The sequence below is a fragment of the Sabethes cyaneus genome, chromosome 3 (assembly GCF_943734655.1).
Source record: "Sabethes cyaneus chromosome 3, idSabCyanKW18_F2, whole genome shotgun sequence".
Lineage (NCBI taxonomy): Eukaryota > Metazoa > Arthropoda > Insecta > Diptera > Culicidae > Sabethes > Sabethes cyaneus.
Window position 1 is genome coordinate 238,320,059 of NC_071355.1, and position 60,948 is coordinate 238,381,006.

General features: G+C 42.7%; 5 protein-coding genes and 1 long non-coding RNA gene across 6 annotated transcripts; 3 read left to right on the plus strand and 3 right to left on the minus strand.

Annotated features, from left to right (window-relative positions):
• Window positions 1-8,312: 8,312 nt before the first annotated feature.
• On the minus strand, window positions 8,313-11,861 carry LOC128744051 (zinc finger protein 62 homolog). The gene is made up of 4 exons (XM_053840804.1): window positions 11,606-11,861; window positions 10,275-11,375; window positions 10,113-10,223; window positions 8,313-10,051 (listed from the first exon to the last, which is right to left on the minus strand). The coding sequence occupies exons 1-4, from the start codon at window positions 11,666-11,668 to the stop codon at window positions 8,444-8,446; spliced, it is 2,883 nt and encodes a 960-aa protein (XP_053696779.1). The 5' UTR covers window positions 11,669-11,861; the 3' UTR covers window positions 8,313-8,443.
• A 9,128-nt stretch (window positions 11,862-20,989) lies between these two features.
• Window positions 20,990-22,052, plus strand: LOC128744062 (uncharacterized). The gene is made up of 2 exons (XR_008412351.1): window positions 20,990-21,097; window positions 21,171-22,052. It is a non-coding gene; the product is annotated as an uncharacterized LOC128744062 (long non-coding RNA).
• A 1,264-nt stretch (window positions 22,053-23,316) lies between these two features.
• Window positions 23,317-24,336, plus strand: LOC128744060 (NADH dehydrogenase [ubiquinone] flavoprotein 2, mitochondrial). Its single transcript, XM_053840817.1, has 3 exons — window positions 23,317-23,433; window positions 23,530-23,652; window positions 23,712-24,336. The coding sequence occupies exons 1-3, from the start codon at window positions 23,401-23,403 to the stop codon at window positions 24,276-24,278; spliced, it is 723 nt and encodes a 240-aa protein (XP_053696792.1). The 5' UTR covers window positions 23,317-23,400; the 3' UTR covers window positions 24,279-24,336.
• An 11,307-nt stretch (window positions 24,337-35,643) lies between these two features.
• LOC128744058 (ER membrane protein complex subunit 3) lies at window positions 35,644-37,016 on the minus strand. The gene is made up of 3 exons (XM_053840815.1): window positions 36,742-37,016; window positions 36,266-36,675; window positions 35,644-36,197 (listed from the first exon to the last, which is right to left on the minus strand). Exons 1-3 carry the CDS (start codon window positions 36,888-36,890, stop codon window positions 35,965-35,967), a joined length of 792 nt encoding a protein of 263 aa, XP_053696790.1. The 5' UTR covers window positions 36,891-37,016; the 3' UTR covers window positions 35,644-35,964.
• Window positions 37,017-37,990: 974 nt separating this feature from the next.
• LOC128744052 (zinc finger protein 665-like) lies at window positions 37,991-50,628 on the minus strand. Its single transcript, XM_053840806.1, has 4 exons — window positions 50,315-50,628; window positions 48,949-50,259; window positions 38,964-39,299; window positions 37,991-38,905 (listed from the first exon to the last, which is right to left on the minus strand). Exons 1-4 carry the CDS (start codon window positions 50,588-50,590, stop codon window positions 37,997-37,999), a joined length of 2,832 nt encoding a protein of 943 aa, XP_053696781.1. The 5' UTR covers window positions 50,591-50,628; the 3' UTR covers window positions 37,991-37,996.
• A 232-nt stretch (window positions 50,629-50,860) lies between these two features.
• LOC128744059 (ribosome maturation protein SBDS) lies at window positions 50,861-52,119 on the plus strand. The gene is made up of 2 exons (XM_053840816.1): window positions 50,861-51,752; window positions 51,823-52,119. Exon 1 carries the CDS (start codon window positions 50,951-50,953, stop codon window positions 51,707-51,709), a length of 759 nt encoding a protein of 252 aa, XP_053696791.1. The 5' UTR covers window positions 50,861-50,950; the 3' UTR covers window positions 51,710-51,752; window positions 51,823-52,119.
• The last annotated feature ends 8,829 nt before the right edge of the window (window positions 52,120-60,948 follow it).

Consider the following 60,948-nt stretch of genomic DNA (forward strand, 5'->3'; position numbering starts at 1 on the left):
GTGATTCAATCCCAATGTGGTATATACAGGTATGACAATGTTAAAAAAGTGGTGTTAGTGCCATGGAGAAATTTCATCATGGTGTTGGTGAAATTGTAAATCCACCAATTACGTTTAAGCATGACTCCAAACTCCAAAAACAAACCCTATTGTTCGGCGCGGGGTTTGTTTTTGTAGTTTGACGTCGTTTCCTGATTTTTCGCTACTAATACCATCAAATGTACTCTTCTTCCTCACCTTTTTAAACCACATAGATCCAAACCTGTACTATTGACAGCCATGGGAAGCAAGCGACTGCGGGCAACCGATAGGGGAATTGTGTATAACGTGACACCCCCCCCCCCCCCCTCTGGCCAATGTGCCATACCTTCGTTTTTCCCTAAACAAGCGAAATTAAAATGCAAAACCGCCCAGAAACCATAATATTTGATGAAACTAGCCTACTATGCAACTATGATAGTTGTCATATGCTGTAAAAACAAAACAAAAATAAATTTGTTTTTGAGCAGGTTCCGATGTAACATTTGGCGTCGTTTCCATAAGCTATTTTCTTGTCAAAATCTGTACATAATAGGTTGTTGCGATTCGATTGCGTGAAGTAAACTTCAAAAAGACATCTCTGCCAAAAATTACGGTATGAAACGCTTGATTTGCGTTAGCATTTAATATTTTTTCAAATACGTAAAAGCAGACCAATATGCCCCACTTGCGGTGGTGCATTTTGCCCCCCGGCGGGGCAAAAGTGCGAAGCTAGAATCCATGAAGTTAGCACAGCAGTAGCTAACAAAACCATATAATCTTCAATTTACGGTATGTTTCAATAAGGAATATTCTCAATTTACACTTTTCCTGTTTTGCGCTGGTGTATTGCAGCTTCTGTCAGATCGAAACTTTCCCAAACGTTTGTTTTTTGTTTCATCAACGGAAAAACATTGTTTTCCAGTTTTCTGCAGATCTTCCATTTCCAGTATCTGTAATATAGTGCCAAAAGTTGTATATAATTAGCTATATATTTTTGCCCCGTCCATGAATCGCAATTTTGCCCCGTCCGTGAATCGCACTTCTACCCCGCTAAGCGCTTGACAGGGTTTGATTAACTTATGGAAAAGCGAAATATATTTTGTAAACTCTTTTCACCGTATTTTCAAAACAGATATGCAAGTGATGTAATTTTTAACAAGTAATTTCCTGCTGTTGATTTCGTATTACCCGTATAACGAAAAATAACATCAAAACCGCCCTAAAATAACATTTGCACATAACTCAGCAACTATGCTTCGTAAGCAACCAAAGTTTGCGTTAGATTCAAGCTGTCAAAGTAGTCACCCATCCATGCCAATGTAGTCAATTTACTCGGAATCTGCGCCGATAAATAATTAAATCGCACTTTTACCCCTCCTTACTATATAACAAAGGTAGAAATGTAGTTTCAACCAATTTTATGGTTGTTTTACGCACAAACAGAAATCTCATTTTGTTTCAAACTGATATGTATGATTGAAATGAAAATATTTATTGTTATATCGAAAACTCAATTTGACAATACTTTACTTTTAATTCAAAACTGTTATTTTCTTGATTCAAATAGATTTTCGAAAAATATTTTAGGTTGTTATAAAAATTTCGTTTGAAACAAATTGGAATTCTTTCGCTCCGTGATAGAAATGAAACCTTTCCCCGAACAATCACGTTAACGCTGAGAGACGAACAGCGTCGCGCGCAGTAACTTACAAGTCGCAAGAACTTGCGCAAGGAGTCCCGTCGTCCCGTCAGTAAAATGAGTTAGATTCTCGATCCATGAATCGAACTTTTACCCCGTCAATAAATCGAACTTTTACCCCGCTAGGCGTTTGACGGGGTTTTATTAAATTATGGAAAAGCGAAATATATTTTGTAAATTCTTCTCACTGCAATTTCAAGATAGATATCTGAGTGATGTAAAACGGTGCTACAATTTGTCAACAAGTAATGTCCTCCTGTTGATATCGTATTTGCCGTACAACGAAATATAACATCAAAACCATTCTACAATAACATTTACCCATAATTCAGCAACTATGCTTCGTAAACAACAAATGTTTATGATCGATTTAAGCTGTCAAAGTACTCACCCATTCATGCCAATGTAGTCAATTTACTCGGAATCCGCACCGATAAATCATTAAATCGCACTTTTACCCCTCCTTACTCTATCCATTTATTCTTAGGGGGGCACATTATACACAATTCCCCTACAAAGGAAACAGAGAAAGGGTTTTTTACGTCGGATTGTGACTGGGGATGAGAAACGGATGTTCTACAATATAGCGCTATTATTCATTAACATCAATTTTTTATAACGGTAGTCTTTCCAATAGGCAGAGGAAACGGTAGAAGACAGTAATGAAATCAAAGATGTTTATAGTATACAGAGCGCAAAATTAGATAAGAGACTTAGACGTCGTGTCTACATAGTGTCAATATAGTGCATACTACACGTTTGATTTGATTACTATTTACTACCGTTACTTATTTACTTACTGATCCATACCCGCCGCCCAGATAACACAAAATCGTAATAGAAAGTTCACATTAAATCGTTTTCATGTCAATTTCAAGTTGGAATTGTATAATGATTACAGTATGTCAAATCGAAGTGAACAATAAGTTATTTTGCAGTCGTGCGTGTCTTCATATACAATTCATGACTGTGAATTATAAAGCAGTATAGATGATTGCAATATTTGATTATATCTCAATCATATATTCAGGAGTATTTAGTTGCGTGTTATAAAAACTACGCAAAATAGAATTACAAATAATTGTCAAAATTTTCGCACGTATATCGCCTCCACTTTGGTACATATATGTTCTTATATGGCATGAAATATAACTTTTTCGTTCAGATATGATTTTGTATATCTCAGTTGCAATCGAGATATACAAACCAAATGGTTTACTGGGCGGTCCGGCAGAACAAAGGAAATCTCCACCGCCATGGTTTTCACCTGTCGCCAGGACAGATTCACTCGTCAATAGTCCGGATGTCGCTGGCTAAGTTGCGTCCTCATGAGCCTTTGGGTCTGTTTCTTCTTCGTTGTCCTTATGGATTCCAGTCGAGTGTTTCTCCGCAGATCTCGTTCCCAGATAACACAAAATCGTAATAGAAAGTTCATAATAAATCGTTTTCATGTCAATTTCACATTGGAATTGTATAATAATTAGAGTATGTCAAATCGAAGTGAACAATAAGTTGTTTTGCAGTCGTGCGTGCCTTCATATACAATTCATGACTGTGAATTATAAAGCAGTATAAACGATTGCAATATTTGATTATATCTTAATCATATATTCAGGAGTATTTAGTTGCGTGTTATAAAAACTACGCAAAAAAGAATTACAAATAATTGTCAAAGCTTTCGCACGTATATCGCCTCCACTTTGGTACATATATATTCTTATATGGCGTGAAATATAACTTTTCCGTTCAGATATGATTTCGTATATCTCAGTTGCAATCGAGATATACAAACCAAATGGTTTACTGGGTTCGCTCCTTTCCTCAAGATGTGTCCGATCCAATATCACCTACGTTCTCGAATTTTTGTTCCTATCGACCGTTAATGACGTCGACGATGGAGTTCTTCGTTGGGTAGTTGTCAGACCATTACTCAGTCAGGCATTACTACAACGCGAGATGTGTTGGGTACTATTGCTGCAGCCACTTCCAGTGAGTGGTTTGACGTAGAGTGCCAACAAGTGACTGACGAGAAGAATCGAGACAGAACTCACATGTTGGTTGCAACTGTGGCATGCCAGAGCAGAGAGAGATACCGAGATCTTAGAGCTGCTGAAAAGAGACTTCACCATCATAAGAAGCGCCAGCACTGAAAGCGCGTTCTTGCGGAGACGGAGAATTGCACGAGAGGCACGATACGAGAAGCTTCTTTGAAACGATCAACGGAATCAGGCACCGGGCCGTGTCAATTTCTGTGGTATTCAACGACAAGGAGAGGAACTTGATTACCTAAAGATCGGAGGTGATCAGACGTTGGAAACAATATTTCGATGTACTGCTAAATGCTGGAGCTGTACCAAAAATATGATAACGATTGAGGTTGATGGACAAGCTGTGGATCCACCAACTTTGGATGAAGTTTAAAAAACAGCTAGAGCTGAGAAAGGACATAGCAGCTGGAAAGGACGGCATCCCTGCTGAACTTTTGAAATACGGGAGCGTATATGACTGTATTGTGCAATTCGTCATGATAAGATTAGATAGTATATATTAGCTTATGTCATTAACCCCTCTAAGGTCTACATCATTTTTAGCACCGCAAAATTCACTAAAATGGCCATAACTTTTTTATTTTTCAATATTTTTTCACCAAACTTGGGAATTTTGCCGAAAATATTTTCTATTTTCATAATATCTATAGATAATGGCCGTATGCCATATGGTCCCGGAGTTATTCCGGAGTTCCTTGGGGGACCGAGATATGGCTTTTTTAGATAAAGTTGCCAAATATCTAAAATTTGTTTGAAATCTGTTGATTTTTGAAAACATACCATCGACTGTGGATATATCAGTTACTTTGCCGCAGTTATGAGCCATGGTGCGCGCCATCCGGATCCGGGGGACACTATAAATCCGGAACCGGTTCTCGTAACGGGACATTTCAGCATCAGTAAAGCATGTCGTGTCGCATATCAAAAAACATCAGCATTCGATAAAATAGCGATTGGTGATCATCTCATGTCTTTCAGAGGCCATATGGCCGATTCTATGTCCCGGACAAGTTCCTCCGAAATCCGTTCCGTGCTTGAATCAGAACAGAAACCCTCCCCGGACCCGGAACCGGTCATACGGCCTCTGAGAGACATGAGATGATCACCAATCGCTATTTTATCGAATGCTAATGTTTTTTGATATGCGACACGACATGCTTTACTGATGCTGAAATGTCCCGTTACGGGAACCGGTTCCGGATTCATAGTGTCCCCCGGATCCGAATGGTGCGCGCCATGGCTCATAACTGCGGCAAAGTAACTGATATGTAAACAGTCGATGGTATGTTTTCAAAAATCAACAGATTTCAAACAAATTTTAGATATTTGGCAACTTTATCTAAAAAAGCCATATCTCGGTCCCCCAAGGAACTCCGGAATAACTCCGGGACCATATGGCATACGGCCATTATCTATAGATATTATGAAAATAGAAAATATTTTCGGCAAAATTCCCAAGTTTGGTGAAAAAATATTGAAAAATAAAAAAGTTATGGCCATTTTAGTAAATTTTGCGGCGCTAAAAATGGTGTAGACCTTAGAGGGGTTAATGTAACGAACTCTTGTAACTAAAATTGTAAAATTTTCTTTGGGGCGAACCAACCACTAAAATAAATAAATCATGTTATACTAAAGGTATGGACTGAGGAGGAACTAATGACGAACTGGTCGGAAAGACTCACATGCCCTATTTACAGAAAGGGTCATCGACTCGAATGCAGCAATTATCGAGACATTACTCTCCCCAACTATGACTGACGCCGTTGCAGGAAACTTTTATTGGCGAATGCCGGGGCGGTTTTCGAGAGGAACGCTCCACGATGGACCAAATAATCTCCTCGATAAATTCCAGGAACTCAACTTGCAGACTCACCATTTGTTTATAGACTTCAAGGCGGCATACGATTCAGTTAAACGAAACGAGCTGTGGCAGATTATGCTTGAACATGGTTTTCCAACATAACTGATGGTTCATAATCAAGCGTCAGGATAGTGGATAAGACATCAGACTCGTTTGTGACTTTAGATGGTTTGAAGCAAGATGACGGGCTTTCGAATTAGCTGTTCAACATGGCATTGCAAAATGCTATTCGAAGGGAAGCCGGGCAGAGAAGCGGTATACCGCAATCATCACGAATTCTCATATGCTTCTAGGGTTTGTGGGCGACATCGTTCGAACATCGATGATTACGATGATGTTAACCGTAGAGCTGTGGAAAAGGCATTACATACATATTAAGAAGGAAGCTGCGAGGATAGGGCTTATCATAAACTCTGCCAAAAGGAAGTATATGGTGGCTGGTAGAGAGCGTGGTAGGCCTTCGGATGTTGCAACTGCGGTGGTACTGGTGACAGACGGAAATACTTTTGAAGTGGTCGACGAGTTTGTTTACCTTGGTACGTTAGTGCGAGCCGCGTAGTAAAAAGGGAGATAGCGGCTGCCAACAGGGCCTTCTACGGATTACGTAACTTGCAACTTCGTGCAAAACTCGTAAGTAAAGTAAGTAAGTAAGCAGCTTTTACATTGTCCCCGCTGAGACGCACCATATTTCGCAGGCGTACAACAATACAGACTTAACGTTTGAGTTGAAAGTTCGGTTTTTGATACGTAGAAAAATCAGGATTGACCTGCAAAGGCCAATCTGGCCTTTCTGGTTCGCGTGATTATATCAGTCTTAATATAACCTCCGGGCATTACCTACCTGGCAAGCTTTGAAAGGTTTCCACCTGCTCAACCTGTTGTCCCGCTAAAGTTGGTAAAGTTGGTGGGATTTCAGTGTTCACTACCATAGACTTTCCTATATTCACTGTGAGACATGCTGCCTGGGAGCTCTCGGCGAGTTCATCTAATTTGCGAGCAAGACAATGTCATCGGCTTGGTCGAGGTCATCGTTAGATGGATTCCAAGACAATCCTCGATTTGGTCTACTACCAATTGTTCCAATCAATGTCTTATCTATAACGATTAGAAACAGAAGCGGTGATAAAATCTAGCTCTGTCTTACGCCAGCAGGAACCCGTAGTTGTACGAAACCTTCGACGAAAACGCTTCGCACTGAGTTTCGATGAGATGATCTATCTTATCTAGAACTCCTGCACGGCTAAGTGGCACCCCCGATGTTTTCGAGGTTGGGTCGGTCGAACGCCTTTTCGAAGCCAACGAATACCAGCTCATCTCTCCTAGGCCATGGCGCCCCATGACGCGTTCAACGTCCGCGTTGTTTGAGCCAATCTTCGCGTTGAAGTCGCTTAAGTTTGATTTAAATGTCCCCCTTCGGGATTTTCCCAGCCACGCTTTTCAGCTGGCTGTTAACACTCTCTTTCCCTGCAGTTCGACATCATCCTATATTCTACATCTGGTGACGATTATTTCTTCGTTTGTCGCTTAACACTTCATCAGGACCCTGAGATCAGTAGGAATCCAACTCCTCTTTCTCGAGCAGCATTTTCACCTCGTATGGCAGAGTAGAGCAAGACTTGCCCGGACGATAGCTTGTGCTCACCGCTATCCAGCCAACGGACCTTCCGTAGGATTTCATGTTCTTGTTCCGATTCGTGTCCATATTTTCATGCTAAAGCTCGTTTCCAATAACCCAAACAGATTTCTTCTTTCATTTTCTGTAAATTGGTAAGTTTTCCGGATACAGTAGATTGTTAGCCTAAGGTCCCCCTGATCCCACTGATGGGGCTGCCATCTTAGATGCAGTAGGTGGGAGGCGGGAATTAGTGGCCAGAGATGATAGATTTGCACATGTTCATTCTTTGCCAGCCTCCTAGCAAATTTTTTTAGAGTCAATTATAAAATTTGTCTGCTAACAGGAAACTCGTAAAACATGAAGATTTTTTAGAAATTCAAGAACAAAGAACGGATGAGTTGAGTCCAGAACCAACGGATGATTGACCTAAGGCTACCTTAGGCACATTTTTGCTTGCAACACTAAGGAAAGCTTGAAAATCAGTTCTTCTTTCAAATGTAGTTGCCTTAAAAAGGGTCGTTTAGTTTGAATGTAAGGGGGTTCATGCACATGGTCCAGAGGATGCTCCGATCAACGAATCTAGCAATCGTATGAGCTGTTTAATGAGCCGTTGTGGAAATGACATTTCGTGGGTACTTTTTCCAAAGGACCTAAGTGACATTAAGAGACTCTCTTTGGTGTCCCCTTTCTTCCGATTATTACAGCAACACAAATACATTTTAAAGAAAATTTTCCAAACATTTAGCTAACTAGTGACACCGCCAACCGATTCATACAAAGTTGACGTTTTAAAGTACATTGGTGCCGTTGGGAAAAGCGGACGAGGGGAAGTACTACTCCTCGTATCTTTCATTGTTATCGACGTCCTTTTGAAAAAGTACCTAAGATATTGAGGTTTATTTGTAGGTTTTTGAGTATTTCTGTTTTGTTAAGGTCTTTTTTATGAATATTTGAGAGCGATCACGTATACGTGATATGTGTGATATTATGTCATGTTTTAGATATTGAATAAATAAGTTGATTTAAGCTAACTCGAGGTTCAACTCTATTTTTTATATTTTTCCATACCCAATTTCTACCGCCCAAAAAAATATGTACATGTCATTTGACTGATAGTACATGTACATGAAAATGTACAGTCAAGGAATTCTTTTACTTTCCTACAGAACACAAATATCGTCAACTTTAAGACACCATTCTCAGCAGTTCTGCAGCAAAAATTCTTTAACCTGTTGCTGTTCCACCGTATATTCAACATACACAACCGTCACATCATTCCTATCGCCACAAACTTCAATCATCTGCAGTTGTTGACCGGCTGGCTGAATCAACTGTTGTTGTTGTTGTTGAGGTTGGGACTCCTCTGCCAGAGGCAGTACGTTGCTGCTATCCACCGTGATCACAGTTGTTTCCACTTCCGGTGCCGGTGGTACAGGTAGAGCATCCAAAAGCTGATGATGTGCTTTCAAGTGGTACTTCATATATTTTACATTCTTAAATCGCCGATCACATCGAGTGCAGGGAACCGGTAGCTCACAGCTGTGCAGTGACATGTGAATCTGCAGCGCCGAAGGCGAAAGAAAGCTACGCCCGCACACCGTACAAACGTGGCTCGGACCCAGATCCTCGTTAACGGTAACGTTGTGCTGCTTAGCTTCGTGCACCAGAATCAGCTTCCGTCGAGTGGATCCCTTGTCGCAGAAGCGACACTTAAACCGGTACTCTTTCGTGTGATTTTGCTCGTGTCGAATTTTGTCCTGTTTCACGATGAACTTTTTGTCACAATACGAACATGCAAAGTTGCGATCGTCGGCGTGAAGCTTCATGTGTAGCTTCAGACATATTTTGCCCTTTAACTTTTTTCCGCAGAGGTCGCAGGTAATCTCCCGCTCTGCCAACGCGGCAGTGCCGAGCTGTTCTGCGTGAGCAATCCTCAGATGGGCCGTCATACCGTTGCGTTGTGCGAAGGACTTGCCGCAAAATTCGCACTGATGTCGCTTCTGCTGCTGGTGTATCTGAGCGTGCACCTTCAACTGGGTGTGCAGTTTAAAGCCTTTTCCGCACACGTCGCACACGTAGCTAGCCTCCACGTGCACGCGCTTCTTGTGGTAGTTCATATCCTTCACATTGGCGAAGGCTTTCTGACAAACATCACAATTGAAGCGCTGAAATTCCTGGTGAACTGACCGGTGACAGTCCAGCCCATGCTGACTGTGGTACGCTTTCCCGCACAGCTCACACTTATAGTACGGTTGCCGGTTGACGAAAATGCTTCTCGTGCAGGTATGAGTTTTCAGTTCCTCGGCGTAGATGAACTTTTTCTTGCACGACTGGCACTGTTGCAGTTCGCTTTCGTTGAACTGCAGCTTGTGGACGTGCTTGAAGTGGTACACCATGTTGCGCCAGTCGCTGAAACTTTTGTCGCATTCGTTACAAAAGTGCGTCCGGCCTTTCTTCGGTGGTTGGTGCTCGGTTTTTGGTTCCCGTATGCCGTGCACCTTCTCCCGGTGAGCCACCAACCAGTACCGATGGGCGAACGATTTGTTGTCACACTGGTCGCAGGGGAATGGTTTCTGCTTGGTGGGTTTTCGACTAGTGGGTGCTTTTTTGTCCTTTGTAAATTTCTCAGACTTTTTCTCTGGCTCGGAATTTAACACTACTGAGTCAAGTTCAACTTGGCTTTCTAACGGAGGTTCGGATTCAACGGACCCAGCTTCAAAATCTGCGTTTTCGTTATCACTGGAAGAGTTATCCATACTGGGTTGGACTGGTTCTGGCCACTCACTGGGTGCTGTTACTTTATCGTGCTAAAATTGCAAATACAAAGTTTGTAGTGGAGTTTTCTTACTTAAGAGATAATTTGCTCACGTCTTCTTTATCATCAGTTATCCCTGGTTGATGAACTTTGTTTTCCGATTTTAATTCTTCTGCTCTAAACGAATCCTTTTCATTTAATAGATCAGGGCCTTCTAGGGCAAGCTGAAAATTAAATTGATTACTAGTTTAAAGTTTCTTAAAAAATTAACTTACTTTAATCAGATCTCTGGAATCTTTAGGCAGTGTGTCCTTCAAACAAATCTCATCGACAACCTCCCTCTGTGATTGACTTTCATCATCAGTCGTTTCAAATTTCGCAGTCTTTGCTTCCACCTCCTCGGGAATGTTTTCAGGGTCAGCTTGATTGGCAGATGTTTCGTCCGGCGCATCTGCATTACTCTCCAAGTTAGCACTTTCTTCCACCGCAGGACGCTCAGCTAAATGCTCCAAACCAAGAAAAGGACAATGCTTATTCCTCCTAATTCTCGTCTTCGGTTTGCTGGCTTCCTCTAGCCTATCCTTCCGGCGTCCCTGTTTGCCAACAATCCGTTCCAACCCCAGAACCTCCCAGTGCCGACTACGTTCATGATTCTGCAGCGCCTTCTCCGTTACAAACTGCAGCGTACAGTGCGTACACCGATGCTGTCCCTCGTGAACCCGCACATGGTGACTCAACGCTCTTTTAGTTTCGAAACTTTGCCCACAGTGACCGCACACATGCTCCCGCTCGGGATGACCTTGTTGGAGATGTTTCTCCAGCAGTTCTTGCTTCCGAAAACGCCTTCCGCACTCATCGCAAGACAAGCCCTTATCTCCGGTGGCACACCGCTGCTCGTGTGACCGTAGGCTCTCGATTCGAGCGAACGACTTGCCGCAGACACTGCAAACGTGCGGTCGCACTCCGTGCGTAGTCATATGCAATCGCAAGTTGGCCTTGCGAGCGAATATCATGGGACACTCCTGGCACCGGTAGGTCGGACCAGCACTGTGCTTCAGGATCATGTGCACGCGTCGGCCTTCTCGGCTCCGAAACACGGCATTGCACTTTTCGCAAGGCAGTGCATCTTTTTCTGCCGCACCATCGGCGGCGTCCGAATGTTGCTCCTGATTTGGCACCTGTTTCCGGTGAGTCTTTTCGTGTGTTTGCAGCAATTTTGTACTTTTGAAGGATTTGTCACACTGCTTGCAGTGTTGTTGTTCGGCTTTGCTTGTCGTGGCTTCAGATTTAGGGCAGTGGACGGTTGCGATGTGTCGCTCACATTGCCGACTTGAGCGAAATGACTTTCGACAGGTTGGACATGTGGATGTCTTGGTCTATGAAAGTATAGAAAAAAAATTAGAATTATTGACATGGTATAATTTAATATTTGCGCAATTGTTTCCTGTTTCTCAATCATCATGACTACTTGTTTCACATTTTCTATTAGGATCTTTTGTATCCTTTTCGTAAACTAGAATACGCTATGCTTAGCTTCATCAATTCTTTAAGCAATATTTGACCAAATATTGAACCAAATTACTGTTCTAACAAGATTAACACTTACACCATCATTGCTCGAGCCAATTACGGTCTCCGATTCCGCGGACTCCACCAAAGTTTTTGCCATATTCGCGCACTATCAGTTAAAGAATTTCATTGCACGTTAGTCAGTCGACAAGAGATTCCACGACTGAAACTAGAATTCCACACAAGAACCTGATTTCCAAATCAAGTATTCGATCATCATCTTAAAATATTCACGCTTGTTGCTGGTTCCTGGCTGCTGCTGTTCCGTTACTTTTTGTTGCTTCTTGATTCTGATTGGTTGTTGATGCTGATGTTGTTGTTGGCTTCTTTGCTGGAAGCAAACTGTCAAACAATAATAAACATTACGCACGCACATTTTGGCTGCGTACGCCGTGGCGAGCTCTTGCTGGCTGTCAGAAGCAGCTGATCGTTGAACAAAGGGGTATTTGCGGGGCATTTGGGGCAAAAGGCTAAATACTTCAAAATCTCAAGTCAAAATTAAATATGTATTTCCACGCACTTGAATTTAAATCGAGATTAAAGTTTGAGTTTGCGTGTGCGCAAAATTTTTTCGGGAAGTGAAAAATCCAAATTTTATCACTAATTGCATTTGGGAACGACGAAATCCTCGGTGGTGTTCTCGCCGTGTTCTTTTTACCAGTACCCCAAGTCGCTTTGAACCAGGGGGGGGGGGGGAGCTTGGCGTAGTCTCTTGTGAAAACCACTACTCTAGTCACACTCGGGCCTAGTATTTCCAGACTGTCAAAACCAATGGGCCTGAGAGAATCACCTCGTAGAGTTTTTGCTTTGACCATCTGTTTGGTTCCACTGGCCCCATTGGTGGGTACCCTGATTATCAAAATTCTTGTAGTTTTGAGACTCAATGCGAGCGAACTTCCACTTTAATTTTGTTAGTACTGATCTCACAAATTAATGTGCTGGCTTATGATTTGACGATCAATGCATGAGAAATGTCTCATTTAGACACATTTATCCATCACTCAAAATAAATTTCACGTCGAAATCATAGGAAAAGTTATGTGAATATTTTCCATCCAGCTTTCCTGTACTAATTACGTGATTTTCAGGTAGTTCGCACGCATACTAATGCGTTAACGTGAAAATCAAATAGATGTTATTTTTTTCCAATAACAGTCAGCTGAAAATCACGTAACTGCCTATCCTGAAATTTACACGTGGAAAGGACGTGTGGATTATTTTGAGTGATGAAGAACACTCCCAGGAACATATAACAAAATTTAGTTTTGCATTTAAATTGCCTACAACTTCGATATTATAACAACATTCCCAAGTAACAACGGTAGCTGAATTGCAAGAGCAATGGCTGTTTACGGTTTGGTTTAAGGCGATTAAAACTGCATAAGATAAGCAAATAAATGATGTTTAAATACGCGATGTTTAAGCTACTTTAAGTTTTTCAAACCAGTTCTCTCCCAAAAGCTGATAAACCGCTATTAAGACTTTTAAGACTTCTAAACAGCCATAAACATCAAACCGTTTTACGGCTGGTTAAAGGTGTTAAAGTGTAGAGTGGAAGCTTTCATTAGGCTCAGAGCTTTCAAACTACTTTAAGACTGCTTAAGAGTGTTAAAGTGGGTTTACAAGCTTCTACCAAGTTTTCTTTCGGCTCACAGCACACATACTGTCAGATCATAGAATTTCGCAATTCGGCTGACAGCAAAAGTTTGTCAGTTATCGACATCATCGACTGCTTCACGCTAGGCGAGCTAGGCTTTAGGTGTAAAGATATTCTCAATATCTGTTCTGCAGATGCAAATGGGGCGGATCATATGGTGAGTGCTTATGGATCAAAAGATGGCGGGTTCAATTTCCGGAAAAGACATGCATTTTTAATTAGCTCGCTTACTTATAGCGAATTCATAAATTAACCTGGGTTCGTGCCAACTCGAACCCGAAATTTATGAACGATACGGGCAGTTTGACAGATCGACCCGTAAACCGTAATGCTAGACAGTTTTAACCTGCGCTTCAAACTGAATACTGTCAGTTTAACCGAGATGCAATTTCGGTTAATTCATGAACGCTTTGACAGCACTTCGATTAAAACTGAGTGCTAATCGACCTGAGCCAGGTTAATTTATGAATTCGCTATTAGACGAATTAAAGTTATTCGGAATTAAAAATATCGCGTTCACGGTGTAAAATAAAAATGACGCGTTCCATTTTTTTTAATTTAAAAATAGATTATTTTTTTGCTGCATAAAGGTTGATGAAGCGTTTATTAAGCGATTGGAAAACTATTTCTCGTTCTAAAAATAGAATTGACGGCATTGCGCAAATTGGCCATTTAAAAGCGCAAAAATGTTTCTATTAAGCTTCATTGCAGCTTCGAAAGCAGCTATTAATTAGCCTGAAGCTTGATAAAATCACCAGATTTAGATGTTTAAGAACTGAAAAAAGGTTTTTATTTATAAACCTAAACCACAGACTAACAGACGTAACACTTCGAACCAATTTTCTAACAATACATCGTTTCATTGACATCACTAAAGCTTGGAAAAAACATTAGCATCACCTGGTGTAGTCTTCGCGCTACGCAGAGCAGGTCGCTATAAATTTAGCAATGCTATAAATTTACTTGTATATTTTCTGACAACAGCGCCAGCGCAGGGGAGCGGCGTTCTCGTGCAGCGACTGTTTGAGTCTTGGCTTAAGTGAAAATTTGAAATGATCGTTTTTATTGGCTTTGGAATGGGGCTTCAGTGTTACGTCTGTTAGTCTGTGCCTAAACCATAGATCAGCCACAGGTTGAATAAAATCAGCTATAAAAGCGTTTGATCAGCCTGAAAGTGTTACTCGGGTAGTGTGAAATCAAGGGTAAACCGCTTAGAACATTGTTGCAGGCTCAATTTAGGGAACAGCACATAGTGGCCTGTAGAAGAGTCGACAATTACAGCTATCGAAGCGCATCTGCGCACCCCCCGCATTTATGCTATCAACAATATTTTATATGCCACTTACTGGTACAATCTTTATCATTACCAATCGAGCGTTTTGCGCAATCAGAATACGTTTTACCTGTTTAATGTAAATATAAGTCGTTAGAGTTACGCGCGAGTTATTCCTTCCACCCGTATCCGAACGCTGGATTTTCCCTGTGATATATCTAGTCTGCCATCAGGGTTATGGGCCCAGCTAGATCGGGTTGAGAAGAAGATATATTCCGAGACGTGCTCCGTGATATTTCCACTCACACGAGAGTGAAGACAATCGTTGTGAAAAGATCGATTGTTGGCGCGAACAATAGACCGTGATACAATGGAGACCACGCGGTTCCAGATTGCAAAGCTAAATGGATCAAATTGGCAAACCTGGAAAATCAGGTTAGAAATTTTGCTTGCTCGTGAAGACATGTGGACAATTGTCTCAGATGCGATTCCTGCAGATGATTTACGTACCGAGCAGTGGAAGACGCTCGATCGAAAAGCTAAAGCAACTATTGTGCTATTGTTGGATGATAGCCAATTGTCATTGGTTAAAAGTGCGAGTCATGCTCATGATGTGTGGGAAGCATTAAAACGCTACCATCAGAAGACTTCGCGATCGGTTCGAGTTTCGCTCCTGAAAAAGTTATGCGCTATCAATTTAAGCGAACGTGGCGATATCGAACTACATTTGTTTGAAGTAGATGAACTCTTTGAGCGTCTTGCGGGAGCTGGTATGGATCTGCCTTGTGATATCAAAATTTGTATGCTCATGCGAAGTCTGCCACCTTCCTTCGACACGTTGGTGTCCGCTCTTGATAGTCGCCCCGATGAAGACTTAACAATGGACGTTGTAAAATCAAAGTTAGTGGATGAATCTCAACGGCGGCAAGAGCGTGAAAGTGTCTCAAAAGTTAAAACAGAAATAGCAATGAAGTCAGCGGTGTATAAGCGATATAAAGAAACTCGTATTTGCCATTTCTGTCAAAAGGCAGGACATCTCCAGCGAAACTGTCGCAAGCTGCTAGCGACGAAGAAAAGTGACTCTAAAAGTGATCATTCCGTCTCGGTGAAGGGAGACGAGAACGCGAAGGCAAAAGCGGCGCGAAGCGAGGATGTTGCATTTCATGTCGGTGGCGAGAAGAACGGTTGGGTGATAGACAGTGGCGCAAGCGCGCACATGACTAACGACGAAACTTCATTCACATCACTTGACAAATTTTCCGGCGGATGGATTACGTTGGCTGACGGAGAGAAAACCCAAATATGTGGCCAGGGAAGTGTTCTTTTAAACGGCGTTGACGGCGAAGGAGAAGTTATCAAAATCGAAGTTAAAGAAGTAAAATTCGTACCGGGACTGTCGACAAATTTGATTTCAGTGAGCAAGTTGGTGCAGAACAATTACGATGTGGTGTTTGGCAAGCACGGCTGTAAAATCTTAAATGCTGACAAATGTATTGCTACCGGTATGCGGCATAATGGGCTCTATTATTTGCGACTTGCTGATGCATCAACAAACGCGTTTGTTGGATACCACAATGATCACTGCCAGCATCAATGGCATCGGCGTTTGGGCCACCGAGACTGGGATGCAGTGAAACGTATCGTAAAGGACCAACTAGCAACTGGAATAAAGATCAACGAGTGTGGCGTACGATCTGTGTGTGAATGCTGTTTGGAAGGGAAGTCAGCGAGAGCTCCTTTTCCACCAGTAAGTGAACGTAAATCTCGTCAACCGTTAGATATCGTACACAGCGACTTATGCGGTCCAATGAAAAATATAACGCCAAGTGGAAACCGCTACATAATGAACATAGTTGACGATTATAGTCGTTCTACGTTGACCTATCTTCTTAAGCATAAGTGGGAAGCTGCACAGCGTATAAAAGAATTTGTGAGGTGGACCGAGAATATTTTTGGACGTAAGCTGCGTGTCATAAGGACTGACGGAGGCGGAGAGTTCGATAATAACGAGCTACGTGAGTTTTATCGTGATGAGGGCATTAAAGCTCAGTTTACAGCTCCATACTCGCCTCAGCAGAACGGGGTGGCGGAACGTAAAAACCGTTCACTAACTGAAATGGCGACCTGTATGCTGCTCGATGCAGGTTTAGATCGACGCTACTGGGGAGAAGCTGTACTTACCGCCACCTATCTCCAGAATCGGCTTCCATCAAGATCAATTTCAAAAACTCCGTATGAACTCTGGTGGGGTAGAATGCCAGACTTGAAACATCTTCGGGTTTTTGGTAGTACTGCTTACGTTCACGTTCCGGATACGAAGCGCGCTAAAATGGACAGCAAGGCAACGAGATTGGTTTTTGTCGGCTATTCCATGGAACACAAGAGTTATCGTTTTGTAAATCCAGAAACGGATGCGATTACGATTAGCTGAGATGCAAAATTTATTGAACTCGGCAATGCAATCTCGCAAATTGAGTTGTCAAATGCTGAGCCAGACAACATGCCAGTCGACGGTGATTCGATGAAAGAAGGAGATGATACGTTAGTCCCAGTAGAAGAAAATGCAAATCATCGAGATGAGGCAGAAGAACTGAGTGATTATGATAATTTTTATGAAGCTGCTAGTGATGAAAATGAGCTGCCGATACAGAATGTGCGCCGTTCAACTCGTGTTAACCGTGGCGTACCGCCGCAGTATTTGGATGAGTATATGTTGGAGTATGCTGTTGGTATGGCAGCGTGTGCTGTTGAGGAGCCGGATAGTTACCGTGAAGCCATGCAGAAACCAGAATGGAGAGATGCGATGGAGGAGGAGCTAGCGTCCCATCACCGTAATACAACGTGGGAACTAGTACCACTGCCAGCCGGACGAAAGGTGGTTGGTTCCAAATGGGTATATAAAGTGAAACGCAACGAACATGACCAAATCGTGAAGTATAAGGCGAGGTTGGTCGCACAAGGTTACACACAGCACTACGGTGTGGACTTCTGCGAAGTGTTTGCACCCGTTACGCGACAAGCTACGCTTAGAACATTTCTCGTTGTGGCTGCTAAATTGAAGATGGTCGTCCAACACTGGGATGTTAAGACGGCTTACCTGTATGGATCCCTTGATGAGGAAATATTTATGCGGCAGCCTCCGGGCTACGAGGTACCTGACAAGAACTTGGTTTGCAGACTTAGGCGTAGTATTTATGGGTTACGCCAATCAGCACGCTGCTGGAACAAAAGGTTGAACGAGGTAGTAACGAAGCTGGGCTTCAAAGCGACAGAAGCGGATTCCTGCTTGTACCGAAAAGAGCGAGGTCAGATCAAGGTGTTTCTGATCGTTTATGTAGACGACCTGCTTATCGCGTCAGCAGATGATGCAGAGTGTAAGAAAATTTTTCGTTGTCTTCAGGAAGAGTTTGAACTGACTAACCTAGGTGAAGTGAAATACTTTCTCGGGTTGGAAGTAAAGCGAGAAGAGCGTTATTTTAAGGTACGTTTGGCGTATCACATCGACAAGCTGCTCTCTAAATTTGGCATGGAGCAGGCTAAAATTGCAAGGTCCCCGATGGAACCCGGGTACCTAAAAACGGAAGTTGCAAGTAAGCTTTATAATGATCCGACGATGTATCGGAGCCTAGTTGGTGGACTCCTCTACATAGCTTGTGTTGCTAGGCCTGACATTGCAGTTAGTACGGCTATCCTTGGGCGCAAGTTCAGCGCGCCCAACGAATCAGACTGGACTGCAGCAAAGCGAGTGCTCCGGTACTTAAAAGCCACAAGGGACTACTACTTGCGACTAGGCGGTGATCCAAGTCAAGCACTTCTTGGTTATTCCGACGCGGATTGGGCAGGAGATATCGAAACCAGACGTTCTACTTCCGGCTTTGTGTTTAGTTTTGGAGGAGGAGTAATCTCGTGGGCTAGCCGACGACAATCCAGTGTAACGCTATCATCAATGGAAGCTGAGTATTTTGCGGTCAGTGAAGCTTGCCAAGAAGCTATCTGGCTGCGGAAACTTCTGAGTGATTTCGGCGAAAAACAAATGCAGCCCACTGTGATAAAGGAGGACAACCAGGGATGTTTAGCTTTCGTCAAAACGGAAAGATCTACTAGGCGCTCTAAGCACATAGACACAAGAGAGCGATTCGTTCAGGAGCTTTGTATGAAGAAGCAGATTTCGCTGGAGTTTTGTCCTACACACGAGATGGTGGCGGACATACTTACGAAACCGTTGGGGCCATCGAAACTTGGACAGTTTTGTGAAATGCTCGGTCTGACGAAATAGCTGCTGCTCGTCGAGGAGGAGTGTAGAAGAGTCGACAATTACAGCTATCGAAGCGCATCTGCGCACCCCCCGCATTTATGCTATCAACAATATTTTATATGCCACTTACTGGTACAATCTTTATCATTACCAATCGAGCGTTTTGCGCAATCAGAATACGTTTTACCTGTTTAATGTAAATATAAGTCGTTAGAGTTACGCGCGAGTTATTCCTTCCACCCGTATCCGAACGCTGGATTTTCCCTGTGATATATCTAGTCTGCCATCATGGCCCACCTTTTTGACATTTAAATTTTGAAATGTTAGAAATTGGCAGCCTTGCCATTGTTTATTATTATCAAAACGATCAAAACAGTCTGGCTGGGCGCAGGCGAGTTTGACAGATTCAGCCCCTCAGCGGCACAGTAAGGCACAGACTGAATAAAATTTTTATGAATGAGGTGAACGGAATGTTCTCAGCGACTTACCCTTGTGTGAAATTCATTTGATAATCAAATTTGGATCTACTGTAATCCCGGAAAAAAATAACCATTACACGAAAATAAAAAATATGGTAACAATATGACACAAAATACGGTAAAAGCGATAAAATTAATCGTCCGAAAAAAAAGCCAAACTATTAAACTTATTGTTGTCCACCATAACTTTCATGGTTTTCAGAAATTCTACCATAAAAATGACGGGTTGTTAAGTATCTTAACAATAAAAAAATCTAGTTTTTCGCGAACAAAAATTTTCATTTACAGTTAATGTTATCCTTCTCTTATGGTAATTTTTTTAGGCGAAAAAACAAAATATAATTAAAAAAGGCAGTAAATTTATGATGAAATGTGGCCAATTCCATAGCATAAAACAAGAAACAAAAATATTAATAAAATTTGATTTTGAGGCATTTTTACAATAAATTTACCATAAGTTTCATTGTTCACAATAAAAAACTATTGTAATTGCATTGTTTCTACTACAAAATTGATTGTAAATTTTTTTCGGGATTCTACCTACACTGAGAAAACTTTTCGTAAGTTTCTATGTGTCCCACATAGATTTTTGCAATGTGCCCAGTCAATGAACTTTACATGCCAAACAGTTATAATTTATGGGTACGCGAAACTTTTGCACATACTATTCATATGCGTATATTTTTTATATGTATAATTGCACATACTATTCATATCCGTATAATTTTTATGTGTATTTCTAGGCTGATTGTGCTTATATGCGGCACATGATAATCATCTGGAATTTCATATGGAAATTTACCATTATGTTATGTGCCGAATATTTTACAAACAAGCTCCTTGGTATCTCTCTGCTCTGGCGTGTCACAGTTGCTGCCAATATGTGACCTCCGGCTCGATTCTTCGACTCGACGGAATACAGTGCGAGAAAAAATTCTCAAAAATTATTGTGCTCTTCACACTCAATTGGACTGCACAGTTATTAAGTGCAACCTTCAAAACTGTGATGAAAAGTGTGTTACTGATAATATCGCTAGTAATCTTATATCGATAATACCATCAAACTTTATCGTCATGGAAGAATATCGAAAATTGGAGGGTTTAAAGTGAAATCTTCTTTTTGGTTTGTTATTATTTTAACATTTTTGTTCTATTTCTTACGTATTTTTGCTTATATTGCCATATTATCGTTATTAATTATTAACGATAACAAAACTTTATCAATAATCGTTATAGATTTTGACCGACATTTCCCATCTGAGCTGACATTTGATTTAGCAGTGGCGCCAGTACCAGTTGTAGGGAAAGCAAATAGTATTTAATTTTTCATTTATTTCATATATGCTGCATATTTATTCAAGTTATGAATTATGCGTGGAATTATGTATTTAGAAAATATTTTTATATTATTCTTTGCGTCGATAACAACTCTACGTAAGCATTAGAATTTAAATAGAAATCAACCAAGATTCATGGTTTTTTCCCACGAAATTTTGGCAACTTTTCTCACCTACAAAATGTGTGACTGGACAAGTCAAGAGCAACATTTCAATAGGACCCAAGTGCAAAATATAAAAAAACTAGTTTTTTGGTTATATTTAAAGCTTTTTTAAGTATCTATAGTAAATACAAAACATCATAGTGATTTAAAAACTATATAGGTCTTAAAAAGCAAATTTGAAAAAGCCTTATGTGAAAACTGGCAACAAAGTTTTCATTTTGTGCTTCGGCCCTTCTGTATGAAAAAGCCTATAGGCAGTTTGTGTTTTGTTTTGCTTTCGGCCCTATTTTTGTTGTGAGATTTCTACGCATCGCAAGTGGCAAGTGGCAAGTAATCACTGGCCATCTCCGGTTTAGTACGTTTCGTAAGTATTAAATACACAAACGTTTGTGTTTCCAATAGTAATTAAATGTTACAATGCAAATTAAATATTTTAGAAACAGCCAGTTCTGCAGTTGCTGCCACGAAGATGATCCCTTCCGTACAATTGCGAGAAAGACCCATATTCGAACGGGCAATAAAAACAATACGTTGTTTAAATACTTTTCACCTGCATAAATAACACGGCCATTCACAAAGACGACACGTTTTGGTACTTAAGCCTGCACGGCAACAAACATTTACGCTACTTTCCGGCCTTTCCGGCTCACACAAAAAAAAGCTATTTCGCTTGATATATGTATCACCTGTGGAGGGACCGACCGGAGTAAGTTCATTAGTTGCGCGACCAACATTTACTATCGCTGAACTGCCAAGGCGGGATGCACTTGAACGCGGTGAGTTAGAAATGCAAATGAATGAACCGCTGCATTGCTTTAAACTACCATAGCGACTGTCGCTGAGTATGAAACGGAAGCGGTAACTGAAGGCTTATTCTGCAAAATAGTTTTCACGTATACAGAAAAATATCCACACACTATCACCTTTGCTAGAAATTAAAGATCCAGAAAATTTTCGAGATGATTATAAAGAGGACACATCAAACATCGGTGGATGTCGTTCATGACGTGGAATCTTAATTTGAGCTAGAAGATTGCTGCTAATAGTCGTAAACTAACTGGAAAGGAAATTGTTATTGTATGATAATACGCTGACCGGGTCGGATTTTAAGTTCCTGATAGACCCGGTGAACTGATTAAAAATGTACGGATAGATGATTCGCTTTTGCAGCATATTGAGGCTCTGGAAAATCCGATCGAATGACGGCGATGAAAAATATGTGTCGAAAGCTTTTGATTGGCGTTGATGAAAGAACAATGATTTAGAAAATTGTCAATTTCTCAATAAGAATGCCAAAATAAACATTTTTTCTTGAAGAACATGAAAATTATATTTACTAAAAGTTGTAAAATCCAGTTTTTCGATGGCAACGAGACCAACATTTGAGTCCTCCGCGAAAAATAGGGTAAAAATACATGGCTTGCAACCACCATACATGTTTTTACGGTGTTACTGGAACGCGAAACGATTCCAACTTGATCCTGATAAATAAATCTTATCAAGAATTGACCTTTCAAGTTGGCCTTTAATGGTTTTGGAGACAGCAAGTTTTAAATCCTAAAGGTACATTTAGATTGGCAACATGTGGCACGCAACTTTTTCCAAACTGTTACCTGATGTTTCCATGCAACTATAGCAACATATCACAAGTATTTAGATGGCGACAGAAGCAACGCTTAGCAACAACTAGCAACATGTCGCATTCCGCATGTTGCATTCCACATGTTGACAAGAAATTGTCCGGTCTAAACGCACCTTTAACGTAAATCGGTAAATTTTTCTGCATTTCACGGGTAACAGGTTTCGCTTCACAAAAACCTGCTCAACGGAGGTGGCAGATTTGATGATGAAATTAAACCGCAACTTCTCTAGTACAAATAATGAAGCTGGCCGGCGTCCTGTCCTCTGTCCTGGTCAAGAATTTTTAACCTTTTATAGCCACTGTACTTTAAAGCAACTCGATAAACAAGGGCCAAATGCAAAACGCTGACTGAAAATCGGCCCAACACCAAAATCATATCACCACTGACAGTAAATAAAAGCCTCATGTCAAAGGCCTCAACTACAATGGATAATCAAATCAGCCTTATGAAAAAGTCGTATTGCCGAAAGATTTCCGAAAACGGCCCAACGCATATTTTTGCAAATTACAAAGTAAATCAATGTGTTTCCTGCTAGTTGTTGCATTACACATTAAACTGTTATGTTTTTGCATCAAAATGCGTCATTCAATTCTAAACATAACTATTTATATCAAATGAGGAGTTAAAAAATGATGCGCAAGTTTCATCATCGATTTTCTCGAAACTGTCAGTTTTGACTTCGGCCTATTTGAAATGTTGCTCTTGAAGTGTGTTCAAAATCCAACTTTCAATGCAAAGAGCAATAAATATTTAATGGTTTTTTTGAGCATTTCTTGGCCTATTTTTAACCCTAATTTGGCTGCGTATCCCCATTATCTAAACAATATCGAAATATCGGCCTTCGAGTATCGACATCGCGGGTATCGATATGGTATCGCCCAATACTAAATTTGGATTTGCTTTGTGCATTGCATTTGTCATTTTTGCTTTTGCTTGCATCTTGCATCCGCGAAGTCGAAGTCGAAGTCTGTTGGTTCATTCTTTTCCAAAAGGGTTTTACAAAAGTTTCGTTTTCGTTCGGAAAATGATCAAATATTCCTCCAAATTACAATCCACGGTAACGTGTCATCGTAAATGTTCATAATAAGCTCAGATTACATGTCAACAAATAGCTCGATAAATGTTACATAAGATTTCTTTCCCTAATTTTTAGGTAAAAAACTTACGTGGATTGTATACTTCCTCGATAAAACTTAGTGACAACCTTTTCGTTCATCGTGACACTCCCGAAGATAATGCCTCCATTCCGTTCGAATTTACAGAAGAGAATAAAAAGGTATTCACGATTTTTGCGAATAAAAAATCATGCGGTACAATGAGTGCATGTAATTTCAGCGGGTTAAGGCCATCCTTAACATCTACCCGGAAGGTCATAAGCGCGGCGCAATGATTCCGCTGCTTGATCTGGCTCAGAGGCAACACGGTTGGCTTCCAATATCGGCTATGCATAAAGTTGCAGACGTATTGGGGCTACCGAATATGAGAGTTTATGAAGTGGCCACATTTTACACAATGTTCATGCGTAAGCCGACGGGAACGTATCACGTGCAAGTGTGTACTACAACGCCATGCTGGCTGCGTGGGTCGGATAAAGTTTTGCAAACCTGCAAGCAAAAGCTTGGAATCGAAGTTGGAGAAACAACAAAAGATGGAAAATTCACCATTTCTGAAGTAGAATGTTTGGGAGCATGTGTAAATGCACCGATGATTGCAGTGAATGACGACTATTACGAGGACTTGTCCGCCAAAGATACCGAAGAAATTTTGGACGACTTGAAGCAAGGAAAAGTGCCAAGACCGGGACCCAGGAATGGTCGTTTTGCATCGGAACCTTTTGGCGGTTTGACATCGTTAACTGCCGAACCGAAAGGACCCGGTTTTGGTTTGCAAGCTGGACTTTAATTAACTTTTTAGGTAGCCTGTTATGCTTTGTTAGTGAATAAATTTTGAAGTGATTCATTACACAAAAATCTTCTTATAAGGTCGATGTTCTGCCTAAATGAACCAAGTGCTAATTTTTCAAGAATTGAGTTATCAACACGAACAGTTAATTACATTTCTAGAACATAAATCTTGTTTAGCAGCCGGCAGAAAAAAAACAAACTTGCATTCAACCAGAGCGAGCTGTATACCAGCAACATGACATCGGATGATAGCGATAGTTTTATCCGGAAAGGCAGTCGTTTCGATGTAACCGAATCCCTCATAATTTTCTGCTTCGGACATCTCTTACAAACAGTTATCGTCGGAATTTGGAAAGTAAGATAGTTCAATGTCTATCCAGAAGTGCTATTAGGGTCTGCATTATTTCAAAATTGCAATCAATCGAAACGAAATAAGTTCAATTCATTTTTAAATTAATTGATTGATCCCTACGATAAAACTTAAGCTTGTCGTAGTAGAGTAAGGAGGGGTAAAAGTGCGATTCAATGATTTATCGGTGCAGATTCCGAGTAAATTTTCTACATTGGCATGGATGGGTGACTACTTTGACAGCTTGAATCTAACGTAAGCTTTGGTTGCTTACGAAGCATAGTTGCTGAGTTAAGTGCAAATGTTATTTTGGGGCGGTTTTGATGAAAAATTACGTTATACGGCAAATACGATATCAACAGGAGGATATTACTTGTTGAAAATTTGTAGCAGCGTTTTACATCACCCACATATCTGTTTTGAAAATACGGTGAAAATAATTTACAAAATATATTTCGCTTTTCTGTAATTTAATCTAACCCCGTCAAGCGCCTAGCGAGGTAAAAGTTCGATTTACGGACGGGGCAAAAGTGCGATTCATGGACGAGGCAAAAATGTATAGCTAATTATGTACAGCTTTAGGCACTATATTACAGATACTAGAAATGAAAGATCTGCAGAAAACTGTGTGCTCTACAGATGTTGGCCGAAGAAAAACAATGTGTTTTCGCTGATGAAACAAAAAACAAACGTTTGGAAAAGTTTCGATCTAACGGAGGCTGCAATACACCAGCGCAAAATAGAAAAGATGCAAATTGAGAATATTCCTTACCGAAACATAACGCAGATTGAAGATAATATGGTTTTGTTAGCTACTGCTGGGCTATTTACATGGATTCTAGCTTCGAACTTTTGCCCCGCGGTATTCGCACATTTGCCCCGCTAGTGGGGTAAAAGTGCGAATCTGCACTTGATCAGAAGAAAGAAGAATTTATTTGGCAAAACACTATTACCGCAAATGATTTATAGTTGAATGTGAAGACATCGAGTTACTGCATCACTATAAAATATATTATGTTGTAGTCCTTCTTTATATCTCACGAAAATTGATGACAACTTCAAACATCGCACTTATGCACGTGGCATGCACGTAAATGAAAAGCGGTCACGTTTAGTTCTGAATGTGAGTATATGTGAAGTTATTTTTGTGATTTCAAATAGGACTCGGCGTAAAAATTTACCAAGTGTGATTTTTGCGTTGTTCAGAAAGTACTTTTATTCCGTTTAAGGATAAGGCCAGTACGGGGATCTCTAATAATTAATAGATGAATGTTTCTCGGACTCATCCCTATTTATCACAGCTATCGCAAATATCTCCGAAAAATGTCGGATTGATTGGGTCGGCCGGGGACTTAGGGCTAATAAGAGGATGTAAGCGAAATACCAGACCCGGTTTGTATGCCGAAGGAACATTCTACAATGATTACGGGCAATGATAGATGTGTTAGCATGTGCTCTTTGGTCTCGAGGGTTGGGAGGCGGGTGCGACTTTATGGTCTAAAGCTTCAGTCGACTACCGCGAACGCCCAGGGCATGATGCGCTCAATTTGCTTTGTAGACCTATTTTGGAACAGTGCCGAAATGCCAGGAGAATGAAAGATGAAACTTGTTTCATTGGTCGATCCCTTATAAGTTGATTTCGAGATTTGTCTTCTCATTGGTTCATTTGTGGATGTTTGTGTTGGAAATTTAAGGACAATCGATTTTAGGCAGGGCTGACAATATCTCCATTTCTTCACTTTACTACATTTTACAACCCAAGTAGTACGAAATGGCCAGGGCAAAGCACACTTACTTCTGTCATTTTTCCTCTCATCATCATTATATTAAGATATGACTTTCCGCCCTTTGGCAGAGAGATCTCAGAGTCAGTTCGTAGAGTCTGCGCAGGGTCGGAACGCCTCCGTCTGCGGGCATAGGCATGTCGGCTATGCTTGGGACTCTACCTGTGTTTTAGCAGGCCACATTGTCTCGTCAGATAGAACTGGTGTTTGAGGTCTCATTATGATTATGACAACACGAATGGGTCCGGCATAGACTTTTGTACGCATAGCTGCGATCTATGGAACCAATTTTGGGTGAACTTCAAACGGAGGAACTACCTACATAATGCCATGACCAAAACAGGCCACGAAAGTGCTGAAGAATACGCTGACTTCAATCTTTTCAACAGCCATGGCTAAAACTTCGGGCAACTGTCAACTGTAAGGCCGCCCGGTAGGGCATTGTAGAATATTTGTATAATGCCTAATTAACATGAGATTTAAGCATTGTTTTCCATTGAATTTAGTTTTTAGACGTGCCTGCATCAGAGCCGAGCTGCGATGACACCCCGTTAGGCATACGGACGTTAGGCATACAGACGCGAGGCATAGTACGCTAGGCATAATGGATATAAGGCATACGGATACAAGGCATATAGACGCGAGGCCGAATAGACACGAGGCCGAATAGACGCGAGGCCGAATAGACGCAAGGCCGAATAGACGCGAGGCCGAATGGATGCGAGGCCGAATGGACACCTGGCCTAAAGATGTGCAGAGCAAAAGCAACACATATAGCATACGACGTGACATGCGGTTAATCCTCCGCTCCGTTAATCCAAAATTGATCCAATTACCGATTGGCTCAATGTAATATGCCAACCGTTTGTTTATTAAAAAGAACAGAATGATTTCTTTGTAAAACACAGTGTCGTTTAAAACACGGAAAACACGTCAGTGGTGAAATAATAACTTTAACTATTTTCCATTTTCGATTTTTTTGTGTTTAGCGGTATTGGATTTAATGTTCTAATATCCAAATTTTATCTTTTTGTTAAGTAAGAAGTACCCTCTGCAATAGTTCCACGACATTAGCCCAAAACCCACTAGCCCGAATGTAACATAACGAATGGCTTCGTAACCGCAAGGTTGCAGAATTTGCTTGATGAGCGAATCTTTGAAGAAACAAAACCATTTTACTTAAAGACGGGATTATTCTCAGGTCACTCATTACCGATCCTTCGTGCCGAATTTTATATTATCCCAATGATGTTCCTTATAGAGTTAGTATACTGGTAAGAGGAGCTGTTGAGAATGCACCAACGAAGGATGATAACCTCATGCGACCTCGCCAGAGTTATATAATTGCATATTGATACAATTAGATGTAATAATCTTATCGAATACTTACTTATCTAAACTGAAATGATTCCTTTAAAAGTATCAAATATTTGCAGCCCGACTACGCCTTCAATCCTCTAGGAAAACTTGTTATCTATAATGTCGCAGAATAAATTTTTTCGTATATTTCGTCATTAAGTCAAAAAGTTACTTTTTTATAAAAATATATTTCGTGAATGTTACTTTTAGAAACGCAATTATTAACTTTTACCTGATGTTGTGTAGTCTGTTGTTAAAAAAGTTAAGGTTAAGTTTTGAAACGGAGTGTAGCACCCACGCTTTGCTTTCGGTTTTATTGAATCCCAAGAATACTAAAGAACACACAACACACACAACAATGGCGATTTACCTGATGTTATTAATTGTTATGTAAACTTTATTTGAAAACTAGTCCCGCTCTAACCTAATTTATAAATGCTTTAACAAAAGATCACCGCTTATTCAGTGTGATAGCCACAAAAAGCGGCTTCGCCGCTTTAAATTTTCCAAAAGTTAAATCGATGCGAGGACTAGGGAAAACTAACTAGGGGTCGGTAGACCTAGGAAAACGAATAGACCTAGACAGATGTGATTTCTGCAGGGGGGCTGCCCCCCCGCAGTGGCCGGCGCTTCCGACGGCGGGTCACCGGCGAACACTAGCCGTTGCCTGCGGCCGGCTCGCCCTGAATCTTCTAGGAAACACGTGATACTAACATGGTAAAAAGGTTTCATATCTTATGATAAGCATAACTCATAACTTGCTTAACCGAGCTTACTTTTGTCACCTCAATTTAATTGAATTAACGAATACGCCTCAAATGTTTTTAGCGATCAATTGAGAAAATTGTCGTATATTCGGGTTACTGTCACATTTAGGCAAGTGCCCTTCTGTAACACCTCCGTTACCAAAAAATCACAGAAAATGAAATTCGCGTTAGACAAAGATTTGAATTGGATCTATCACGCTGTATAAAACTTCGAAATGAAATGCAAAGCCAGATGACGCACCCTGTGCCAGCAGAACACAACTGTGTTTTTAGCTTGAAAAACAGAAAGCGGCTTTGTCGTCGATGTGAGAACTAGGAAAAACTAACTAGGGTCAGTAGTCCGAGGAAAGCGAACCGGTTCGCCCTGAATCATCTGTTTGCAGCATCTGGCTAGTAAGCTGACTAACCACTTCGATTCCTCATCGTTGTGCAGGTGATCTAATGTCTATTCGGCCTCGCGTCCATTCGGCCTCGTGTCCATTCGGCCTCACGTCTATTCGGCCTCTCGTCCATTCGGCCTTGCGAACATTCGGCCTCACGTCCATTATGCCTTTTGGAAATATGCCCTCCATCCAGTATGCCTCATATCCATTATGCCTGACGTCTGTATGCCTAGCGTACTATGCCTTGCGTCCGTATGCCTAACGTCTGTATGCCTCGTGTCCCGTCCCCATTTGTATAATGCCTAATTAACATGAGATTTAAGCATTGTTTTCCATTGAATTTAGTTTTTAGACGTGCCTGCATCAGAGCCGAGCTGCAATGTTCACCAGGGTCAGTGAGCTGTCTTATTCGTATCGTTTCGTTATAGTCATGCTCTATCCTTTATGAGCCAAAAAAATACAGTACAGACTTACGCGTTCATCAATCACGGATCCGAGCTAACCTTAATGGATCAAGACTTAGCAAATGAGCTAGGCGTTAAAGGCCCTTGGAAGTCTTAATGTTTAAAGTGGAGCTAACCAGCGCGGTTTGGCCAGACTGGCCCCCGCCAAGGGCGCTAGCTCTTGGGGTCACCAAAAACTGCCAGCATGCAAAGCTGGAATGAGCTATTTTTCATGCCACGTTATCAGTTGATTTGCATACAGTCAAACAATTACGCTCGATGCTTTGTTCGTACTGCCAGCTCCACTCGCGGAATGGAACCAACCTGGCAATTACAACATCCTCCGCCGTGAGAAACAAAAGACATCCGACAATGCTGCGCGACCGTAACGTTCAGCAGAAGCTGAAGATGAAAACCGAGAGCAAGGTGGTCTCATCGTTACGTCCCTTGGGCCGGGAGGTCGGAGCAACCGGCTTAAGAAGAAGTACTGAATATGAATATATGGTACTACCACCTGCCTTAGCTGAACATCCGTTCATAGCAATGAGCCTATCATGTCAAAAAGAGTTGAAGATATTCAACGATTGGTCATGCTTCCAATTCTTGTATGAAGGGCCAAAAGGGAATTGGTCGATAAGCAACATCACTTACACGTACCAAGAATTTAGAGAATCTCCTTCCAAAAGTCGCCTGAGTCAATCGTTGATAAACCGTCTTAATGCAGAATGACTCTAGCAGGTAGGGAGAAGAGCCCGCTCATTATCCACGATGTGTGTTGTTAATCGGGCCTAGAAAGTTGACTGTTTCACTCTCCCTAGGCCCACCGCTTCAAACAAGTGCTCTGATGGTCCTCCCTCCTCCCGATTCTAGTTTATTTATGAAATGTGGTATATATGGGTAAAAATAGAACAATCTCACCAGCAGTCCTTCGAATGGAATAGAGTTGCGTCCTTTTAGTTTCCATAAGTGCTTCTAATAATTAATTTAATTTTTCTTCTGGTATCCAATATCCATGTGCATTAACACTCGTATTGACCAAAGTTTTATATAGCAGGAGGTGCTTCATAAGCTAAAAAGAAAAAATAATTAAAATAACTTATTTTATGCTTACCTATTAACAAGGTCGTGTGGCTCCGCCGTCTGCTCAAAACCTCGATTTTGAGATCAGGCAGCCTGGAACCACCCAGTATCGCACCTCCTTGTTTGGCTACTCAATAGAACATTACCGGGTATGGCCACATGGAGGCGCTAGGTAGAGGCTTGGGATAGCTAGAGCTATATTGGACGCTCCTCATTTGCCTTCCCCATTTCATACCCACTTAACGGAGAAGAAGTACTGGGCCAAAATGGACATTTTTGTGCGAAAGCATCAGTCCATGCTGGCTGTGTCGGATAGCATGCAAACGCTCAGTGAACGGTTGAAGGTGCTGGTGAAAACATCTTACCGGCTAAGTACAATGTCGCGGTCATACTTGGCGACGAAAACTACTTGACGCTGGGCGGCAACGACTGACAGAGGACCGAGTACTTTATATTCCCAACCAACAAGACAAGTGATGAAGCCTCTATAAGCATCAAGTATATATCCCCAAAGAAGACCCTTTTAACGATCAGCGAGAAGAGAATGTTCTAGTCGCTGTTGTTTCGTTTGGGGTTACGGTGTACGAGAAGATATGAAGATACAGTACAAAGCACCTACCGGAAGTTGCCGCTTTTATCAAGAAGTACCGCGCAAAGGACGCGCAAGTCTTTTGGCCGACCCAGGCCCATCATGCCAAGAAATCATGACTAGAGGAGATGAACCGACTGAAGATAAACGTTGTACCGACGATCACCAATTCTCCCAACGTTCCCCAACTGCTACCAATAAAAATTTTTAGGCGAAGCTCGAACACAGAGCATTTACTTCAATAATTTTGTGGCCAAAATGGAGAAAGAGGTGATTGCCAAGGCCACGAAAGAGTTGAATAAAATGCCGATGTCTGGCTTTTGATCGGCCAAGGTGAAGGTTCCGATGATCTGCTGTAAAGCCAACTGGCAGGGCATCAAAGCATTTTTATGGAAGGCTAAATAAATAGGATTTAAGGATAATTTGTTTCAATGTATTATCCTTTGTATTTTTTTCATCGTCATCCGAATTTGGTCTTTTGTCAATACATAAGTTAAGTGCAACAAAGTATTCGATAACGGGCGAATACGATAAAATGGGGAACCTGGAAGGAACATTGATTTAGCATGGGGGCGCTACTTTCTCACTATGGCTCTGGAGCGCTCAAAGCTGTCCACCGTATACGGGACACGTCAAAGCCGCCCTCCTCGGCTGAACATCAGACAGCTAGATAACCCGCAAGCTGCCGAGAACTACACGCGAATACTGAATGAGGCACTGCCTTCTTTCGAGGAGTTAGGTGCTTCAAACCTCGAAGACAGTTGGGGCAGAATACGCTCGGCCATCGGAGAGGCCGCTACCGCGGCACTAAGTATTAAGCCTCGGAGTACACTAAATGATGGGTTTGATGGGGAATGCCAACAAGCGGTGGAGGGGAAAAAACTGCTTGGAAAAATTATCTAAGTATTGCCACTAGAGAGAACCTGGCCAAATACCGACGAGCTAGGAACCAGTTTGGCTGGCAAAGGGTGAACATGTGCATTCCATAACCTCTGTTCATTAACTCCTATTCCTATTCCTATTCCTTCACGAGGTGCCGGCTGGGGTACGCAACTTCGGTTGTCGTATGCTAACAGGAAAGGGGGCACAGTGGCTCCCGCCCACATTAAGATGGCAGCCCCATCAGCGGGATAAGGACCTTAGGTTAACAGCCTACTGTACCAGAACATAAAAAAGTTGCCGAAAATGAAAGAAGAAATCTCTCTGGATTATTGGCAACGACTTTTAGCATGAAAACACGGACACGAATCGGAACATGGAATATACTGACCCTTGCCCAGCAGGGCAAGCTGGCTTAACTCGCAAGGGAAGCTAGCCGCCTGAAGCTTGAAATCCTGGGGCTAAGCGAGGTCCGCTGGCCGGGTACTGGCGAACACAGGACATCATCCGGGCAAGTCTTGCTCTACTCTGGCATACGAGGTGAAAATACTACTCGAGAAAGAGGAGTTGGATTCCTACTGAGCCCAGGGGCACATGCGGCTCTGATGCAGTGGGAACCGATAAATGAGCGACTAATCGTTGCCAGATTCAGAGCACGGGTTAGGAATCTTACGGCAATCCAGTGCTATGCGCCAACAGATGCTGCCGACCTGCAGGAGAAAGAGAGCTTTTACAGCCAGCTGAACAGCGTGGTTGAGAAAATCCCGAAAGGGGGCCATCCAAATTCACATGGGCGACTTCAACGCGAAGATTGGCTCAAACAACGCGGACCTTGAACGCGTCATGGGACGCCATGGCCTAGGAGAGATGAGCGAAAACGGGGAGCTGTTTACAGAATTCTGTGGTAATAACGACATGGTCATTGGTGGATCGCTCTTCCCCCATAGACCAGTACATAAAGTCACGTGGGTTTCCCGCGACGGCCGAACAGAAAACCAAATCGACCACATCTGCATCAGCCGGAAATGGAGAAGGAGCCTTCTTGATGTACGCAACAAACGCAGCGCTGACATTGCATCCGACCATCATCTTGTTACCGCTGAGATACGTCTGCGCGTCGCACGTGTCCAACGACGGGAGGTGAAAGTTGGGTGCCGCTACGACGTCCGCCGATTGAAGAATCCTGAGGTGAAAAGGGCCTTTGTTGAACAATTTGAATCTCGAGCCTCGGAGTTGCCACCTGGTGGAACCGACGAAGAGTAATGGGCCGGCATAAAGAACGCCTTTATCACGACCAGTGCAGTGATGAAACCCTCGGCAAAGCGCGCAGCGGGCGGAGGGAGTGGATCTCGAAGGAAACTTGGAGGAAGATCGACGAGCGGAGAGAGGCGAAAGCCGGCATTGAGCGAGCGCGGACCAGATCGGCTAAGACAGCTGCCCGTCAACGATACGCCGAACTGGAGAGGGCTGTTGAACGTGCTTGTAGGCGGGACTAGATGCAGGCAGACTTGGCATACACTTTTCGCTTCGATTGTGCTCTTTTGATTACTGCATCTCAGCCAAGCAAAATTTGAAAAAGTGATGTATGGGGCGTTTGTAGAATTTGTTATTATCTACAATATTGCTGAAGTAAGCATTACTGTGCATGTTGTATTTATAGCGCTATAAGGCTGCTACCCTCCTGGTAGCAAAAAGAGCGCTCTTTTTGCTACCAACGGCATTGCTGCCCTACAGCGCCGTAAATACTAAAGATAAAACTTCACTTTCTTCAGCAATATTATAGATAATTACTAGCTCTACAAATGTCCCATACACCACTTTTTCAAATTCTGCTTGGCTGAGGAGCAGTAATCAAAAGAGCAAAATAAAAGCGAAAAGTGTATGCCAAGCCTGGATGCAGGCAGATTGATGGTCAAAGGTGATCAAAGTCCCTAAGAAAGGAGACCTAACTGAATGCGGTAACGCGTGGCATCACGTTGCTCTGTATTACTTTCAAAGTAATCCTCATCCGGATCCAGGAGAAGATCGACGCTACTCTTCGGCGGCAGCAAGCTGGATTCCGTGCTGGCCGATCATGTGTAGACCATATCACAACGCTCCGCATTATATTGGAGCAAGTCAACGAATTTCAGAACCCTTTTCTGGTGGTGTTCATTGACTTCGAAAAGGCGTTCGACCGACTCAACCACGAAAACATCTGGGGCGCACTTAGGCGTAGAGGAGTTCCAGATAAGCTAATCCATCTCATCGAGGCTCCGTACGAGGCACTCTCGTGCAAGGTTTTGCACGATGGCGTCTTGTCCGACCCCATAAAGGTTACTGCTGGCGTGAGGCAGGGCTGCATTTTATCACCGCTTCTGTTTCTCATCGTTATGGATGAGATATTAGTTGGAGCAATTGACAGTAGACTAAATCGAGGATTGCCTTGGAATCCTCTAACGATGGAGCAGCTAAATAACCTCGACCTAGCTGACAACGTTGTCTTGCTCGCACAACGCCGAAATGATATGCAGAGCAAGTTAGATGACCTCTCCGAGAGCTCCCAGGCAGCAGGTCTCACAGTCAATGTAACAAAAACTAAGTCTATGGCAGTGAACACTGACAATTCCACCAACTTCACAGCAGCGGAAGAACAAGTTGAGCAGGCAGACGCCTTTCAATATCTTGGTAGCCAGACAACGCTCGATGGTGGTACCAAGATTGATATAGCCACACGGATCAGGAAGGCCAGGGGTGCCTTTGCAGGTCTGGGAAACATTTGGCGCTCAAACCAGATCACTCTACGTACGAAAACACGAATCTTGAATTCAAACGTTAAATCCGTACTGCTGTATGCCTGCGAAACGTGGTGGGTCTCAGAAGAGACAACGCAAAAACTGCAGGTATTTATTAACCGGTGCCAGCGATACATCATTCGTACCTGGTGGCCAGACAACTGGATATCCAATGAGGAACTCCATGGTCTGTGTCATCAACGGCCGATAGCCACAGCAATTCATGAACGTAGGTGGAAGTGGATCGGATACACCTTGAGGAAAGGAGTGAACGAGATCTGCAGAAAAGCACTCGACTGGAATTCACAAGGGCAGCGTAGAAGAGGCAGACCCAGAAGCTTATGGCGACGCAGCTTAGCCAACGACATTCGAGCTGTAGACGAGAACCTGTCCTAGCGACAGGTAAAAGCCATGGCGGGTAGTCGTCAGCAGTGGAGGTCTCTGATATCATCCCTTTGTTCTGCTGGACCGGAGGACATGGACGCATAAGTAAGTGATTTTTATAGCCAAATCAAAGGAGCACCAATGAGAAAGCCGAAGGAATGCAGTTTCTACCAGAATGTAGGTGGCAATACGTCAATTTTAGCGCAACAAACTTTACTCTAGCAAGTAACTATTGTAAAACAATTACATACGAGCTCCATAATAACATTGAAATTAATTTAGAAATTTTAAATATGCAGGAACCAAATAACACCAACCGAGTTATTCCTGAGGGAAAAAGGGATGCTACAGAAAATGGAGCTACCCATCATACTGGGGAAAAGAATGAACAGTAAAAATGATGCCTCTCTAGGCTACGCCTTGAAAAAAGCATCAGGAATCCAACCCGACGTTCGATTCGAATATGAATATAGATCATAGAAACGATGTCCCAAGGGCCAAGAATAATCCTATGAGATGTATAAGAATAATTCAAACTAATCCGTAGAATGAGCAAACAACTGATTCTTTAATCTGGTGGCTTTTATTCGGTTTCATTGAGCTATAGTACAATCTTAGCGCTACCTAAACTAATGTTCCCGTCCGCATCGCTCTAAAAAACACTGCGTGAAATGCTGATAGCTGATAACATAAATAGTATAGGCTAATCCTTCCGTCTAGGATGTTCACTAACCCTAAACTTCCATTACAAGATGATACAGCGATGATGTCACATGATTATTTTTTCTAGCTTTGAAACAACAAATTAACACTAAACTATGCACTGTTTATTACCACCACCGCCACCACCAATCCCGTGGCTCGGCAGCGAACAGCCTGAAGAAAATGCAAGGTTAATTTCGCAACGCCCCATCCTCTCGGTTGTGCTGTGCTTGGGCAGCGGCATCGGAAGCAGATCCTACAGCCGAGCTGGCTAGCAGCTCGGCTTCGATGTTCGCCAGTGCGTTCTGATATTCGGTGATCTCCAGCGCTTCCCATTCGGCTTTGAAAGCCGCCTTCGGATCCTGGGGCATTGCAACGGCAGCACCGGACATCTGATCCTGCATCGTTTGCGTCTGATCGGCCGCTGGTAATGTGGGAAGGGAATTTAATTAGTGTTGATCTGCTCGTGTGTAGGATAGAGGGAAAACTTACCATTATTTTCGCCCAACACTAGCGTGTAAATGCTTCTTAAGCCGAAAACGTTCAAAAAGTACCAGGAAGCGGACGAGACCCAAGCAGCGTCCAGAGAAGCCAGTTCGATTCCGCGCTGCAACATCGGCTTGAAGCGCAGCGTCAGCGGGAAGGGAACCTTTGTGGTAACGAAGCCCGAAAACATCCAATTGATCCAGCCACCAATCACAATCATCGGCAGGACGTTGATAAAGTTTCCCTTGACCAGGTCGGACAGCATGGCCGTCGAGTTCGGACTCGGTGGTGCTCGCTTCTGCGTTTTGAAGTAACCAGTTTCCTCGTTGTTGAAGTAGTGCCTTCGCATCGCAAACGCCTGTGGGGTTAGGTATTTGCCGTTTTCCCGCAGCAACCGAGCGCGGATCATCGCTTGACTGTGCCCGGTGACGAATCAAATCGTGAGATTGAATCTAGTGAAAATGCTTTTTTCGCTTTCTTACCTGTCTTGGATCTGCGTCAGTTCGACCTTCTTCTGTGAGGAAATCAATATCGAAAAGTAGTGGCGAATGATACCGACCAGAAAGGTGATAACCACTATCGGCAGGAACACCCACCCGCGGATGTTGGGATCGATCAGCAACTCGGCCATCACTTTCGGGCTACGCTAATCAGGGTTATTTAGTGCACAAATGTACTCTATTAAGGTAGAAATCAGTTTATTAAAACCCCCAAAACCATGAACCTTCAAATCACTCGCACGGATATGAGCTGACCTGAGCTGATGTTTTTGTGAAAGAAAAAAATCTGACAGTTCGTTAGACATTTGGAAGATGGCCGGTCTATGAGCGAGATGACAGGTCACAGTACGTTGAGGCGGTGCGTGCGAAGTTGGCTGCGCCCTGACTGTAAACAAAACGAAGCGTGCGGTTCGAAGTTGGCGGTGCCGGTCGTTTCTGTGAGTGATTTTTGCAAGAAACTGTTACGTTTCAAGTTTTATTTTATAATTTGTGCCATCTGAAACCTTTACCAATTGCCTGATTATGTAAGTATTACTAATTCTTTAAAATTCCTGCGAATTTACGGCGATTGCCATCATGTTTGTGATATTGTTATCTCGAGTGTTTTGTAGGGGATATTCGCTCCTACGGGTCAACTATAGACATTTACAGTAATCCCCACGCATGTGCGAACATTAAAATTACCCAACCAGTTTGTGACGGGTTTGATTAAAAACTTGATGCTTGATTTTTCAGTCGTGTGACTGCCGAAACAATGGAAAAGGAAAACAAATCCAGCAATGACAATGGACGCAAGCTCTCCGGGCGTGATTTGCAGTCACTGCCCACGCGGCAGTACCTGGACCAGACGGTTAACCCCATTTTGCTGCAAGGTCTGAAAGCCCTGGCGAAGGAACGACCCCAGGATCCGGTACAGTATCTGGCTAATTTTCTGCTCAAGAACAAAACCCGCGTAGATGAGGGGACGGCAAATGGCGCGGCGGAGGAAAGCTAGGAAAAGAGGTACCGAGCACCGTCGTGGTGGGTAAGGATCTCATAACTCTTAAATCTCCGGTTTGATTTTGATTTTTATTATGTACAACCAATTGAGCAACGCACTGATGCAATTTTATTTAACCACATTCGGAAATAGTGTTTTTTCTCAACGAAATAAATTATAATTTTGACGACAGTTTATTTTTTGAACTGTTTTATTTTACCTAGAAGTCGTATGTACAGGTTAATTCTCGCAATAACTTTATTCGCATTGAATCTGTTGTACTAGAAATTCTACCCCATTGTGCATAACGCAAATGGGGGCTGCCAAAGTTCCATCCACCGTGCAAGCTTCCGCTTGCTGTTGCTCTTTTGGTTTCCGTTTTCGTACCTCCAGCTTATGGAAATGTATCAGGTGATGCCTCAAACCAGCATGTTGCTTAAACTTCTGATCCTCGCAGAGGTCACATTTATACTTATACACATCACCGTGAATGTAGGAGTGTGATTTCAGATTACTCTTCTTGGTAAACTCCTGTCCACACACCTGACAGGTGTGGATCTTCACCGTCGCTCCGATGATCGGATTGTTCGGATGCTCCTTAGTCTGATGAATAGTTAGTTCGATTTTTTTGTAGAAAATTTTATCACAAACAACGCACTTCATCTCCCGTTCGACCGAGTGCGTGGCGAGATGTCGCACCAGCGGTGCCTTCGTGTGGAACTCGCGGTTGCAAATCTCGCACTGGAACCGTTTGACGCCGGTGTGCAACCGCTTGTGGACCCGCAAACTGTTATCGTATTTGAATACCTTCTGGCAGACGTCGCACGTGAACACGGTTTTTACGTGCAGTGCCTTGTGACAGCGCAGCGCGCTCGGGTAGCGGAACACCGACGGACACTGGTCGCACTTGAAGGGTTTATCTTCCGCGTGCTGTTTGGTGTGCACTTTCAGATCTTGGCTGTATTTGAATTGCTTGCCGCAGAGCGGGCAGATTAGCCGCTCGTGCAGGTGCTCCGCTCGTTTGTGATTCTCCAGAAAGCATCGATAGGTGAAGGCTTTCGGACACTCGTCGCACTTGAACCGTTGGTATTCGGCGTGACTGCCCCGGTGAACGACCATTGAGGACACCGTGGCGTATGATTTGCCACAAATTTCACAACAGAAAGGCTGAAAATTTAACAGACGGAATTATAATTGGACAATAATCATTGTAACGTTAACTAACCCCCTTGTTTGGTTTCCTATCCGGATGTTCTTCGATCTTATGAGTCTTCAGAGCCGTACGACCTTCGAACGATTTCCCGCAATAAGGACAAAATAGGCCTTGCTTGATGATTGGTTTCGCATCGTTTTGGTTGCTTGTTTCAGTAACTGTGTTTAAACGTCGCCTGCGATGTTTGTTGGGTTTTGTTTTCCTTCGCGATAAAGGTATGTTTTCTTCATCTGCATTCTCCTTTGAATCTAGATTTGTATCGCTGTATTTCGTTATGGAGCAATTTATAAAATCGGTGTTCTTTTCAGTCTTCACTTTTTTGCACATTCGTCGCTTCGACGCCAAAGACTAAAAGCAAAATAGTAACAATTAGTATGTTTTTTCGTTTCCCGATTTTAAAATCGCATATACGAATAATCAAAAAAAAAATTTTTATGATAAATAGATTCAAAGGTTACTTTGATTTCATGTAGGATTGAAAAAGAGTGCAAATACGATAGTATCAATTTGATCCTGTTAGAGATCCTAGTAATCCATTGTTACCTTGTAACCACGCAAGTTGTTACCAAGGTGTTGTTTAATTTGCAAAACTTCGTTACACACGATTGCAGTAGACTGGGTACCCAAATGAAGAATAGATTTTTCATCATAAATGTTATAACCTTTGTTCAAGTTAGTTGTTAATAAATAGTTCTACAAGATTGAAGTATAACATGCTGGCGACGAGGATTTAAACTCGAATTCATCGCTTTGAAGGAAGAGACACTCATTCAAAATGGCAAGATCTGGTGGCGATTTTCCTGTAGACCTGTATCAGCAAATTTTGCGACAGAATAAGGAGATGGCGGAGCAAAACACTCGGATGATACAGATTATGGAACGCTTCGGCATTCAAGAAAACGCTTCAGCGCGGTCATCGAGCAGTCCGGAATTCATCATCGAATCTCTGGCATCCAACATCCGAGAATTCGTCTATGATCCAGAAAACGGTCTCGTTTTCGACCGGTGGTACCGGAAGTACGAAGATCTCGTCCTCAAGGACGGGGCGAAGTTGGACGATGCAGCAAAAGTCCGGTTGCTACTGAGAAGCCTTAGTGTGACTGTGCATGACAAGTATGCCAACTTCGTGCTTCCAAAACACCCCCGTGAATTTTCGTTCTAAGAAACAGTGAAGAAATTGAAAGAGCTGTTCAGCATTCGCGTCTCACTGTTTAGCAAACGGTACTTGTGTTTTCAACTGAACAAAAACGACGCTGACGATTTTGTGACGTACGCAGGTATAACCAACAAATACTGTGAAGATTTTGAGCTGAACAAGATTACGGCCGATCAATTCAAAAGCGAGACTTCTATCCAAGCTGGAAAACAATGCAGAAGGGGAGTGTAATCTTGAATCACTCATCGCAGAATGCCAACGTCTTCAAAACCTGAAACATGATGTAGCTATCGTCGAACAGAAAAAACCGATAAGTTCAATTTGATCAGTCAAGTAAAACAAACCACCACCGATTAAATCACGTTCAAAGGAAAGCAAGAAGTCAAAGACTGAAGGTCCTAAAACACCCTGTTGGCAGTGTGGCGGAATGCATTATGTCGGTGCGGTGTCAAAGGGGAAGAATAAAGTAAATGGTATTGACTCTATAAACCATGTTAGCTGTCCTTCGAGACGAAAGTTTCTGACAATCGACATCGATGGATCTTCAATTGTGCTACAGTTGGACACTGCCTCCGATATTTCAATCATCTCACAGAAGTAGTGGAAGAAAATAGGTTCACCTTTACTGACTCCTACTACTCAAACTGCTAGGACAGCGTCAGGTAAGCCGTTTCGTCTACTTGGTGAACTCCGATGCACAGTTACTCTTGGAGGTATCACCAAAACTGCAGTTTTATATGTGACGATCAGTTGCATAATTTTGATCGGGCTGGATTGGAACGAGTTGTTCGGACTATGGGACACCGCACTATCTACAATTTGTAACCAAATGGTGCTGATCAAGCTGAGTACATAGAACAGTACAAAGGCAAGTTTCCAGATGTGTTCAAGCCTAACTTTGGACACTGTAAGAAGATAAAGGTTCACCTGTATCTCAAGCCAGATGCCAGACCTGTCTTCAAACCAAAGCGTCCAGTTCCATTCACATCCATAGAGAAGATTGATGCTGAATTGGATCGTTTGCAAGAATTGGGTATCATTACGCCAGTGGATTTTTCGCAATGGGCTGCACCAATCGTAGCAGTAAAAAAGCCAGGAGGAAAAGTGCGCATTTGTGCGGATTACTACACTGGACTTAATGCTGTTTTGGAACCCAATCACTATCCGTTATCAGTACCAGATGATATATTCAGCCAGCTTAACGGATGCCGGTATTTTAGCATCATCGACTTGAGCGATGCTTATCTTCAGGTTATAGTTGATGACGACTCGAAGCAGCTACTAACGATTAACACGCATCGAGGACTCTTCCGGTTCAATCGACTTGCGCCGGGCGTAAAATCTGCCCCTGGAGCTTTCCAGCAATTGATGAACAGCATGGTTGCTGGACTTAAAGGAGTGGACTCGTTCTTGGACGACATTTTGGTTTGGTATAGCAGGACTGATAAGGAGCATCGCGGATCTCTTCACGCTCTGTTTCAACGTCTCCAGTCATACGGTTTCATTTTGAGGGAAGAAAAGTGCAAACTTCTTCAGCCGCAGATCAAATACCTTGGACATATTGTAGATGCCAAAGGACTCCGTCCTGATCTGGTCAAGATTGAATCTATCATCAAAATGCAGCCGCCGCATGACATTACAGTCTACGTTCATTTCTTGGTGCGGTAAATTTTTATGCAAAATTTGTCCAGGAGATGCATCAGTTGCGACGGCCACTTGACGCGCTGCTCAAGAAAGACACCATATTTAATTGGAATAGTGTGTGCCAACAATTATTCCAGCACTTCAAAGCGGTTCTTCAGCCGGATTTATTGCTTACGCATTATGATCCTGCTCTACCCATCATCCTTGCTGCCGACGCATCGCAGTCTGGAATTGGTGCGTGTCTGATGCATCAGTTTCCCGATGGTACTCTGAAAGCTGTTGCACACGCGTCTCACTCTCTCACTTCCGCAGAGGCAAATTATGGTCAGATCGAAAAGGAAGGTCTTGCGTTGGCGTTTCCGGAACGAAATTCCATCGCATGCTGCTAGGTCGCAAGTTCACGCTCCAGACAGATCACCAGCCACTGTTGCGAATTTTTAGACTGAAGAAAGGAATTCCTATTCACACGGCAAACCGACTTCAACGTTGGGTACTGACACTCATGTGCTATTATTTCGATATTGAATACGTATCCACAACTCAATTCGGATATTTCGACGTACTATCTCGATTGATCGACAGCAACGTCAAACAAGATGAGGATTCCCAAGTAACCACAAGCATTAACGCATAACCCCATATTGGCTGTAGCTCGGCATCGCTAATACCAGACAGCGGTATATCAGCAATTCGCATGGTTAAAACTTTTGTATAAACATTGCTAATGCGTTTAAGTATTATCGTAAATTAGCATTATTAAAAACACTATTTGCGTATATAATGTTACAATATGTTGCTTACAAGCTTTAGGACAAATCTTTAAAACGTACCGTAAATGTTAATAAAATGCTTATACCTGACTTCGTTTTTGCTTATTTACGGCCACTACTCATACTCTGTTTCACCTAACTGCTGCTGTCCTTTTTCAACCAATTGAATTCTAAAATCAACTACGAACGACGATTTAAGTACGACTAATTACAACCCACTCATCTATAACAGCTGTGGTTAAGATATCAAATGGTACACAGTTCACATCGGAACAGTTTGCGATACTATGCAAGAAGAATGGTATTCAGCATTTTCGAATTTCGCCTTATCACCCGCAGTCAAACGGACAGGCCGAAAAATTCGTAGACACCTTGAAGAGGTCATTGCGTAAAATCAACAAAGGGGAAGCTATCTCTGAAACGCTCCAGATATTCCTCCAAGTATATAGGACTACACCTACCCGGTAAACCATTTGGTTTGTATATCTCAATTGCAACTGAGATGTACGAAATCATATCTGAACGAAAAAGTTATATTTACGCCACGCCATATAAGAACATATATGTACCAAACTGGAGGCGATATACGTGCGAGAATTTTGACAACTATTTGTAATTCTATTTTGCGTAATTTTTATAACACGCAACTAAATACTCCTGAATATATGATTGAGATATAATCGAATACTGCAGTCGTCTATACTACTTTATAATTCACAGTCATGAATTTTATATGAAGACACGCACGACTGCAAAGCAACTTATTGTTCACTTCGGTTTGACATACTCTAATCATTATACAATTCCAATCTGAAATTGACATGAAAACGATTTAATGTGAACTTTCTATTACGATTTTGTGTTATCTGGGTAGTCGTATTCTTAATGGCAAGATACCGTCACAGCAGATGCTTGGTCGTAACATGAAGACAATCCTTGATCTTCTACATTAACGGGTGGCAACTAAAATTTTGGAATTTTTTCGAGGCCCCTATACTCAACAACAAACGAGCTCAGGGAGAAATGAGAGTGTGTATATGTTAGCTCTTTCTATCCTCTTTCTGTCAGTATTTTTTGTTTTGTTTATGCTTGCCAAGTTTTGCTTAAAACTGCGTCAAAATAAAATGCATTCCGCGAGCGCCTTGTACACTTCTACGAATTTCCACAGAAATCTCGGGAAAAAGTTTACGGTACAACGTTTAAAAAGCGAATATGTTGCGGCTTCGACTGTTTACCATATCCTAAGATCCTCAACAACTATTCGCAAGTAATGTAGTGGAAGACCAGCCAAAATTATAGACGCAAAAGGACATCGTTCTCTTTCTCGTTTCTTCAACAACAAGCCCTCTGGTTTGGCTATCAATTAAGATGCACCATTCGTCTGGTTTGAACAAAATTTTGATCCCGTTTCTACAAAAACACCATGCAGATGGACAATACGTGGTTTGACCAGATAGAGCATCATCCCATTACGCCAAAAAAAAAACACAATCTTTCTTGAATACCCATTCGATCCCATTTTTACCCAAAAACCACGACCCGAAAAATCTGTCTCAGTGCGTCCAATCGAGGATTTCTTCGGGTTTCCTTGGTTGCTTGGTGTAGAAAAATCAACCAATCAACTAACTTTGCAGAAGACACCCACCCTCTAGGAAGTCGTTTTGACATTTTGCCAGCTTTTTTTAACTTGTGCCTCGCCGATAATGCATCGTTCGGTTTTGAATTTCATCATGAGCATAACCTCATCTAAACATCGGAATTCGTTCAAAAATTGAATATTGAAAATTGAGTATGGTCGATTCAGCGCGTTTAGAATACCCGAGGACGCCGAAAAGTATTCAAAATAGTATCACCATGAAAAGAGAATAGTTAAAAGTGGTGTTAGTTTCCTTAGAAGCAGCAGAAGGTGTTATTTCGCTGCTCGGCGTATATATTCATTTTGCGAATTTTCCACTCTGCTCTTAAATGGATTCACAAAGTTTATTTTGTTGTTGTTGTTCCGTTTTAGTTCCGCATTCATCATCCTGGGTAGCTCACACACGCAAGGACCAAGCCGACCGACGTAGAGTCGCTATCAAATTGTCATACACTACTAGAACTGTGGTTTTGATACTCTGTCCGCTACGGAATCCAAGCTGATAGTCCGTAGCTTAAAGCACAAAGTATGCTTATTAGTCGCAGATTATTAATGTCGTTCAAATACGCTTTTTCTTTTGCGATTTCCAGGAGTCAGAGAAAGTAGAACATTTTATGAACGTGTTGAATAAATACGTAATGTGCTGCACAACTAACGGTATGATAATCTTCATCAACTTAATTGGTAAAACATCCATTTCAATAGCGTTAGACTTGATGACTTCCGAGTAATGCACTTCATGAAAGAAGAAACTGTGCAACGATGCTGATGCTGAGCTCACGGCTGTTGGTCTTCAGTGGATACTATTCGTAAAGTTGGCTAAGAATGTCCGATTCACTTCATCTGGATAGAATCCGTGGGAACCATACTGGTTATCCTTTCCCGCTGCCTTTGGACTCTTCACCTGCTGCTATAGGGTTTTCGGCGGTGCTCTTTTTGTTATCTAGAAAATGGTTTATCTACTGCTGTTTTGCTTGGGCGATTTTCGTATTAGCACGATTTCTCAGTACCTTCTATCGTTGTCGCTTCACGTCTTTCAAATGTGTTGAAGTTTCCAGCCAGTCACGCTCAAGCAGGGACTGTCGTACTCTATCAGAAAACCATGGATTGTGTCGACGTCGATTGGTACTTACACGTAGAGAGATGCACAGTTCATGTGCGCTGCAGAATTGGAGGGAGTCGTTCGGGTTCTCCATCGCGTAAAACTGGTTTCAGGGGATAGTCAGAATGGTATTAAAATCACCTGACAGAAAAATAGTCGCCTCTATTCTGCATACCGGTAGGAGCCGGATCCGATCAGAAATTGCGCTTCGATCGGAATACATCGTATGCTATAACACACGTCGATAGGGACGTTTCTGATCGGAACGAGCCCGATCGGAATGCAGAATCGAGGCGATTTTCGTAGCGCACAACAAAACTTGACAACTTCTCTGCCAAGAAAGAAGAGCGGTCGAGGATTTGTAGATAACTACTAGTACAAATTTCGAGACCGTCAACTCGAAACTCCAATGCTGAATGGGGGAAAATTGATCATGGAAGATTGGATGTTCGACTCTGAATATGTAGAATGCTGTAAAGGATGCCTCTTGGTATCAGAACCTAATTTTCAACCCATGGCAAGGACGACCATGCCAGATGGACCGTGGAAAAAGTTAGCTTTAGATTTCACTGAAGTGACACATGGGATTCATTTGCTAGTAGTGGTAGACTATTTTTCAAGATATCCTGAAGTAGAAATTATGACTACGACTACAGCAACTGCAACAATTTTCAAACTAAGGATCATTTTCTCGAGATTTGGATACCCGGAGGAAATTATTTGTGCTAACGGCCCTCCTTTTGCGTCAGAAGAGTTTAAACAATTCTGCAATAACAGTGGAATAACCATCAACCACTCAATTCCATATTCCCCATTTCAGAACGGTTTAGTGGAACGGCACAACAGAACATTATTAAAGACTATTAAAATAAGTATAGCAATGGGGAGAAACTGGAAAAATGATCTACATGATTTCTTATTGGCCTACAGGAATACGCCACATTCAGTAACAAATGTAACTCCCGCTAAACTTTTAATAGGAAGAAACCTCAGAGATAAAATTCCTATGTTTGATTTAAAAGACAATTGTAAAACATTTAGTAAAGCACGAAATTACGATAAAGAAAGAAAAGAAAAGGGTAAGAAGTATGGAGATAAAATACGACGAATTGATATAGGTGATCATGTAGTCGTAAAGAATGTAATAAAGCGGAATAAGCTAGAAACTAATTTCAACCCACAACCGCATGTAGTTGTTAAAAGAAGTGGAACTAGAGTCACATTGAAAAATTTAGCAACAGGAGTTGAATTTGATCGTCACATTAATCATACTAAACGTTTAATTTCCAGTAATCCATTAAATACATCTAATGCATCTTTTGACGATGTGTTATGCCATGCAAATAACATTCCCGATCATGACATGGATAGCTCACCAAATGCTGGATCATTGAAAATAAGAAACCGAAGACAAACCCGCAAGCCGAAATATTTACAGGATTACACATTATATAAAATTTATAATTAATTTGGAAAGGAAGAGAGATGTAGTCATTATCCAAGTGGTCCGTGTTATGTTATAGAGAATAAATATTCATTCGTTGCTAACCAGTGGTCCGATAAACAAGTGTTTTAGTGAGTTGAAGATTGCTACAGTGACTAGCAAGCACCCCCCATTCTAACATACGACGACTGGTTTGTTAGACCAGCATCGTACCTCGAAGCTAACTGGGTGATTCCATGCTTGCGTGGGAAGCATTAACGTCAACCATTCTGATACTAGGGTGTTCGAGTAGACGAAGTGCTGAACCTGATCCATTTCGATTTGTGTGGTCAGATGGAAACGACTTCGTTGGCCGGAAGCAAGTATTTTCCTACGTTCATTGATCATTGCAGTAACAAGTGGTTTATGTACTTTCTGGAGACGAAAACAGAAGTACTGGATTGCTTCAAAAATAATCAAGCCTACGTGCGAAGAGATGGGGGACCAGGGTCTGAAACGGATGACATTTTTTCTACACGTTAACCAGCATGCAATGCCTTGTCAGACCAATACCATCGCTCCACATTGTCTGTGTATCGACAGAACTTATCTATTGTTAGCGTCGAAACAAGCACGAATACGTATCATGATAGTAAGCAAACATCCTCTTATGTACGATGATCAGTCACACAAAATGTCATGCAGAAATGACACGCATTCACCGCTTTTTGCTTACAGTTCTAGCTGAAATAGTATAGCAAACTCTACTCTTCCATGAGAAGAAGCGCCACCAGGAGGAGAAGGAGTGCGACGAACTCGAGCAGCTGTACCGCCTTCGCGACTCGGAGTTTCTGTCAGAAACTCAACGAATCTCGCAAAGGTTTTGTGCCGCGGGCCGAAATGTGCAGAGATAAAGATGGAGGTATTTTGACTGACGACCGTGCGGTGATCGAAAGGTGGAAGCAGCACTACGATGAACACTTGAATGGCGTCGATAAGGGAAGATGAAGAAACCATCCAGCGGTTGAAGAACAACAAAGCAGTGCTTTCCCAAGTCATCTTCCATCCACTATTCCAGTAGCCAGGAATGACTCCTCCTCAGAGAAAAAAAAAGAGAAGAGAAAAATTCACACTTTACTCAGTCGTGATTTATTTTGCTCCGTTTTGATTTAACTTTTCTCTTTTTCAAGTGCAAGAGAACGGTGTATGGAGGCGAAGAATGAACCACGAACTCACGCGTCTTTACGGCGAACCTTGTATTCAGAAAGTGGTTAAAGCTGGACGGATACGTTGGACAGAACATGTAGAATCCTGTAAAAATGGGTTTCGCATTGAATCTGGCAGGAACAAGACAAAGAGGGACACAGCGTGCGAGGTGGCAAGACCCGGTGGAGCGAGATCTGGCGAGTAAGTAAGCAATTCGCGTATGGAATACCAAACTTGACAAAGAGTGTATCTTTCCTGATTGACGATCAAAAATTAATCCTATTTGTTGTTTATGTCGACGGTCTTTTGATATTTTCGAACGATAAGCAGCTGGTCGCGAAGGTCAAAGAGCAACTGATGACGATATTGTATTCAAAACAGATACTCGACATCCGTGCGACTTGCACGGAGGGAAAGATTATGCTGGAACAGGAGAATTACGTGAATGAATTGCTGCAGCAGTTCGGTATGACCGACTTAACACCGTGTCAACACAATTCGACCCGAAGCTGTGATTGCCCAAGGAAATGTGCCCGAACTCTACCGAGCTTCTGGGAGTTTGTAAGCGGTGTGGACTTTCTCGCACAAGAAACCATGCCAGATATGTCCTATACTGTCAGTGCTGAGATTCCTTTGGCAGCAACCCAAGAGTGGTTCACTGGACAGCTGCTAAACGTATTCTTCAATTGCTCAAGGGAACGAAAGGTATGACCAAGATAGCCCAGCTGAATTTGGAGCCAAAAATACGTTTGTGACTAAGTTATTGAACAAGCTTTAAAATATGTCTGTTAAGTGTACTTTCTAATGTAGTATTTACTTTTTGATTTAGATTGTTATTTAGGTAGGTATAACAAGTTACATTTCGTAACTTTGTATTGAACTAATCACTGGTTCATATCCAGTATGAGTTGAAATAAGCAGTTTTAAATACCGATTTCTTGGTGTACAAGTGCGTGGAATGTGTCTAATACTTATATTAGTTACCTGTGGATATTAGCCAGAGATGTTAGCCGATATCAACATTCAAGATTTCAAGTTTTACTAAAACCAAACAACTTACCGCCAACGGAATCTCATCTTCGCTACCAAACTGATCCTGTTCCTGAGTTTCCTCCAGATCCTCACTTTTAAGTACAACATTATCGTCACAACCATGCACGACAGTTTCTTTTTCACCAAATTCTAGCGCCTCGACCTTAAGCTGCTCCACTTCCGTTTCCGACTTGACGCTAGCAGTTTCTAAGCGTGCTTCTTCCAACTCCAAACAGTTGTTATCATCATCACTGTACGCAGCAGCTGCACCAAAATCGTTGCCAGCATAATCATGGTCAAACTCAACGTCCTGCTGATGGTCCAACTTTTCGACGGTCGAAGATATGATAACATTTGACTCGGCTTGAGGTGCAAAGCACTTATCGAAGGGTTCAATCTTCGTAATTATTGTGGTCGTAACTATTTCGTTGTTCGATGGCACATTTTCATTTTCCATAACGGGCTGATAAACTGCTGAAGAGCTAAAACTTTCAAGTTCATTACTGATATTGCAAGTTTGTTGTTCAGCCGTAACAACGTCTGCCGAGCTGACCGGTATGGAAATACATTTCTTCGGCTTCGGTACCCCCTTCCTGTTCCAGCCATTCTTGGGTGCAGCCACCTTTAACTGTTCTAAACCCAGCTCCTTCCAGTGGTTCCTCCGATGATGATTGTCCAGATAGTCCTTTTTATTAAAACTATGACAGCACATATCGCACTGAAATCCTCTGCCGCGAAGCTTCGCGTGCGATTGCAGTTCATCTTCCTTCTCAAACTTACGCTCACAATAGGCGCACTTGAACCGAAAGTGGTCCTGCGCGTGAATCTTGCGATGCGTCATCATGGCATAGACACTGGAGAAAACCTTCCCACAGTCGGGACAATTTCTCTTCTGATGATTTCGTAGGTGCAACCGCAAACTCTTCCGGTGCTTGTAGGTTACGCCGCAGATCTGGCAAGTGTGCGACCGTTCCGTCGTGTGAACCTCTCGGATGTGTTGCTTAACGATCGATGGGGTAGCGAAGACGGACGAACACTGCGGGCACTTGGTGCCCTGTTTGGTGTGTCGAAAAACGTGACAATCCAGTGCCGTTTGACCACGGTACCGTTTCGGACAGTACGGACATTTGTACGGCATTTCACCGGTGTGCAACCGCAGGTGAACCTTGAGGGTTCCCTTGTGCATGAAGCGCCTCCCGCAAACGGTACACTCGAACTCTTTGATGCCGTAGTGAATCTGTTCGTGCTGCTTCAGGGTGGCTCGAAATTTGAACGATTTACCGCAAATCTCGCACGATACGTCCGATTTAGTGGTGTTCTTTCGACGACCGGCTTTTTGCTGGAATTGAATTAATTAAAGACTGTGATAAACAGTTAAATTAGATATAACAAACCTGATTCTCATCGTTTTGCTTAGCACAGGATGAATCTGTTTGTGATTGATATCCATTGTCGTGGGTTTGCTTCTCAATTGCGTCCAACTGATCCGGTTCTGAAGATTTTTCCGGTGGCAACTCATCAGTCCTTACTTTACGAGGACGTCCTCGCCTGCCTTTTCGTTTTGCACAATCACTATTCACTTCACGTTTTTCTCCTGTCAGACATTCTGTTGTATCAATACTCTCATTAGGTGCGCGATTTGAAATTGCTGCCGATTTTTTTCTAGGCATATTTTAAATAAACTATGGTAAAAACTGAAAATTTAATTTAAAAATGTACGTAAAAGCAATAATAGGTTGACCTGAATGTAAACATTTCTGATTATTTATTTAGCAAGAAGTTGTCATTGTCCACTGTTGGCTGCGTACAGAAGCAAGTGTATAACATGGTTGCCATAATTATTCTCATTCCTCACGCATTGCGCAGCTGCTTCGCTCGGTGCATTTTACCTCGCACATCCGTAAACAACAGCGTAAATGTGTCGCAATTTCGCACAATAATTTTACAAGTTTTTCTCGCGTAGTTTATATTGTTCGTTTCTAGTCCCATCCAAACTAAATTAGCTAGTTTTGTGCGCGCCCCGCCCGAAAATGCCGAAAATTTTCACCCCCACAAATCAAATCCGGCACACCAACGTGGCGGTAGTGCGAATCAAGAAAGCAGGCAAACGGTTCGAAATTGCGTGCTACAAAAATAAGGTCGTTTCCTGGCGAACCGGGGCCGAGAAGGATCTGGACGAAGTGCTGCAAACGGTGGCCGTTTTCACCAACGTTTCGAAAGGTGAAATGGCTAAGAAAGATGATTTGATGAAAGCCTTCGGTAAGGACGACCCGGTCGAAATCTGCAAGGAAATACTGGCCAAGGGTGAGTTGCAGATTTCCGAGAAGGAACGGCACGATCAGCTGGAGTCGATGTTTCGCGAAATTGCCACCAACGTCGCCGATCGGTGCGTGAATCCGGAAACGAAACGTCCCTATCCGGTTTCGATAATCGAGAAAAGCATGAAAGATATTCACTATTCGATCAAACCGCACCGGAACGCGAAGCAGCAAGCGCTGGAGGTGATTAAACTGTTGCAGGGGACCATTCCGCTGGAGCGTGCTAAAATGCGGCTAAAGGTGGCTCTGCCACGGAAGGATGCCAAGCGACTAAAGGAGAAAGTAACTAAACTGTGCGCTCCGCTGGAATCGGAGGAATGGGAGGGCGATCGATTGGTCATCACTTGCTTGATCAATCCCGGACATTTCCGGGAGATGGATGAAATTGTTCGTACTGAGACGAAAGGTGGCGGCGCTTTGGAAGTACTTGATCTGAAGGAAATCAAGGAAGGCGAAGAGGTTCTGGAATGAGCGCATTTTTTTGTAACGTTTTTTGTTGATTACCGTAAAACAGGTGAGATTTTTTACGATTTTGTTCAATAAAATATTTATACTAACTGCTGTATGTCCCATTATTTTTATAGTCTTGAATAGCATCTAGGTAATGATAGATATTTTATGAAGTTTCGATGCAAGTTTCAAATCAGCTGAACGCAGCTGTTTTCGGACCATTTCTTGCGGTTGCAGAGATTGAAAAGAGCAAAGTAGGCGACCACCGAAAAGTGAATGGAGGTGGAAAATTTTCTCGATTTCTTTAAAACGTTACTAATCGCGGTTAAACCTTAATTTGCACACGTTAGTTTTCCGTAAAATGTGAATCAAGTGTGAGCAGCAAATTTGGGGGATATTAAATAAATATCTTTTGTGTGTTTTCTGGGTGGAACAGAACGTCGTCGCCCCGCCGGTGATTTTCTGTAGTGACATGAAAAATGGCTGTCTAAAGTGCTTTCATACCGTGCAATAAAATATGAGCGGAAACCAAATCCTTTTCGTGAGTTTGCCCAATACTACATCAATTTATTGTATTGTTTGAAGCAGAAGTAATCACAAATCCTAGAAACAGTGAATATCTACGGGGAGGCCAAATGCTGAGATCGTTTTAAATTTTCTTATTGATCATAAATTTTGCTTCCATACGAAATGCATGCTAGAATAGTGAATTGGTCTGAAAGAGCGTGCATATTTGTAATATTACAGATAGGTATAAATTGAATATTGTTCACCGCTGTTTTTATTTTCATAAATCACGGAGCATAGAATGGTGCGTTGAGATTGGCCACATGTAGCCAATTGCACATGCAACTTTTTTTAAATTGTTGCCCGATGTTTCCAAGCAACATGGCAACGTATAACAAATGTACAGATGGCAACAGAAGCAACATTGACCTACAACTACCAACATGTCGCATTGACAAGTTGCATTCCACATACCTATTGCCAACAATTTCCAAGTTTAAACGTACCTTAACACAACGTGATGCGATGACTTCTTACGGCCATGCTTACTAGATTGAACATTGTACATAGCGGTGCATTGCGTTTCTATGGAGACAAACAAGTGCAGTCAAGGTAGTCATCCAGTGACCACGTGGTTCTGCTGCTTCTGAGATCTATTTCCTCTATTTTTTTTAATCTTTTTAGAACAATTGGTCCTGGGCTACTCGTGTCAATTTGTTGCGTGTCTCGCAAATCGGCTACAACCTGGTCAAGCCATTCTAGCACATTGCACCCTTCTACGACTTCCAAGTTGGATGTATCGTTGAATCGCTTTGCCCTTCTTTGTATTGTCGGCAGTGATCAGAGTTCCCAAATATACGAATTTATCAACCATGGCCAGTTCATCACCGTGAATAGTCACTGTCCGTGGGAGGTAAATGTTGCTTTCTCTAGAGCCTCTTCCTACCACTGGTTTTCATTGATTTTTAACCTATTACCAATTAGTCTGGCGTGGATTGCCTTCGCCGTCCCAAGGTTTCTAGTAATGATGTCGAAGTCGTCTGCGAAGGCTAAGAGTTGGCTATTCTTGCTGAAGGTCGTTCCTCTCGTTTCTAACCTCGCTCGTCGGATCACAACTTCAATAGTGATGTTAACACATAAGGCATCCAGGATAGTCCTTCTCCTTGACGCAAAACTCTGCGCGATTCGAAGGAATTCGAAAGCGTCCACGTTGATCTTCCGCGTTAGTTTACCCGCAAAACCGTTCTTGTGCATTATCCGGTTCGCGTTCGACTGTATCGTATGTTACCCCGAAATACACGAAACTATAATCAGTGGGCACCCTGTACTCCCGACATTTCTGGAGGATTTGTCGGAGAGTGAAAATTTGACGAGCGGCGTTGACCAGCGGCGCTTATTTCCTCTCAACATCGTAATCAACCCACTCCGCGGTCATCGATACATAGCCAAAGTTTCTTTCATCGTTTGTTGGCATTACCCATCAAACCAATCATTTCGCGCACTCGAGCCGAACAACGGCCGAACGTATCCTGCTTTATCTGTCTTTGAGCCTCGAAGCTCCTAGCTCCACAGAGAAAGGCAGAGCTTCATTCAGTACGCGCGCGTAGTTCTCAAGAATTTGCGGGTTTCCTAATCGAATGTTTAACCGAGGAAAGCGGCTTTTTCGCGAAGTATATGCCGTCGATAGTTCTGAGCAGGGCTTGAAAAGGGATCGCAAGTTGAATGTGACTGCCGTGAATGCGAACTTTCCGCATTCAAACTCCGCTTTTTGAACGATCATTTGACTGTTTTTCTTATCCAGTCAATCTGCCGCTTGTGCTGCTGCCGTCTTACAATTCATGCGGCATCTCAGCAAAAGCAAACAGTCAATCTCCCGTTTTGCTTTGCGCTTTGAGAATATAAACTGCAAACTGACTGGAAGCATACGGTGACGTATTTTTTCGTTTCTCTTTTTGTCTCCAAATCGGCTGCTCACAGTAATAGTTTGTCACCCGGACGTCGGTCCGACGCAAGCGAAATATTCGTTTGTATTGGACGGAGTCCGACCGACTTCTCCATGCACATGTAGTGGTTGTTTTTTTGTAGTATTGAATCATACGATTGTGCGGTCGCTTTTCGTTAGCGTGGTGATTGCCAGTCATTTGACTGTTTTGCAGTCATTCGCTGCTCCAAACGGTAAAGGCAACTTGATCGAAACGAAAATGTCAAAAAGTTTTAGAACGCGTTCATTCTGTTGCGTGCATTCGGCGTTTGATTGAGCAAACTGCCAGTTGTGTTATGCATAACGTTCGTATTCCACCTCTAAACGGACGGTGTGAACTTGAATGCGCGTTGGTGTGACTGCGGTAGAAAAAAAGGATCGGTCGAAGCCCTGGTTCTGAGCGCACATGTACTGCTATTAGGTAATGATGCGAGTTGATATCCGCACCCCGTACTTACTTACTTACTTAGGTGGCTCGCTGTCCTAAGACAAAGCTTGTTGAACAAAGTTTCTCCACGAAACTCGGTTGAAGGCTACCGCTCTCCAATTCCTCGGACACCGAGTACTCTTCGCCAGATCTCGTTCTACTTGGTCTAACCATCTTGCTCGCTGCGCTCCTGGTTGTCTTGTTCCTACCGGATTTGAGGCGAACACCATCTTTGCAGGGTAGTTGTCCGGCATTCTTGCAACATGCCCTGCCCATCGTATCCGTCCAGCTTTAGCCACCTTCTGGATACTGGGTTCGCCATAGAGCTGTGCGAGTTCATGGTTCATCCTCCGCCTCCATACTCCGTTTTCCTGTACGCCGCCGAAGATCGTTCTTAGCACTCGTCGTTCGAAAACTCCGAGCACTCGCAGGTCCTCCTTGAGCATTGTCCGTTCATGTTTCATGCTCGTAGAGTACAACCGGTCTAATAAGCGTATTGTACAGGGTCTTATCCCGACACATTTCGGCTCGCAGCACAAAGCCTTTGCGGGATCCGTTCAGTTTCTAGTAGAACTTTCGCGTTTCCTGAGAACGATGCAGCTGCTCCAACTCTGCATATTCCTGCTCTTCCAGGTAGCGCTTTTTCTCCCGAAAGATTTGGTTTCGCTGCATCTTCTGCTCCACGCTCTGACGAGTGGCACTGCGCATCTTGGTCGCCCGCGCAGCCATCGTCAAACCAATCGTTCCGCTGATTTCGGGCCACATGCCCGATGGAGCTCTTCGCTACACTGCTAATGGCTGTTTTGATAGTGTTTCAATAGTCCTCGAGAGGGGCTTCGTCCAGCTCGTCGGCAGCGCAGCTTCCAGTGAATGCGCGTAGTTTGCGGCAACGTCTGGCTGCTTCAGCCGCGCGAGATCTAACCGAGCAGACTTATTTTGTATAGCGCCTCTACGGTTCAAAGGTACACGGGTATCAGCGAGCCACACGCCCTGGCACGTGTTGTGGGTTCAAATCCGGTTATAATCGCTGATTATAGCTTGTTTCAACCCATGCACCTTCCAGCATTGGACAAAAGATAGGAGTCACAACGACAACTTGTTAAGCGTAGCTACCCCCCCCCTTCCTTTTCACTCTTCCCCTCCATTCTCAAAAAATCCTTCATTTACTTTCCCTTACCGTCCCTTCATCAATTGTAGAATCATCGTTTCAAAAAAAAATTATAATACCTCCCGAGTTGTTGGGAGTACAACATGCCCACGGTTGGTTAATATTGACGTGGATTCCAAGGTAGCATACGATACAGTTGAACGTGAAGAGCTATGGCACTTAGTGCATAAGAACGGTTATTCAAACCAACTAACACGGTTGACTCCATTCGAATTGTCCTTTGTTCTTTGGACTGTTTGTTTAGCATCGTTATTGGAGGTGTGATCCGACGAGCGAGCATCGGAACGAATGAGACGAACTTCAGCAAACGTAGCCAACTCCTTGTCTTTGAAGACGACGGAAATTGGAGGTTAAATCCTCTTAAAATCAATGCGGATAAAAAATCAATGCGTCGCAAACCAAATATATAGGGGAACCACTAATAATACAGCTAAGGCGATTCAACGATGCATTTAAGCTGGCATTCGGACCTTCCTTTCACTCCACAAGACTTGTGCAGCCTTGCTTATGGAAGTGTATTTGTATGAAAGGTGTTACGGACTATTTTTGACGGAGTACAAGCAGAAAGCAGAGAATGGCGCAGGCATATGAGCCATGTCGCAAAAATGCACCAGCGACTCTAGAAACAGAGGGGCATTACGTGCTGCGTAGCTCGACCAGATTGCAGCTGACTTGCGAATGTCGAGATGCTCAACGAATTGGCGGCGAATAGCCCAGGACGAGTACAATAGAGAAAAGCTCTTGATATAGCATGAGCAACCCCGGGTCCGTATGGCATGCCTTATTCGTTTCTAGACTCCAATATGATTTTTTTCTGGGGCTTGTCAGAATATTTGAGGACTTTCCCTCTGGTTTTCGGTACCATTTCGACGGTAGTAAGGTTTAACTTGCTCACTGAAACTCACTATTGCATTTATACAAGAAAGCATTTGGCTCCACAATAGAGTGCAATTTGGTTATCTGTATGGTTGGAGTGGTACATCATCACGATCAGGCTTGGCATACACTTTTCGCTTTGATTTTGCTCTTTTGATTACTGCTCCTCAGCCAAGAAGAATTTGAAAAAGTGGTGTAGGGGACATTTGTAGAGCTAGTAATTATCTATAATATTGCTGAAGAAAGTGAAATTTTATCTTTAGTATTTAGGCGCTGTAGGGCAGCAATGCCGTTGGTAGCAAAAAGAGCGCTCTTTTCGCTACGAAGAGGATAGCAGCCTTACAGCGCCATAAATACAAAATGCACAGTAAGGCTTACTTCAGCAATATTGTAGATAATAACAAATTCTACAAACGCCCCATACATCACGTATTCAAATTTTGCTTGGCTGAGATGCAGTAATCAAAAGAGCAAAATCGAAGCGAAAAGTGCCTGATCACGATCATATTTGTCTAGCATTGTGAGAATTGTACCTCTAAACACAAGGAGCGGAAGGTTAGGTTGGTCGATTTATCGAATCTAAATCTTCATAGGCTGCAGACGATGAGTTTGGGTAGTCGACTAATTTGTCTACCTTGGTTCACTGGTAACGGCAGACAATAGTATCATTGTGAGATTCGGAGGCGTATTAACAGCGGAAGTCGTGCTTACTATGGGCTTCATTCTTATCCATGCACCAGATCGTAGTGAATGGGAACGAGGGGGCCCCTATGTCAGAGATGGTTCAATAACTTTTTACACTGATGGTTCGAAATTGGCAGACCGAGTGGGGGCTGGCATTACTGGTCCTGGACTGAATAGATCAGTGGCAATGGGCAAATGGCCAACGGTCTTTCAAGCCGAAATATATGCTATTCTAGAATGTACTTCGATCTGCTTGGAGAGAAAATATAGATATGCAAATATTTGTATTTTCTCAGACAGTCAAGCAGCTCTGAGAGCTCTAAAATCTGTTGCTTGCACTTCCAAATTAGTCTGGGACTGTGTAAAACTGCTTCAACAGCTATCTACACACAACAGGGTAAACCTCTTTTGGGTTCCCGGGCACTGTGGTGGCATAGAAGGTAATGAAAGAGCAGACGAGTTAGCCAGATCTGGATCTGCAATAGAATTTATAGGTCCCGAACCTTTCTGTGGGGTATCCAATAGTACGTGCAAGATGGAACTGAAAAAATGGGAAGAGAATCAGGTCATATTGAACTGGAATAATACTCTATCAGCCCGTCATGCAAAACGGTTTATTAAGCCAAATGCCTCAATCACGCAAAAGGTATTGAATCTTTCAAAAAAAGATTTGAGTACTTTTAGCGGAGTGGTTACTGGGTCATTGTTCAAGCAAATATCATCTGAAGGTAATAGGAAAGCTTAATGATGATAGATGTCGTTTTTGCAATCTAGAGTGTAAAAGTGCTTATCATATACTGTGCGAATGCACGGCATTATTCAATAATAGGCGCAAATTTCTTAATAAAGGACTGTTGGAGCATTCGGAAATATGGGCTAGTTCTCCTCAGAAAGTAATACAATTTATTCTCAACATATTACCGTGTTGGGATGATGCCTTGAATTAAAATAACAATTACTAAAGAACATAGTAGCGGTTCATAAGTAAAGGCATACAGCAAAAGTGGACACACCACCATAGATCAAAGAACTGGTCGCAGTGGTCCAAGGTCCCCAACAAGAAAAAAAAAGGGCTTCATAAGTAATTGAAGTCGAGCAGACCGCCCTGCTACAAAGTGTACCTTCTTCTAGTTCTACCCACCCACCACCAGGGGGCGAAAATGAGGTATGGCTATCAGAGAATCCTTACGGCATATTCCCGACCATGACCACTCCAAAACTCGACGCTAAACAAACCATCTCGCTCTTAGGACCCCTGAGTTTCCTGCGTTTACCTGACAGTTACCAACGTGACCCGAAACTGTACCTGAGTTGTACCGAATTTGGTCCTCACGTCCGCCGTTACCACCATATCCGTCAATCCTGCCGTCACTGCCAACGACGCCATCGCAGTTACGCCGCGTCATCGCCATCGCGCTTATTCAGAGCCCCAAATGCGCCCGCAGCCGGAACGCCGGGAGTAGGCCATCAAGCTTCGTGCCAAAAGTCATCGACCTGACCACAAACGGATCCCGGTCAGCATCTCCGCCGGAAGTGAAACCCCTAGATATCAAAAGGTAGGAGTTACCGAGGGAAATCCGTTAATAAAGGGAACAGTTTAAGCAGAAGGTTTTCAGGGGTTTTCTTGACAAGTCGCGAACGTTTGAAGTTCCTGAGGTTAGTTTTAGGGGGTGTCGTAAGTGCTGAGTAGTTACGACCCCGTCAGTTACAACTCGGAGTTTTCGGAATACGAGTACTAAGAACGATCTTCGGCTGCGTACAGAAATACAGAGTATGGAGATGGAGGATGAACCATGGATGAATAATGAACCATCAACCAAACGATGAACTTGCACAGCTCTATGGCGAACCCAGTATCTCAAAAGGTGGCTAAAGCTGGACGGATACGATGGACAGGACATGTTGCAAGAATGCCGGACAACTACCCTGCAAAGATGGTGTTTGCCTCAAATTCAGTGGGAAGAAGACGACCAGGAGCGCAGCGAGCAAGAAGGTTAGACCAGGTGGAGCGAGATCTGGCGGAGAGTACTCGGTGTCCGAGAAATTGGAGAGCAGTAGCCCACAGCCGAGTTAACTGGTGAAACGTTGTTCAACAGGCGTTGTCTTAGGATGGCAAAATACTTAAGTAGGTAAGTAAATCTTCATCGGCATGGTTGGCCAAAAATTGTCCTGATTTTTAGTTGGATCGTTATGGTCACCCTATCTTAGGCCCAATTCATTGGTCCGCTGGTGTGCACTGAACCTTAAAATCACCGGTTTGTATTCTTCCTCCTGGCCGACCTGAGCATTGAAATCCCCGATGACGATCTTGATGTCATGTTTTGGGCAGCGGTCGTATTCACTCTCCAACTGCGCCTAGAATTCATCCTTGTCGTCATCGGTACTTCTGAGGTGAGGGCTGTGCACGTTGATGATGCTTATGTTGAAGAATCGGCCCTTGATTCTCAACCTGCACATTCGAGGATTGATTGGCCACCACCCAATCACCCGTTTCCGCATCTCGCCCATCACTATAAAAGCTGTACCCAGCTCGTGTTTTGCCGCAGCTCTGGTAGATGGTATGTCCTTCTCTGAACGTACGTACCGTTGAGCTCTTCCAGCACACCTCCTGTAGCGCTACGACGTCGAACTTGCGGCTCTTCAATACAGCCATACGCAGGCATACAGCAGTACTGATTTAACGTTTGAATTAAAAATTCCGGTTTTCGTACGTAGAGTGATCTAGTTTGTGCGCCAAATGTTTCGCAGACCTGCAAAGGCACCCCTGGCCTTCTTGATCCGTGTGGCTATATCAGTCTTGGTACCACCATCGGGCGTTGTCTGGCTACCAAAATGCTCATCATTCGAATCAGTAGACACACATTTTGTTTATGGGTTTTTAGTGGATCTGTGAAAGCAGCCCACTGTGGGGGAGATGAAATTATTTTTTAAAATGATATGTAACTATAAAACTATTCTTATAAATTCACTTTTCATAACGCATCGGCCAATGAGAGAAGGAACTCTGTTTTCCTCTTAGTTGTTCACATATCGACTACAACGCGATTGAGGAATATATCCTGACTACAGTGCACAGTGGTCCAGAAACGAAAGTTAAGTGGAAACTTACTTTTGCGGCTAAGCGATTTATAATAGCTCCCTACAATGTTCAGCAAAGTTGTACAACTCTAAAAGACAATTAATGCGAAGTCTACGACTAAGTTCCAGTTTGGCTTGTAAACTCATAATCCATAATAACTTTTTATAAGAAAGAGATAGAAGGATAATTTCTTTGACAAAGTTGTAGCTAAAGATTATATAAGTAACTTTGCCAAAGACATAGTAGGCGTATTTTTAGGCGTTTCTAACTTACAGGGTGTTTTACAACCAGACCTCTCAAAAATCATTTTTTCGCTGATTTCTTCAAATGCAGTGGTTTTATTGCATCGTAATGTTTTACAAAGTTGGTAATCTTATCAAAAGACATATTTTTGTAGAACATTGTATGTTGAAAACTCATACGTATAACGAGTTCTAACGTTTTTCCTGTATTTTTTTAGTCTATTTTGGAATAGAATATCTCAAAAAGGGGCAAACGAAAAAAATCAAACTTGGCCGTTTCCGAAAGCTTAGAGTTT

Coding starts and splice junctions, on each gene's coding strand:
- LOC128744052 (XM_053840806.1), bottom strand. CDS start 50,590: ATGCCTAGAAAAAAATCGGCAGCAATTTCAAATCGCGCACCTAATGAG. Junction 39,300..48,948: donor AAGATGAGATTCCGTTGGCG/GTAAGTTGTTTG, acceptor TTTTGCTTTTAG/TCTTTGGCGTCGAAGCGACG. Junction 38,906..38,963: donor ATAGGAAACCAAACAAGGGG/GTTAGTTAACGT, acceptor TTAAATTTTCAG/CCTTTCTGTTGTGAAATTTG.
- LOC128744059 (XM_053840816.1), top strand. CDS start 50,951: ATGCCGAAAATTTTCACCCCCACAAATCAAATCCGGCACACCAACGTG.
- LOC128744051 (XM_053840804.1), bottom strand. CDS start 11,668: ATGGCAAAAACTTTGGTGGAGTCCGCGGAATCGGAGACCGTAATTGGC. Junction 11,376..11,605: donor TTGGCTCGAGCAATGATGGT/GTAAGTGTTAAT, acceptor ATACTTTCATAG/ACCAAGACATCCACATGTCC. Junction 10,052..10,112: donor TAACTGATGATAAAGAAGAC/GTGAGCAAATTA, acceptor TTGCAATTTTAG/CACGATAAAGTAACAGCACC.
- LOC128744060 (XM_053840817.1), top strand. CDS start 23,401: ATGATCAAATATTCCTCCAAATTACAATCCACG. Junction 23,434..23,529: donor CCTCCAAATTACAATCCACG/GTAACGTGTCAT, acceptor CCTAATTTTTAG/GTAAAAAACTTACGTGGATT. Junction 23,653..23,711: donor TTACAGAAGAGAATAAAAAG/GTATTCACGATT, acceptor ATGTAATTTCAG/CGGGTTAAGGCCATCCTTAA.
- LOC128744058 (XM_053840815.1), bottom strand. CDS start 36,890: ATGGCCGAGTTGCTGATCGATCCCAACATCCGCGGGTGGGTGTTCCTG. Junction 36,676..36,741: donor CTGACGCAGATCCAAGACAG/GTAAGAAAGCGA, acceptor CACCGGGCACAG/TCAAGCGATGATCCGCGCTC. Junction 36,198..36,265: donor AGTGTTGGGCGAAAATAATG/GTAAGTTTTCCC, acceptor CCACATTACCAG/CGGCCGATCAGACGCAAACG.